Source organism: Triticum aestivum, chromosome 4A (genome assembly GCF_018294505.1).
Source record: "Triticum aestivum cultivar Chinese Spring chromosome 4A, IWGSC CS RefSeq v2.1, whole genome shotgun sequence".
NCBI classification, from domain to species: Eukaryota; Viridiplantae; Streptophyta; class Magnoliopsida; order Poales; family Poaceae; genus Triticum; species Triticum aestivum.
In genome coordinates this window covers 682,887,504-682,959,592 of record NC_057803.1, presented here as the reverse complement: position 1 = coordinate 682,959,592, position 72,089 = coordinate 682,887,504, and the positions used below count along the sequence as shown (strand labels likewise).

General features: G+C 43.4%; 1 long non-coding RNA gene across 2 annotated transcripts; it reads left to right on the top strand.

Annotated features, from left to right (window-relative positions):
* The first annotated feature begins 41,910 nt into the window (after positions 1 to 41,910).
* LOC123088116 (uncharacterized) lies at positions 41,911 to 44,969 on the top strand. 2 transcript variants are annotated; one of them, XR_006441695.1, is made up of 3 exons: positions 41,911 to 42,277; positions 42,486 to 42,566; positions 42,899 to 44,969. It is a non-coding gene; the product is annotated as an uncharacterized lncRNA (long non-coding RNA). The 2 variants fall into 2 exon arrangements; XR_006441694.1 differs by having other exon boundaries at positions 41,915 to 42,324.
* Positions 44,970 to 72,089: the final 27,120 nt, after the last annotated feature.

The window sequence follows — 72,089 nt, the reverse complement described above, 5'->3', positions numbered from 1 at the left end:
CCCAATGTCAGATCCTGGCTCATGCACTTGCCGGACAACTCCATATCCTCTTGGGCTGATCTGTGCCATCAGTTTGTCGGCGCCTTTACCGGCGGACACAAGCCTCATGGCCAGGAGAGTGATCTTCATTTGCTCGCCCAGAAGGAAGGAGAGCCCCTGCGCAAGTACATTCAGAGATTCAGTAGCGTGCAGCACAACATCCCAGACGTCCACCCTGCCGCGGTGATCAGCGCGTTCCATCAGAACGTGCGGAACCGCAGGATGCGGGAGGAAATGGCGATGTGCAAGATCAGGGACGTCAGTGAGTTATATGCACTGGCCGACAAGTGCGCGCGTGCTGAGGAAGGGAGGAGACTCCCCGGAGAAAATATAGGAGCGGGAGGATCTGACAGCGAAGATGCCGCCCCGACAAGGAAAACCGGCGGCGGAACAACAGAAGGAGGAAAGGCAAAGAAGTGCTAGTTGTTGAGCAGTCCGGCAACGGTGGCGGCGCCAAGGAAGCCAAAGCTGGTGACTCCGGCAAGGAGGTTGCCGCGGAGGTGGCGGTCGCCGACAAGCAGGACGGCACCAACAAGCAGTATTGCAAGATTCACCGCACCAAGGGCCATGATCTTCAGAACTGCAAGAGGGTCGAGCAGCTTGTTGAGCAACAGAAAGCTGAATACGAGCGGCGCGACAAGGAGAAGGCCCAGGAAGGAGCTGGTGGATCCGGCAAGAAACGTCCCGGCCGAGGAGGACGCCGCGGCAAGGCCAAGCAGCGGCAAGGAGACAGACCTCCTCGCGGCCGCGACAAGGATGAAGATGACGGCGACGATGAAGATATGGATGATGAGGAGACCGATGAGCAGGAGTTCCAGAAAGCCACAGAGGTCCTGTGCGTTGACGGTGGTGCTTCTCTGCATGCCTCGCACCGCCAGCTCAAGCAGTGGATGCGGGAGGTTAATGCAGCAGAACCACCCGTCGAGTCACGCAGGCCTCTGAAATGGTCCAGCACGCCTATCATCTTTGATATTGAGGACCACCCGGATCGCATAACTGCGGTCGGGTGCTTGCCGATGTTGGTTTCACCAACAATCCGCAACCTCAAGGTCACTAAGATGCTAGTTGACGGCGGGGCCGGCTTGAACCTGATCTCCTCCGCGGTGCTCCAGAAACTCCAGATCCCTGACAGCGAGCTCGAAGAGACCGGCACATTTCAAGGAATCAACCCGGGAAGGAGCAAGCCAAAGGGAAAGATCACGTTGCCGGTAACATTTGGCAGTGAGCTGAACTTCAGGACTGAGAGGGTCACGTTTGACGTTGCCGACTTTCCATTACCTTACAATGGAATCCTTGGCCGTCCGGCACTCGCCAAGTTTATGGGAGCCTCTCACTATGCGTACAACGTACTGAAAATGCCAGGCCCAATAAGTGTCATCTCTGTCCCTGGCGACAAGAAGGATGCTCTTATTTGTGCCGACAAGATCTACCGGGAAGCAGCAGCTGCAGCAGAACGAAGGACACTTGCCGCTGAAGCTCCCGGGGGGAAGAAGAAGACCAAGTCCGGCAAGAGCTCTGATGCCCACTCCGGCAAGCGCACCTCTTCGGAGTGCTGCGCTACCGTCGAGGACGCACCATCGAGCTCCACCGGCAAGTGAAAGAAGGCGATGGCAGCTCCACCTGAGACTAAGAAGGTGTCCGCCAAGGAGGATGGCACTGGTGGTACCTTCACCATCAGCGCCACTCTTGACCCCAAATAGGAAAGCGCGCTCGTTGCTTTCCTGCGGGCGAATGTCGACGTGTTTGCATGGCAACCGTCTGATATCCCCGGTGTTCCCAGGAAAGTGATTGAGCACCACCTTGCCGTCTGTCCTCATGCGCGGCCCGTCAAGCAGAGAGTCAGGAAGCAGGCAGTTGAGCGCCAAGAATTCATCGCAGAAGAAATCAAGAAGTTGGAAGCAGCAGGCCTTGTCAGAGGAGTACTCCATCCCACGTGGTTGGCCAATCCTGTTGTTGTGCGCAAGGCTAACGGGAAATGGAGACTTTGTATTGACTTCACTGATGTTAATAAAGCTTGTCCCAAAGACCCATTTCCCTTGCCGCGTATTGACCAGATTGTTGACTCCACAGCCGGATGTGATTTGCTTTCATTTCTTGATGCATACTCAGGATATCATCAGATCTTCATGGCCGAAGAAGATGAAGAGAAAACCGCATTTATCACCCCGTGTGGCACGTACTGCTTCGTACGGATGCCTTTCGGTTTGAAGAATGCTGGTTCAACATTCGCAAGGGTAGTTCACCATGCTTTTGAGCCACAAATACACAGAAATGTGGAAGCTTACATGGATGACATAGTGGTCAAGAGCAAGGACAAAGCGACCTTGATTCAAGATTTAGATGAGACATTTGCAAACCTGCGCAAGATCAACCTCAAGCTTAACCCCGAGAAGTGCGTGTTTGGAGTCCCTTCCGGCAAGCTTCTCGGGTTCTTCGTGTCTCAGCGGGGAATTGAAGCCAATCCCGACAAGATCAAAGCCATCGAGCAGATCGAAGCACCAAAGCGCGTCAAGGATGTACGAAGGCTTGCCGGTTGCGTGGCTGCTCTCAGCAGGTTTATCTCTAGATCTGCTGAGCGCGCCCTGCCCTTTTTCAAAATTTTGAAAAAGGCAGGTCCAATGAAATGGACTCCGGAAGCGGAGGCTGCGCTGCAGGACTTGAAGAGATACCTGTCCTCCACTCCAACGCTTGTCGCACCTAAGCCGCAAGAGAAGTTGCTGCTGTATATAGCAGCAACCAATCAAGTGGTTAGTGCTGCGTTAGTGGCGGAGAGGGAGGCAGATGATGAGCCGGCAACCACGGCAGATCCATCCAGCGACAAGCAGGGGGCTTCGCCGACAAGCTCTGGCCCCGACAAACATGAGTTTGCGCAGGAGCATGATAAGATGCCAAGGAGAATGGTGTAGCGCCCAGTTTACTTTGTCAGTTCCCTTCTGCAGGGGGCTAGATCAAGGTACTCTGGTGTGCAGAAGTTGCTTTTCGGCCTCCTCATGGCCTCGAGAAAGCTGCGCCATTACTTCCAAGCACATGAGATCACAGTCGTCACTCGCTTTCCGCTGAAGAGGATACTGCAGAATCCAGAAGCAACAGGCAAGATTGTCGAGTGGGCGCTGGAACTGTCAAGCTTTGGACTCAAGTTTGAGAGCACCACAACTATCCAAAGCAGCGCATAGGCAGAGTTCATAGCAGAGTGGACGCCAACCCCAGATGAAGAAATTCCAGAAATGAGCATCCCCGTCAAAGAGGCAAGCAAAGAGTGGCTGATGTACTTCGATGGAGCCTTCTCGCTGCAAGGCGCCGGTGCAGGTGTGCTCCTTGGCGCACCCACCGGAGAGCACCTCAAGTACGTAGTCCAGATGCACTTTCCCAAAGAACAAGCAACCAACAATACTGCAGAGTATGAAGGATTGCTTGCCGGTCTCAGAATCACAGCAGACCTTGGGATTAAGAAGCTCATTGTCAGGGGTGACTCACAGCTTGTCGTCCGACAAGTGAACAAGAACTACCAGAGTCCGTTGATGGAAGCGTATGTCGATGAAGTGAGGAAGCTAGAGGAGCACTTTGACGGCCTACAAATGGAGCATATCCCAAGAGCTCAGAATGATATTGCTGATGGCCTGTCAAAGTGCGCCGCACTAAAGTTACCTGTGGAACCAGGGATCTTTGTGCTTAAGTTGACTCAACCATCCGTAACACCATCAACTGGACAAAGCAAAAAGAGGAAGTTGGTTTCTGGTGACTACTTTCCGGCAGAGCTCCCCGAAGCCGCCGCCAAGAAAGTCCCCAAGATCAACACCAAGGATGCTGAGGGGCAGTCTGCTCCGGCAAGCCTAATGGTTTGTTCCGTTGAAGCAGACGCTCCCGACAAGTTTTGCTCCGGCAAGCTTGCCGGGGAACATCAAGCTCCGGCAGGGCCGCAAGTCCTTGCCGTAGAAGCAGATGTTCCCGCAGCAGCAGATGTGCCTTTAGTCCTTGTTGTCGAGCCACAAGCTCCAGCATGGGCACAGCAGATTGTCCATTTCCTTCAGACAGGAGAACTTCCCGAAGAGCAAGAAGAAGCGGAAAGAGTAGCCCGGCAGTCAAGTATGTACCAGTTTGTCGATAGCATACTGTACAGAAGAAGACTCAACGGTGTGAAATTGAAGTGTATTCGCCGGGAAGATGGACAAAAGCTGTTGGCAGAGATACATGGAGGCATATGTGGCCACCACATAGGCGCAAGAGCACTTGCCGGCAAAGCTTTCCGGCAAGGTTTCTTTTGGCCGACAGCCCTCCAGGATGCAACTGCACAAGTAACCAAGTGTGAAGCGTGCCAGTTCCACTCCAAACAGATACACCAGCCAGCTCAAGCTCTCCAGACAATCCCTTTATCCTGGCCATTTTCGGTCTGGGGGCTCGATATCCTCGGCCCCTTCCCCCGAGCTGTCGGGGGCTTTGAGTACTTGTACGTCGCAATCGACAAGTTCACAAAGTGGCCGGAAGTGCAGCCAGTGAGGAAGGTGACAGCACAGTCAGCAGTCAAGTTCTTCAGGTCGATTGTTTGCCGTTTCGGGATCCCTAACAGGATCATCACCGACAACGGCACGCAATTCACGAGCCGCACCTTCATGCAGTACGTCCAAGACCTTGGCGCCAAGGTCTGCTTCGCTTCTGTTGCTCATCCGAGAAGCAACGGTCAAGCAGAGAGGGCAAATGCTGAAGTGCTGCGCGGGCTCAAGACCAGAACTTTCGACAGGCTGCACAGGTGCGGAAGGAACTGGATCGAGGAGCTGCCGGTGGTTCTTTGGTCGATCAGAACGACGCCAAATCGAGCCACTGGCCAGACACCTTTCGCTCTAGTCTATGGAGCAGAGGCAGTTCTCCCCACGGAACTCGTATACGGATCACCTCGAGTGCTCGCTTATGATGAGCTTGAGCAAGAACAGCTGCGGCAAGACGACGCGCTGCTCCTTGAGGAAGATCGTCTTCAGGCTGCTGTACGAGCTGCTCGATACCAGCAAGCTTTGCGCCACTATCATAGCCGCAAAGTTAAAGCCAGAAGCTTCGAGGAAGGCGACCTTGTTCTTCGGCGCGTTCAGTCCGCCAAGAATTCCAACAAGTTGACGCCGAAGTGGGAAGGCCCTTATCGGGTGAGACGAGTCACAAGGCCTGGCGCTGTCCGCCTTGAGACCGAAGATGGCATTCCAGTGAGCAACTCCTGGAACATAGAACATCTTCGTAAGTTTTTCCCATAAGGCGCGGTTGCCGGAACCCGTTCCGGCAACCACCTTTTGTACAAGTCTTGCCGCTGTTGCATGTAATCCTTTGTACAAAGCCGGGCGCAGATCCCGTGCATAAGTAAAACCCATGTGCTCCGCACAGCTTGTCCCTTTCATGCGTTAGCTCCTTTCTTGCATGTGATTATCTGACACTTTGTGCAGCACTTACATCCGGTAAGCAGTAACGAGTCGAAGTGCTCCATATTATTATTTTCTCTTCTTTCTTTTTCTTTTAAAGGAAAAGAAGGTTCCCTTGCACACAAGTTTGCCGGGGGGAAGGAGAAGATTGTGGTATGGACCAGGCGTCGTTCAAGCAAAGACTTGCCTTACCGGGAAGCAAATGACAAAAAAGCTAATTCAAGCAAAGACTTACCTTACCGGGAAGCAAATGACAAAAAAGCTAAGTTGCCAAAGTTTGAGCAATCTCTTTTTAAATTTTTGAGTTATCTTCCTCGAACGACCCTGCTTTGTATGGAAAACCTGTGCGTGGAGGAACCAACTCGTGGCTAGTTGCGCCCTTACTTTGTTTCGAGTCCGCTCAACAACTTAAGTGTGCTGCATCTAGTCGCGACAAGGCTTCTTGTCGGAAGCGGCACCGCCAGCAGGCTGCTGAAGTTCCGCACTCAGCGCTCGCGGCTCGGGCGCCTGCGCCGACAAGTTCCCTAAAAGCGTAGGGTGAAAACATACAAAGGAAGGAATCTAGTAGAGGAAATAACATTGCAATTGATAACAGAAAGAAAGTTATATTACAAAGATAACTTGTCGCAGCTCTAATAGACTGTTTTCATGACATGACTAGCAGCGACAAGGGAAAAGAAGAAATGGGCAGCCTAATCTACGCGTCCGCCCTCGACTCGCTTGATCTCGCTCACCTTGTCCACAATGGGTGTGACAAGGGCCTTGAGTGCGTCTAGATCGGCGTCAGGCGGCAAGGATCGGAGGACATTGGTGAACCTGAGGCCTGGATTGCGGAAGGCTACCTTCATCAGCACCTTCTGAAGAACCCCAGCGCAGATTTTGCGTGACTCGTCGGCCAGCTACTTCGGGATCCTCTCCCGGAGTCGCTGGAGTGCCGTCGCCACGCCCTTGAAGAATAGGTTGAGCTTGGCGCTGGGTTGAAGGCTCTCGTCGGAAGGATACCCAAAGTCCCCCATCCCCAGCTGCGCCAGCTCCTCGTTGATGACGGTGGCAGTGTTCACCAGACCCTCGGTCCAGTGCTCCACTGTGTCTCTGAAGGAGTTCTGGGTGACTGCAATGCTCTCCAGCAGCGCCGCGTCAGCCTTGACCTTCTCCGCCAAGGTCTTCTCCCGCTCCTTGGCGGCCTCCAGCGTCTGCGTCAACGTGGCCGGCTTCAGCTCCAGATCTGCTTTGGAATCCTTGGCGGCGCTGAGCTCCTTGCCCCTCTCAGCGAGAAGGCCTTGCAGTTCACCATGGGCGGCAGCATCCTTCTCGCGCTCATGCTTGAGAGCGGCAATCTCCTCGCCGCTCTTCCCAATTTCGGCCTCCAGCCGCGCCACCTTCTCCTCTAGTTCCCTCTTAGCGGCCTCTGCAGTTGTCGCAGCATCCTTTGCCTCCTTGAGCGCCCCGCCAAGTGCTCGCTCGCGCTCGGCAAGCTCTTCCTCGTAGCTGTCGAGGTGGGCCTTCCGCTGCACTAGCTCGCCTTCCCGCGCGGACTGCTTCTCGGCAGCAAGCCTTTGTTCTTCCTCAGCCTCGGCCTTCTCAAGAAGAAAGGCCGTGCGCTCCTCGTCTACTCGCTCCCGCTCCTGCGCCAGGGATCGAAGAGCTTCTTGATTTTGTCCTCGGAGTTCCTCCGCGCGCTTCTCCATGTCAACTCCCGCCTTCGCGACAAGCGCTTCCCGGGAAGCCAGCTTGGCTTGCCGGGTGCGGTAGAGTGACAGCAGCTTCCGCAGCAGCTGCTCCTCCTCAGGCTCGCCGCTGCTGCTGCCGGGCGCGTCGACCAATGACAGCCCGGCGGAGGCGAGCACCTCCCCGTCAAAAGTCTCCCCCTCGACCGGCGCCCTGGAGCTCGACGCCCAGGGTAGCTTGATGAAGATGTTGTCACCAGCCTGCAAGTAGGCGCCGGGCTGGGGCTCCTCGGAGCCCGGCTCCGCGGAAGCGGCAGAGGGTTCGGCGGTCGGTGCAGCGCCCGACGCTCCTGCGGCCTCAGGGTCGTCAGTGCGATTGCCCGATCCCTCGCCGGCTTCCGCAGCAGCAGCCTCGGCGGCCTCCTCGTCGGCGGTCGCATCAGCACCGGCACCTTCCTCGCCGGGGCCCTCAGTCTCCATTGGCTCAGCCGAAGATGGGTCTGAAGAACGAAGAGGGGAGGAAAATCAATCAAGAATCCAAGAAAGGAAAAACGAAAGAAGCAGAACCCAAGGGAAAGTTTCTAGGCAAATGGATTACCTGCACCAAGATCTTCAGTTGCGGCCGCGGTTACCGCAGGATCAACAGTGTCATCCCTTGCCGGAGAGTCCCCCCTTGCCGGAGAGCGCTCCCTTGCCGGGGACTCCTCCCTTGGTGGAGCAGTCAAAGCAGGTGGCACTTCAGGATCGGCCTCCGGGCGCTCCTGATGAGGCTGCTCTGCTCCTGCACAAGTCAACAAGCAAGATATCAACAAAGGAAAAAGCACTCAAGCGCGCCCGACAGCAGAAGGCTAAATTATGAACTTACGCTGGGAGCTGCGCTGAGGGCTGCTCCGAGGGGTGATTGCCGGGTCCGTCAAGGTGGTCTCGGACCCACCTCCTGCCGACGCGATGGGGTCATCCTCGATGACGATCACCGCGGCCTTGGCCCTCTTCGCCGCTCTCTGGGCCAGTGTTTTGAAAAGAAAAGAGTCCAGATTGGAGCAAGTCAGATACAAAATATAAACAACAAGATTGAAGGATTATAAGGGCACCAAAGGAACTCACTCTTCTTCCTCCTCGTCGGAGCTGAGCGCGGAGAGATCGAAGTCCGGCCCTCCTCCGGTGCGGCGAGGTGGAGGAGTGGGATCCCTTGTCCGCTTGGCGGGGGCGGCGGCGGTGGCCCGGGAAGATCCCGCTCCAGTTGCCGCTATTGCGTGAGGCGCTCCCGCGGCAACATTGCTTGCCGCGGTAGAGCGCATCGTGCGGCTCGGTGGCTGTGGAGCCGGCTGCCGCCCTGCTGCGTCCCCAGCCCTGTGAAGGCGCCTCCTTGGCGGGGCCGGGGGCTCCGCCTGCGGCAAGCTCTCTGAAGGTTCAGCCTCCTCCTCGCCGGCCTCGCTCGACTCAGCTTCAGAACCGGCAGGCTCCTCCTCGCCCATGAACTTCGCGCGTTCGGCAAGGTTTGCCGCCTCTGCAGCCTCCGCCTCCTCCACAGTGAACCCAAACACACCCGCAGCAGCTGCGGCCGCAGCCTCTTCCGCCCTAGTAGCGATGAGCTGCAGCTCCTCGTCGGTGGTGTCACGGGTGAGGCTCTTCTGCTCGTCGGCGCGGACCGGCAGTTCCTCCAAGGTGTCGAAGAAGCTCGCACAACATCGTCCGCAGGCTCTTGCCAAGTTGGGACGATGCCGTGTGAATCGCACAACGGCATCATGGCGCGGATCCGGTCAAGCGAAGAGTTATTGCACAAAGGAACTACGCCCCTCGGCAGTGTGAATGGGTGCTGGGGGTCGCGTTTGAATAATTCCAAGAGCATTGCATCCAACTCCAAGACAGTGAAGTTGTAGTTGAGGCCCGGCCGCAGCCTCATGATGTCCGCCGAATTCTTAAATTCCCAGGCGGGCCTCCTCCTCTCCTGCAGGGGGGCAATGCGGCGGCGGAGGAAATCTGCCCCGACAGCACCTACGGTGAGCCCGGCAAGCCTGAGGCGAAGAATCCTAGTGATGGCGATCTTCAGCCTCTCGTCTTCCGGGGCCACGTTGCTCCAGTCATTGCCGCGCACTATTGGAGTTTGGCGCACGGCGGTGAAGGGCTGCGGATCCTCCTCGACAATCCAACACCACTCCGCTCTCCACTCCTCCCACTTGCTGCGGAGCTCACCCTCCAAGTACGCATCTTTCTTGCCGACTCTCGAGACCCAGGCAATCCCTCCGGCAAGCGGCTCTCCTCTCTCTACCCGAGGTATGAAGAAGTGGCGGAAAAGGGCTACACTAGGGTGGACTCCGACAAAGTTTTCGCACAAGTGTGCGAAAACTGCCATGGTCAAGACAGCATTGGGGGTGAAGTCAAGGAGGCGGAAGCCATACGTGTTCATAATGTCACAAAAGAACTCCGAGAAGGGCGGGCAGAGCCCGCAATAGAAGAATAGCGGGAAGAACGGGTACCCATTTGGAGCCGACTCTGAGGCAGCGGCCGGGAGTACCCTCGTGCGTGGATGCGCACGCGTCTCCGTCGCCCAAAAGAGGTAGAAGTACTCCCTCAGCTCCTGCACGCCGAGCTGGGGGGTGAAGATCGCCCGCTCCTTCCGCAGCACCGCGAGCCGCTGCGCCTCGGCCGACTTCACGCCCTTTCCCTTGTCGGCTTTCGGGCCATGGCGGAGGTGGTGGAGAAGGTCGACGGCGTGGTGATGCTGGTGGCAATGGGGGGGGCAGAGCACTGCTCTCTCGGCTTCGAGAAGAAGGGGGGAGCGGCGGAGTTTGTGAAGAAGGAGTAGCAGCAAGCAGCGAGGGGGAACAAACTGCCCCTGTTTCCTCTGCTTATAAAGAGGGACGGGGCGGACGTTTCGGCCTTCCACTTAAACAACCACCCACGATCTCTCCCACGATGCCGCAATTCAACGCGTGCCGTTATGGGAGAGTGCGGTGGATACGGAACAAGATTTGGCGTGGCCCAGCCCGCGTGTGCCCGTGCCCTGTCTTGGGCCTGGCCCAACAGCGCTCGGCACCATGTCTAGCCCAGGCCCGGGGGCTCCTGTCGGTGTACTAGATTAGGGGTACCCTAGTACCCCGAACTTGTGCACGGGCAGTTGCAGCACCCCGCGGCAAAGGCTTGCCGGGCGAACGCCAAGATCCCCCAAGGTTCCCTTGGAGCCATCCAAGAACAAAGTATTTAAGCTAAGGAGACAAGACCCCGGCAAGAGGAGCTTGCCGGGAAGGCCAACCAAGGCGCTCCAAGGAACTTGCCGCGACGCGCCACGCGCTCCGGCAAGGCAACAAGGCCCCGGCAAGAGGAGCTTGCCGGGAAGACTAAACCAAGGTACCTCGAAGCCCGGTGAGCGACAAGCTTCCGGACCCGACAAGATAACAACAGCGGCAAGGCGCTTGCCGTGGCAGGCGGCCACTCTGCGCCCACGCTCCAGCGCATCCACCAACGTGTCGCTCTGGGGGCCTCTCCGGGCGTACGTGGCGGGAGGCTGTGCAGCCAGCGGTGCGCAGTGGCATGCGAAGCTGACAAGATCGCCATCATGGCGAACGGTGGCGCCCCTAACGGTCCTTTTCTGCACTGTTCGGGCGACTCAGACGGGCATTTAATGCCCTTGTCCCCTGCCGTCAGGGTTAGGTAGGGTGCACTGTACAAGCAACTGTATCAACTACCTCGCTTTTTACGTTTTTACCCTCCTCTGCGTTGCCACCTGTCGGTGACCCCTTTAGCGTATAAAAGGAGGCCCATGCGCAACGTAGAGGGGGTTCGGCTCATAGGTTCGGAGCCTCAGACAGTTTGCTTCGATCCATCCGTAGCCTAGAGAACATCACACTCTCACTTTGGAGAGCAAGAACACCAGATAATACAACCAGACAAGCAGCAGTAGGAGTGTTATCTCTCCGGAGAGCTCCGAAGCTGGGTAAACTGCTCGTGTGCCTCGCCTCGATCTTCTCTTCGTGCGACCTCCGCCCCCCGCCGAACCGAAAGGGGCCCGGTCCGCCGGCCCCATAGGTGTTCGAGGATCAGCTTCCCCGACATACACCCACCATATACCTTCCTCAAAACAGCCACCATACCTACCTATCATGGCATTTCCATAGCCAATCCGAGAATATTGCCATGCAACTTTGCACCGTTCCGTTTATCATGGCACATTCATCATTGTCATATTGCATATCCCGGTACACCGTCGGAGGCATTCATATAGAGTCATATTTTGTTCTAAGTATCGAGTTGTAATTGTTGAGTTGTAAGAAAAATAAAAGTTTGATGATCATCATTTTTAGAGCATTGTCCCAAGTGAGGAAAGAATGATGGAGACTATGATTCCCCCATAAGTCGGGATGAGACTCCGGACGAAAAATAAATAAAAGAGGCCAAAGAAGCCCAAATAAAAAGAGGCCACAAAAAAACAGAAAAGGCCCAAATAAAAAAATGAGAGAAAAAGAGAGAAGGGACAATGTTACTATCCTTTTACCACACTTGTGCTTCAAAGTAGCACCATGATCTTCATAGTAGAGAGTCTTTCATGTTATCACTTTCATATACTAGTGGGAATCTTTCATTATAGAACTTGGCTTGTATATTCCAATGATGGGCTTCCTCAAATTGCCCTAGGTCTTCATGAGCAAGCAAGTTGGATGCACACCCACTTAGTTTCTTTTTGAGCTTTCATATACTTATAGCTCTAGTGCATTCGTTGCATGACAATCCCTACTCACTCATATTAGTATCTATTGATGGGCATCTCCATGGCCCGTTGATACGCCTAGTTGATGTGAGACTATCTTCTCCTTTTTGTCTTCTCCACAACTACCATTCTCTTCCACCTATAGTGCTATATCCATGGCTCACGCTCATGTATTGCGTGAAGATTGAAAAAGTTTGAAAACATTAAAGTATGAAACAATTGCGTGTCTTGTCATCGGGGTTGTGCATGATTAAATATTTTGTGTGATGAAGATAGAGCATAGCCAGACTATATGATTTTGTAGGGATAGCTTTCTTTAGCCATGTTATTTTGAGAAGACATAATTGCTTTGGTTAGTATGCTTGAAGTATTATTATTTTTATGTCAATATTAAACTTTTGTCTTGAATCTTTCGGATCTGAATATTCATGCCACAATAAGAAAATTTACAATGAAATTATGCCAGGAAGCATTCCACATCAAAATTCTGTTTTTATCATTTACCTACTCGAGGACGAGCAGGAATTAAGCTTGGGGATGCTTGATACGTCTCCAACGTATCTATAATTTTGATTGTTCCATGCTATTATATATCTATTTTGGACTTTAATGGGCTTTAATATGCACTTTTATATTGTTTTTGGGACTAACCTATTAACCGAATGCCCTGCCAAATTGTTGTCTTTTTGCCTATTTCAGTGTTTCGAAGAAATGGAATATCAAACGGAGTCCAAACGGAATGAACCTTCGGGAACGTGATTTTCTCACCGAACGTGATCCAGGAGACTTGGATCCTACTCCAAGGCATCAGAGAGGCGGTCACAAGGGTGGGGGCGCGCGCGCCCCTGCCTCGTGGGCCCTCGGAGCTCCACCGACGTACTCCTTCCTCCTATATATACCTACGTACCCTCAAACGATCAGAACAGGAGACAAAAACCTAATTCCACCGCCGCAACTTTCTGTATCCACGAGATCCCATCTTGGGGCCTGTTCCGGAGCTCCGCCGGAGAGGGCCATCATCACGGAGGGCTTCTACATCATCATAGCCTCTCCAATGAAGTGTTGAGTAGTTACCTCAGACCTTCGGGTCCATAGTTAGTAGCTAGATGGCTTCTCTCTCTTTTGGATATCAATACAAAGTTCTCCCCCTCTCTCGGGATCTATTTGATGTAATCTTCTTCTTTTTGCGGTGTGTTTGTTGAGATCGATGAATTGTGGGTTTATGTTAAAGTCTATCTATGAATAATATTTGAATCTTCTCTGAATTCTTTTATGTATGATTGGTTATCTTTGCAAGTCTCTTCCAATTATCCGTTTGGTTTGGCCAACTAGATTGGTAGTTCTTGCCATGGGAGAAGTGCTTAGCTTTGGGTTTGATCTTGCGGTGTCCTTTCCCAGTGACAGAAGGGGCAGCAAGGCACGTATTGTATCGTTGCCATCAAGGATAACAAGATGGGGTTTATTTCATATTGCATGAATTTATCTCTCTACATCATGTCATCTTGCTTAAAGCGTTACTCTGTTTTTAACTTAATACTCTAGATGCATGTTGGATAGCGGTCGATGGGTGGAGTAATAGTAGTAGATGCAGAATCGTTTCGGTCTACTTGTCACGGATGTGATGCCTATATACATGATCATGCCTAGATATTCTCATAACTATGCTCAATTCTGTCAATTGCTCAATAGTAATTTGTTCACCCACCGTAGAATACTTATGCTCTTGAGAGAAGCCACTAGTGAAACCTATGGCCCCCGGGTCTATTCTCATCATATCAATCTCCATCACTTTAATCTTGTTTTGCTTTTTTACTTTGCCTTTTACTTTTCACTTTGCATCTTTATACCAAAAATACCAAAAAATATTATATCTATCAGATCTCACTCTCGTAAGTGACCATGAAGGGATTGACAACCCCTAATCGCGTTGGTTGCGAGTAGCTATTGTTTTGTGCAGGTACGAGGGACTTGAGTGTGGCCTCCTACTGGATTGATACCTTGGTTCTCAAAAACTGAGGGAAATACTTACGCTACTCTGCTGCATCATCCCTTCCTCTTCGGGGAAAACCAACGCAAGCAAAAGAGGTAGCACCCCTCAATGCAACTGGATGCAATTGCGTCATAATCACATGGCAGTCATTAGACTTAAGGTTCTGGAACTTTTGCTCTGCCATATTTATTATTCCCTTTATATTCGACGAGAAGCTAGACGGTACCTTCATAATGAGCAGCCATTCAAAGAAGATTTTCTTGTCTTCTCTGGTAAGAGTGTAGCTGGCATGACCTTCATACTGCTTTGGAGGCACACCGTCTTTTTTGTGCACACATTGCTGGTCCTCCCGTGCCTCAGGTGTATCTTTTGTCTTCCCATACACACCCAAGAAGCCTAGCAGGTTCACGCAAAGATTCTTCGTCATGTGCATCACGTTGATTGCAGAGTGGACCTCTAGGTCTTTCCAATAGGGTAGGTCCCAAAATATAGATTTCTTCTTCCACATGGGTGCGCATCTCTCAGCGTCATTTGGAATAGATAGTCTGTCGGGACCCTTTCCAAAGATTACTTGCAAATCATTTACCATAGCAAGTATGTGATCACTAGTACGGACGGCGGGCTTCTTCCGGTGATCTGCCTCGCCTTTCTTTCGACATTGATGGTTGGTCGGAAGAAATCGACGATGCCCCAGGTACACATTCTTCCTACATTTGTCCAAATATATACTTTCAATGTCATTTAAACAGTGCATGCATGCATGATATGCCTTATTTGTCTATCCTGAAAGGTTACTGAGAGCGGGCCAATCATTGATCGTTACAAACAGCAACGCATTAGGTCAAATTCTTGCTCTTTGTGCTCATCCCACACACGTACACCATTTCCATTCCACAGCTGTAAAAGTTCTTCAACTAATGGCCTTAGGTACACATCAATGTCGTTGTTGGGTTGCTTAGGGCCGTGGATGAGAACTGGCATCATAATGAACTCCCGCTTCATGCACAACTAAGGAGGAAGGTTATAGATACATAGAGTCACGGGCCAGGTGCTATGGTTGCTGCTCTGCTCCCCAAAAGGATTAATGCCATCCGCGCTTACACCAAACCATACGTTCCTTGCGTCACCTGCAAAGTCCCCCCACTTTCCCTCAATTTTTCTCCACTGCGACCCGTCAGCGGGTGCTCTCAACTTCCCGTCTTTCTTACGGTTCTCTTTGTGCCATCGCATCAACTTGGCATGCTCTTTGTTTGTGAATAGACGTTTCAACCATGGTATTATAGGAGCATACCACATCACCTTGGCAGGAACCCTCTTCCTGGGGCACTCGCCGTCAACATCACCATCAGAGTCATCTTGTTTAATCTTATACCGCAATGCACCGCATACCGGGCATGCGTTCAAATCCTCGTACGCACTGCGGTATAGGATGCGGTCATTAGGGCATGCATGTATATTCCGCACCTCCAATCCTAGAGGGAATAGAACCTTCTTTGCTCCGTACGTACTGTAGGGCAATCTGTTATCCTTTGGAAGCTTCTTCCTCAATATTTTCAGTAGCTTCTCAAATCCATTGTCGAATACACCATTGTCTACCTTCCATTGCAGCAATTCCAGTGTAGTACCGAGCTTTGTGTTCTGATAACCCACAAGTATAGGGGATAAATTGTAGCCTCTTTCGATAAGTAAGAGTGTCGAACCCAACGAGGAGCTAAAGGTAGAACAAATATTCCCTCAAGTTCTATCGACCATCGATACAACTCTACGCACGCTTAACATTCGCTTTACCTAGAACAAGTATGAAACTAGTAGTAATTTGTAAGTCTTTTTGGATAGGTTTGCAAGATAATAAAGAGCACGCAAATAAAAAGTAGGGGCTGTTTTAGGTAAAGAAGCAATAAAGTTAGTATAGCGAGTGTGGAAAATTGGTGGTAGGAGTTGCGAAATTGTCCCTAAGCAATTGACTACGTTACTAGACCGATAGCAAGTTTTATGTGGGAGAGGCCACTGCTAGCATGTCATCCCTGACTTGGAATTCTATGCACTTATGATTGGAACTATTAGCAAGAATCCGCAACTACTAACGTTCATTAAGGTAAAATCCAACCATAGCATTAAGATATATTGGCCCCCCTTCAATCCCGTATGCATCAATTTCTATGCTAGGTTGAAGTTTCTGTCACTCTTGCCCTCCAATACATAGTCCTATCAACATACAACTAACCCTATGGTGTGATTCATGTGTGCGCTCATATGATGGGCACCAAAGGACATCAACATAACCACAAGCAAATTAAATCAATCATAGCAATTCATCAACCACCGATAGGACAATGAAAATCTACTCAGACATCATAGGATGGCAACACATCATTGGGTAATAATATGAAGCATAAAGCACCATGTTCAAGTAGAGGGTACAGCGGGTTGCGGGAGAGTGGACCGCTGTAGATAGATGGGGGAAGGTGATGGAGATGTTGGTGAAGATGGCGGAGGTGTTGGTGTAGATTGCGGTGACGATGATGGCCCCCGTCGGTGTTCCGGCGCCACCGGAAGCGAGGGGGAGAGAGCCCCCCTTCTTCTTCTTCCTTGACCTTCTTCCTAGATGGGAGAAGGGTTTCCCCTTTGGTCCATGGCCTCCATGGCATGGGAGGGGCGAGAGCCCCTTCGAGTTTGGATATGTCTCTCTGTCTCTCTCTGTTGCTGCATTTTCAGATTCTGCCCTTTCACCGTTTCTTAAATTCCCGGAGATCCCTAACTCCGATTGGGCTGAAATTTTAACACGATCTCTATCTGGATATTAGCTTTGTTGAGGCGAAAGAAGGGCATCAAATGCCTTACGGGGTGGCCACGAGGGACCAAGGTGCGCCTGACCCCCTGGGGCACGCCCCTGCCTAGTGGCCCCCTCGGGCATCGTCTCGAGTTGATTTTTCTTCCCAGAAATCACATATATTCCAAAAAAGTCTCCGTCACTTTTTATCCCGTTTAGAAACCTTTTGATATGGATTTACTGCAAAACAAAAAACATGCAACAAACAGGAACTGGCACTGGGCACTGGATCAATATGTTAGTCCCCAAAAATAGTATAAAAAGTTGCCAAAAGTATATGAAAGTTGTAGAATATTGGCATGGAACAATCAAAAATTATAGATACGACGGAGACGTATCAGCATCCCCAAGCTTAATTCCTGTTCGGCCTCGAGTAGGTAAATGTTAAAAAAGATAATTTTTGATGTGAATGCTACCTAGCATAATCTTGATCACATATCTAATCATGTCATGAATATTAAGACACGAGTGAATCATGGCAATAGTCTATCATTTGACATTAAGATTATAATACTTCAAGCATACTAACCAAGCAATTATGTCTTATCAAAATAACATAGCCAAAGAAGTTCATCCCTACAAAATCATATAGTCTGGCTATGCTCCATCTTCACCAGACAAAGCATTCAAATCCTGCACAACCCCGATGATAAGCCGAGCAATTGGTTCATACTTTTTAACGCGCTTCAGCCTTTTCAACCCTCACGCAATACATGAGCGCAAGCCATGGACATAACACTATGGGTGGAATAGAATATGATGATGGAAGTTTGTGTGAAGAAGGCAAAAAAGGATAAAGTTTCACATCGACACGGCTAATCAACGGGCTATGGAGATGCCCATCAATTGATGTCAATGTGAGGAGTAGGGATTGCCATGCAACAAATGCACTAAGAGATATAAGTGTATGAAAGATCAAATTGGAAACTAAGTGGGTGTGCATCCAACTTGCTTGTTCATGAAGACCTAGGGCATTTGAGGAAGCCCATCATCGGAATATACAAGCCAAGTTCTATAATGAAAATTCCCACTAGTATATGAAAGTGATAACTCAAGAGACTCTCTATATGAAGAACATGGTGCTACTCTGAAGCACAAGTGTGGTAAAAGGATAGTAACATTGCCCCTTCTCTGTTTCTCTCTCATTTTTTCTTTTTTTCCTTTTTGTTTTGTTTTGGTGGGCTTCTTTGGCCTCTCTTTCTTTATTTGGGCTTCTTTGGCCTCTTTTATTTATTTTTAAAGTCCGGAGTCTCATCCCGACTTGTGGGGGAATCATAGTCTCCATCATCCTTTCCTCACTAGGGCAATGCTCTAATAATGATGATGATCACACTTTTATTTACTTACAACTCAATATTACAACTCGGTACTAGAACAAAGGTATGACTCTATATGAATGCCTCCGGCGGTGTACCGGGATGTGCAATGATCTAGCATAGCAATGACATCAAAAAAGGGACAAGCCATGAAAACATCATGCTAGCTATCTTACGATCATGCAAATCAATATGACAATAAATGCTCAAGTCATGTATATGATGATGATGGAAGTTGCATGGCAATATATCTCGGAATGACTATGGAAATGCCATGATAGGTAGGTATGGTGGTTGTTTTGAGGAATATATAAGGAGGTTTATGTGTGATAGAGCGTATCATATCACGGGGTTTGGATGCACCGGCGAAGTTTGCAACAACTCTCGAGGCGAGAAAGGGCAATGCATGGTACGGAAGAGGCTAGCAATGATGGAAGGGTGAGAGTGCGTATAATCCATGGACTCACATTAGTCATAAAGAACTCATATACTTATTGCAAAAGTTTATTAGCCCTCGAAGAAAAGTACTACTACGCATGCCCCTAGGGGGATAGATTGGTAGGAAAAGACCATCGCTCATCCCCGACCGCCACTCATAAGGAAGACAATCAATAAATACCTCATGCTCCAACTTCGTTACATAACGGTTCACCATACGTGCATGCTACGGGACTTGCAAACCTCAACACGAGTATTTCTCAATTTCACAATTACTCAACTAGCACGACTCTAATATCACCACCTTTATATCACAAAACTATTGCAAGGAATCAAACATACCATATTCAGTGATCTACAAGTTTTATGTAGGATTTTATGACTAACCATGTGAATGACCAATTCCTGTCAACTCTGTAAATAGATATAAGTGAAGCAAGAGAGTTTAATTCTTTCTACAAAAGATATGCCCATGCTCTAACAAATATAAGTGAAGCAAAAGATCTTTCTGCAAATGGCGGTTTTCTATATGAAGAGAAACGGGCAGTCCAAACTTCAAATGATATAAGCGAAGCACATGAAGCATTCTATAAAGCCATACTCAAAAGATATAAGTGAAGTGCAATGAGCATTCTATAAATCAACCAAGGACTATCTCATACCATCATGGTGCATAAAAGAAAAGTGAAAACTAAATGCAAAAGACACTCCAAGATTACACATATCGCATGAACGAAACGAATCCGAAAACATACCGATACTTGTTGAAGAAAGAGGGGATGCCTTCCGGGGCATCCCCAAGCTTAGACGCTTGAGTCTCCTTGAATATTTACTTGGGGTGCCTTGGGCATCCCCAAGCTTGAGCTCTTGCCTCTCCTTCTTCTCCTCACATCGGGACCTCCTCGATCTTCGAACACTTCATCCACACAAAACTCAACAGAAAACTCGGTAAGATCCGTTAATATAATAAAGCAAATCACTAATCTAAGTACTGCTGCAAATGAATTCATATTTTTTCGCATTGTATCTACTGTAATATAACTTTTCCATGGCTTAATCCACTGATATAAATCGATAGTTTCATCAAAACAAGCAAACTATGCATCAAAAACATAATCTGTCTAAAACATAACAGTCTGTAATAATCTGAACATTCACCATACCTCTATTACTCCAAAAATTCTACCAAAATTAGGAAAATTTAAAATTTGTATAGAAAGACAGTGCAAAAAGTTTCAGAACCATTTGACGTTCCAATAAAAAATGTAAAATCATGCACTATAGCCAAAGTTTATGTCTTGCACCGTACAAACCAACAAGCAAAGTAAACATCCTAAAGGCAAATCTTGGCACATTATTTCTATTTTTAAACTTTATAAAAGCACACAACAGAAATAAATGACTCTCTAAAACTTCTGGGTTGTCTCCCTGGCAACGCTTTCTTTAAAGTCATTAAGCTAGGCATATAGTGCTCAAGTAAATGATCCACCCGGATCCCAAGGTATATCAAAGCCAATTTTAATTAACAATGATTTGTTATTTAGTAGTGAGTGCAAAGTAACATATATCATGTAACAATGAAGTATAACTCTCTTCCCATGCATCGGCATGTCATAAAAAGAACAGTTCATGCACACATAGTAAAGGCCAATGCATAGTATAAACAGTTTCTTGCAATTTTATCATATTGGAAAGATGGAGAGGCGGAGCTGTATTCCTCTCTCATAATAATTGCAAGTAGGAGAAGCAAGCATATGCATATTATATCTATCAAAATCATCATGTGTAACAGTAAAAGGCAACCCATCAATATAATCCTTAATAAGTGCAAACTTCTCCGATATAGTGTAGTCGGGAGAATTCAAAAAGATAATAGGACTATCATGCGTGGGTGCAATAGCAACAATTTCATGTTTAACACAAGGAACTATAGCAAGTTCATCTCCATAAGCATAATTCATATTGGCATCTTGTCCACAAGCATAGCAAGCATCATCAAAAAGGGACATTTCAAAAGAATCAACAGGACCGTAACAATAATCATAGCATTCATCCTTTGGTAAGCACGAAGGGAAATTAAACAATGTATGAGTTGAAGAGTTACTCTCATTAGAAGGTGGGCATGGGTGATCAATCTGCTCTTACTCCTTTTGTTCTTCACTCTCCTCCTCATCTTTTTCATCCAATGAGCTCACAATGTCATTAATTTCTTCTTCCATAGACTCATGCAAAATATTAGTCTCTTCTTGGACAGAGGGGACTCTCTCAATAAAATCATCAATATCAGAATTGAATTCATAATTCTCATAGCAATGTTTAAGTATAGCAAAATTTTCAGGTCTATAAATGGAATCATCAAAATCTTCAAACTCTTTAAACAAAGATTCAATTACATAAGCACCCATAAAAGCAATGAATTCTTCTATTTGTTCCACATCATAGTAATCATATATACCATTAGCATAAGAAGCCAAGGTTTTACCATCATTAAATTTGCATGAAAAGGGAAGGTGTGGAGCCTTCATCCTAGAGCAACAAGTATAATCATATCTCAAGCATAGTTGCCTAGCATACCAATACAACATATAAATTTGATCCCATAATAGTTTCCCTTTTTGAGTCAAGCGATAATCCCTAAAGTATTCACGTTGATCCAACCTGTCTCCCATTACATAATTGAATGGGCTTTTCTCAGGATTATCAAAGTACTACATAATATCTTTCACATAATAAGCATCGAGGGTTTTATGAGGTTCCCCATCTCCATGAGTAGCAAGTACCACTAATTTTTTGGGTGCTTCGTGTCCCATATCCATAACTAAAGATAGAGAACAACTTAGAACAGGAAATAAAAATTACTTGGTGATAAAGCAAACAAGCACACACAAGAATATTCACCCCACGCTATTGCTCCCCAGCAACGGCGCCAGAAAAAGGTCTTGATAACCCACAAGTATAGGGGACCAATTGTAGCCTCTTTCGATAAGTAAGAGTGTCGAACCCAACGAGGAGCTAAAGGTAGAACAAATACTCCCTCAAGTTCTATCGACCACTAATACAACTCTACGCACGCTTAATGTTTGCTTTACCTAGAACAAGTATGAAACTAGAAGTACTTTGTAGGTGTTTTTGGATAGGTTTGCAAGATAATAAAGAGCGCGTAAATAAAAACTAGGGGCTTTTTTAGGTAAATAAGCAATAAAGTTAGTATAGAAAGTGTGGAAAAGTGGTGGTAGGAGTTGCGAAATTGTCCCTAAGCAATTGACTACGTTACTAGACCGATAGCAAGTTTTATGTGGGAGAGGACACTTCTAGCGTGTCATCCCTGACTTGGAATTCTATGCACTTATGATTGCAACTATTAGCAAGCATCCGCAACTACTAACGTTCATTAAGGTAAAACCCAACCATAGCATTAATATATATTGGCCCCCCTTCAATCCCATATGCATCAATTTCTATGCTAGGTTGAAGTTTCTGTCACTCTTGCCCTCCAATACATAGTCCTATCAACATACAACTAACCCTATGGCGTGATCCACGCACGTGCTCATATGATGGGCACCAAAGGATGGCAACATAACCACAAGCAAATTAAATCAATCACATCAATTCATCAACCACCGATAGGACAATGAAAATCTACTCAGACATCATAGGATGGCAACACATCATTGGATAATAATATGAAGCATAAAGCACCATGTTCAAGTAGAGGGTACAACGGGTTGCGGGAGAGTGGACCACTGTAGATAGAGGGGGAAGGTGATGGAGATGTTGGTGAAGATGGTGGAGGTGTTGGTGTAGATTGCGGTGATGATGATGGCCCCCGGTGGCGTTCCGGCGCCACCGTAAGCGAGGGGGAGAGAGCGCCCTCCTTCTTCTTCTTCCTTGACCTTCTCCCTAGTTGGGAGAAGCGTTTCCCCCCTGGTCCATGGCCTCCATGGCATGGGAGGGGAGAGAGCCCCTCCGAGATTGGATCTGTCTCTCTGTCTCTCTATATTTCTGCGTTCTCAGATTCTGCCCTTTCACTGTTTCTTAAATTCCCGGAGATCCATAACTCCGATTGGGCTGAAATTTTAACACGATCTCTATCCGGATATTAGCTTTCTTGCGGCGAAAGAAGGGCATCAACCGACTTACGGGGTGGCCACGAGGGCCCAGGGAGCGCCTGATCCCTGGGGCGCGCCCCCTGCCTCTTGGCCCCCTCAGGCATCGTCTCGCATTGATTTTTCTTCCCAAAAATCACATATATTCCAAAAAAATCTCTTTCAGTTTTTATCTCGTTTGGACTCATTTTGATACGAATTTACTGCGAAACAAAAAACATGCAACAAACAGGAACTGGCACTGGGTACTAGATCAATATGTTAGTCCCCAAAAATAGTATAAAAAGTTACCAAAAGTATATGAAAGTTGTAGAATATTGGCATGGAACAATAAAAATTATAGATACGACGGAGACGTATCAGTTGCCATCTTTGCAATTGGGGTACAACCCTTTTTGTGATCATCTAACATGCGATCGAACTTCAGCTTCTCCTTTTCACTTTCACATTGTCTCTTTTCATCAGCAATGACCCGACGAAGATCATCATCGGGCACATCGTATGGTTCCTCTTGATCTTCAGGTTCCCCCGTTGCAGCATCACCATATTCAGGGGGCACATAGTTGTCATCATCCTCTTCTTCTTTGTTGTCTTCCATCATAACCCCTCTTTCTCCATGCTTGGTCCAAACATTATATTGTGGCATGAAACCCTTCTCAAGCAGGTGGATGTGAAGGGTTTTCTAGTCAAAGTAAGACTTTGTATTCCCACATCTAGGTCATGTACAACACATAAAACCATTCTGCTTGTTTGCCTCAGCCACTTCGAGAAAATTATGCACGCCCTTAATGTACTTGGAGGTGTGCCTGTTACCGTACATCCATTGCCGGTTCATCTGCATGCATTATATATAATTAAGTGTGTCAAAAATCATTACAGAACATCATGAATAGAGAAGACACCAAATTAATAGAAGTTCATCATCACATTAAAACCAAAGTACAGTAGTGATCAGATGTTATTACTGAAAAAATAAATAAATAAAGTTCATACATGGCTCTCTAGAGCATCTAATTAAACCATACATTGGAATTATGTAAAACATTTCAATGCAACAACAAATGCGATCATAATCGCAACTAAGGTAACAATTGATCCAATGACATAATGATACCAAGCCTCGGTATGAATGGCATATTTTCTAATCTTTCTAATCTTCAAGCGCATCGCATCCATCTTGATCTTGTGATCATTGACGACATCCGCAACATGCAACTCCAAACTCATCTCCTCCTCCTCAATTCTTTTAAAAAAATTCTTCAAGTAATTGTTTTCATTTTCAACTAAATTTAACCTCTCGACAGTAGGGTCGGTTGAAATTTTTGGTTAACATACCTCCTAGAAAAAAACATCTATGTGACGTTGGTCGGCATAATTGTCATAAACACTAAATGAACCAAATAGTTATCAAAGATAATATATACCACATCCGAATCATAGATAGGACGAGGGTCGACGGAGGCGGATACCAAAACCATTGCACTATATAATAACAAACAATAATAAAAGTAAGAAAATTATACAAGTATCTATCTAAATCATATAAGTAAGAATTTTTTTCTTTTATAAAGAAGATAGGAACAAGAGGCTCACCACGGTGGTGCCGGCTGCTACCTCTTGAGCACTGCGTTGGTTTTCCCTTGAAGAGGAAAGGGTGATGCAGCAAAGTAGCGTAAGTATTTCCCCTCAGTTTTTGAGAACCAAGGTATCAATCCAGTAGGAGGCTACGCGCGAGTCCCTCACACCTACACAAAACAAATAAATCCTCACAACCAACGCGATAAGGGGTTGTCAATCCCTACATGGTCACTTACGAGAGTGAGATCTGATACATATGATAAGATAATTTTTTTGGTATTTTTTTTATAAAGATGTAAAGTAAAATAAAGGCAATGAAAATAACTAAGTGTTGGAAGATTAATATGATGGAAGATAGACCCGGGGGCCATAGGTTTCACAAGTGGCTTCTCTCAAGAGCATAAGTATTTTACGGTGGGCGAACAAATTACTGTTGAGCAATTGACATAATTGAGCATAGTTATGAGAATATCTAGGTATGATCATGTATATAGGCATCACGTCCGAGACAAGTAGACCGACTCCTGCCTGCATCTACTACTATTACTCCACACATCGACCGCTATCCAGCATGCATCTAGAGTATTAAGTTCATAAGAACAGAGTAACGCTTTAAGCAAGATGACATGATGTAGAGGGATAAATTCATGCAATATGATAAAAACCCCATCTTGTTATCCTCGATGGAAACAATACAATATGTGCCTTGCTGCCCCTATTGTCACTGGGAAAGGACACCGCAAGATTGAACCCAAAGCTAAGAACTTCTCCCATTGCAAGAAAGATCAATCTAGTAGGCCAAACCAAACTGATAATTCGAAGAGACTTGCAAAGATAACCAATCATACATAAAAGAATTCAGAAGATTCAAATATTGTTCATAGATAAACTTGATCATAAACCCACAATTCATCGATCTCAACAAACACACCGCAAAAGAAGATTACATTGAATAGATCTCCAGGAGAGAGGGGGAGAACATTGTATTGTGATCCAAAAGGAGAGAAGAAGCCATCTAGCTAATAACTATGGACCCGAAGGTCTGAGGTAAACTACTCACACATCATCGGAGAGGCTATGGTGTTGATGTAGAAGCCCTCCGTGATCGATGCCCCCTCCGGCGGAGCTTCGGAATAGGCCCCAAGATGGGATCTCTTGGATACAGAAAGTTACGACGGTGGAATTAGGGTTTTGGCTCCGTCCTTGATCGTTTGGGGGTACATAGGTATATATAGGAGGAAGGAGTATGTCGGTGGAGCAACAGGGGCCCCACGAGGGTGGAGGGCGCACCTGGGGGGAGGGGGGTAGGCGCGCCCCCTACCTCATGGCTTCCCTGTTGGTTGCTTGACATAGGGTCCAAGTCTCCTGGATCATGTTCGTTCTGAATATCACGTCCCCGAAGGTTTCATTCTGTTTGGACTCCGTTTGATATTCTTTTTCTGCGAAACTCTGAAATAGGCAAAAAACAACAATTCTGGGATGGGCCTCTAGTTAATAGGTTAGTCCCAAAAATAATATAAAAGTGAATAATAAAGCACAATAATGTCCAAAACAAAAGATAATATAGCATGGAGCAATCAAAAAATATAGATACGTTGGAGACGTATCACCAGCGACGAGATCAGCGCGGGCAATCGACGGCAGTGAGGATGGGGACGGGACATGACCGATCGCCAAACCTAGACAAATCTGAGGAAAATGGAGCTTGGACAAGGTGCATCGAGAGGAGAAAGCTTAAGTGTGGCTCGGGCATTTCATCAAACACCTCATGTGCATAGGAGGTGAGCTAGAGCACCACCAAGCTCTCCCACGGCCGGCCAAAAAAGTAGAGCAATGGCTCTGCTCGTGGGTAGGGGCTGGGGTATATATAGGCCTCTCTTTAGTCCCGGTTCATGGGTAAAGGCGGGACTAAAGGGCAACATTTGGTCCCGGTTCCAGCCACCAACCAGGACTAAAGGTTGTGGGCCAGGAGCAAGGCCCATGCATTGGTCTCGATTTGTGTCTGGAACCGGGACCAAAGGGGTCAGACGAACCAGGACCAATGGCCCACGAGGCCCGGCCGGCGCCCTGGCCTCATGAACCGGGACTAATGCCCCCTTTGGTCCCGATTCATGAGTGAACCGGGATTGATGCCCTTGCCCAAGCCTCAACCAAAGCCTCATTTTCTACTAGTGAGGAGCGCCTGGTCGAGCACGCTAAGACTCTTACCGCCACCGTGGCTGCAACACACGCTATCGTAGAGGCACGAAATGAGGAGATCTACAAGGAGTGTTGCTGCTTCGAGAGGGGTCGTTTGGAGCGGCAGAGGGCGTTCAAGGTGAGCGTCGCTAAAGGTGCAGCAGCGGCAGGCACCGTGTTCCAGTTGTCAAACTTGTCGGTAGGCTCCTCCTCCTCTACCTCTTGTTGAGCGTGCTCGGCAGAGGAGAGGCTGCCGGAACTAGTACAAAGCCCTTCGGTAGTAGTAGTATTTACGGGCTATTTTGTTCAGTTCATCTGACTATAGATGTTGTTAATTGTATTGCGTACTTAAAATTAGCTAGTATATATAGTTGAACTAGCTATTTTAGTACGTGGTTGGCGACAATTGGGAAAACATTTGGTCGGTTAAGCTGTCAAGTTGAACTGTCTGTATAAAGAATGACTATTTAATCAATGAATGAAATCTATGTTTACTGAATTTCAATTGCAAAATTAGATAGTGCGATTGATTTTTAGCTGCAAATTTTGTCAAATGGTAGGGTTACCGATACGTCTCCAACATATATATAATTTTCTACTGTTCCATGCTATTATATTATCAGTTTTGGATGTTTAATGGGCTTTAATATGCTCTTTTATATTATTTTTGGGACTAACCTATTAACTTGAGGCCCAGTGCTAGTTTCTGTTTTTTTTGCCTATTTCAGTGTTCCGCGGAAAAGGAATATCAAACGGAACGAAACCTTCGCGAGGATCTTTCATGGAACAAACGGAAACAAGGAGATTCGGAGTGGAAGTCTGGAAGTCTGCGAGGCAGCCACGAGATAGGAGGGCGCGCCTAGGGGGGTAGGCGTGCCCCCACCCTCGTGGGCCCCACGGAGCTCCACCGACGTACTTCTTTCGCCTATATATACTCTTGTACCCTAAAAATATCAGGGGGAGCCACGAAACCACTTTTCCACCGCCGCAACCTTCTGTACCCGTGAGATCCCATCTGGGGCCTTTTCCGGCGATCTGCCGGAGGGGGATTCGATCACGGAGGGCTTCTACATCAACACCATAGCCTCTCCAATGATGTGTGAGTAGTTTACCACAGACCTTCGGGTCCATAGTTATTAGCTAGATGACTTCATCTCTCTCTTTGGTCCTCAATGCAAAGTTCTCCTCAATGTTCTTGGAGATCTATTCGATGTAATACTTTTTGCGATGTGTTTGCCAAGATCAGATGAATTGTGGATTTATGATCAAGTTTATCTATGAATAATATTTGGTTCTTCTCTGAATTCTTATATGCATGATTTGATATCTTTGCAAGTCTCTTCGAAATATCGGTTTAGTTTGGCCTACTAGATTGATCTTTCTTGCAATGGGAGAAGTGCTTAGCTTTGGGTTCAATCTTGTTGTGTCCTTTCCCAGTGACAGTAGGGGCAGCAAGGCACATATTGTATGGTTGCCATCGAGGATAAAAAGATGGGGTTTATAGCATATTGCATGAGTTTATCCCTCTACATCATGTCATCTTGCTTAAAGCGTTACTTTGTTCTTATGAACTTAATACTCTAGATGCATGCTGGATAGCGGTCGACGTGTGGAGTAATAGTAGTAGATGCAGAATCGTTTCAGTCTACTTAACACGGATGTGATGCCTATATTTCATAATCATTGCCTAGATATTCTCATAACTATGCGCTCTTCTATCAATTGATCAGCAGTAATTTGTTCACCCACCATAATACATGCTATCATGAGAGAAGCCACTAGTGAAACCTATGGCCCCCGGGTCTCTTTCTTATTATATTGCATCTCTTTTTATTTACATCGCATCTCGTTTACTATTTTGCAATATTTACTTTCCAATCTATACAACAAATATACCAAAAATATTTATCTTATTATCTTTATCAGATCTCACTTTCGCAAGTGACCGTGAAGGGATTGACAACCCCTTTTTCGCGTTGGTTGCGAGGTTCTTGATTGCTTGTGCAGGTACTAGGTGACTTGCGTGTTATCTCCTACTGGATTGATACCTTGGTTCTAAAAAACCGAGGGAAATACTTACACTACTTTGCCGCATCACCCTTTGCTCTTCAAGGGAAAACCAATGCATGCTCAAGAGGTAGGAATAAGGATTTCTGGTGCCGTTACCGGGGAGATCTACGCTCAAGTCAAGACATACCAAGTACCCATCATAAACTCTTCTCCCTCGCATTACATTATTTGCCATTCGCCTCTCGTTTTCCTCTCCCCCACTTCACCTTTGCCGTTTTATTTGCCCCTTTTTCGTTCGCCTTCTTTCACTTGCTTCTCGTGTGATTGTGTGTTGGATTGATTGTTTGTCACGATGGCTCAAGATAATACTAAATTATGTGACTTTTCCAATACCAACAACAATGATTTTATTAGCACTCCGATTGCTCCTATTACCGATGTTGAATCTTGTGAAATTAATGCTGCTTTGTTGAATCTTGTCATGAAAGATCAATTTTCCGGCCTTCCTAGTGAAGATGCCACTACCCATCTAAACAACTTTGTTGATTTGTGTGATATGCCAAAGAAGAAAGATGTGGATAATGATATTGTTAAACTGAAGCTATTTCCGTTTTCCCTTAGAGATCGTGCTAAAACTTGGTTCTCTTCTTTGCCTAAAAATAGTATTGATTCATGGAATAAGTGCAAATATGCTTTTATCTCTAAGTATTTTCCTCCCGCAAAGATCAACTCTCTTAGAAACGATATTATGAATTTTAAGCAACTTGATCATGAGCATGTTGCACAAGCTTGGGATAGGATGAAATTAATGATACGTAATTGCCATACACATGGTTTGAATTTATGGATGATTATACAAAAATTTATGTCGAATTGAATTTTGCTTCTAGAAATCTTTTAGATTCGGCCGCGGGAGGCACTTTTATGGAAATCACTTTAGGAGAAGCTACTAAACTCCTAGATAATATTATGGTTAATTATTCTCAACCGCACACCGAAAGATCCACTAGTAAAAAGTTCATGTGATTGAAGAGATTAATGTTTTGAGTGGAAAGATGGATGAACTTATGAAATTGCTTTCTAATTAGAGTGTTTCTTCTGATCCTAATGATATGCCTTTGTCCACTTTGATTGAGAACAATACTGAATCTATGGATGTGAATTTTGTTGGTAGGAACAATTTTGGTAACAACACATATAGAGGAAATTTTAATTCTTGGTCATTTCCTAATAATTCCTCTAATAATTATGGTAATTCCTACAAAAACTCTAATGGAAATTTTAATAAGATGCCCTCTGATTTTGAGACTAGTGTTAAAGAATTTATGAGTTTGCAAAAGAATTTCAATGCTTTGGTTGAAGAAAAAATGCTTAAGATTAATGAATTGGCTAGGAACGTGGATATAATTTCTCTTGATGTTGATTCTTTGAAACTTAGATCTATTCCACCTAAGCATGAGATTAATGAGTCTCTCAAAGCCAAGAGAATTTCCATTGATGAGTGCAAGGAAAGAACTGCTAGGATGTGTGCTAAAAAAGATTGCTTTGTGAAAGCGTGTTTGTCTAGTTTTCATGATAATAAAGATGAAGATCTAAAAGTGATCGATGTGTTTCCTATTAAATCTTTGTTTTCCAATATGAATCTTGATAAAGATGGGACTGGAGATGAGTCAACTTTAGTTAAAACACGTCCCAGTGATTCGGAGTTTTTAGATCTTGATGTTAAAATTATACATAGCAATGAACCCACTATTTTGGATTTCAAGGAATTTAATTATGATAATTGCTCTTTGATATTATTTCCTTGTTGCAATCCGTGTTAAATTCCCCTCATGCTTATGATCAAATAAAGCCTTTACTAAACATATCGTTTATGCTTTAATACAATCCTATGAAGAAAAAATTGAACTAGAAGTTTATATTCCTAAAAAACTTTATGATGAGTGGGAACCTACTATTAAAATTAAGATTAAAAATTATGAATGCTATGCTTTGTGTGATTTGGGTGCTAGTGTTTCTACGATTCCAAAAACTTTGTGTGATGTGTTACGTTTCCATGAATTTGATGATTGTTCTTTAAATTTTCACCTTGCGGATTCCACCATTAAGAAACCTATGGGAAGGCTTAATGATGTTCTTATTGTTGCAAATAGGAATTATGTGCCCGTAGATTTTATCGTTCTTGATATAGATTGCAATCCTACATGTCCTATTATTCTTGGTAGACCTTTCCTTAGAACGATTGGTGCAATTATTGACATGAAAGAAGGAAATATTAGATTTCAATTTCCGTTAAGGAAAGGCATGGAACACTTTCCTAGAAAGAAAATTAAATTGCCTTATGAATCAATTATGAGAGCCACTTATGGATTGCATACCGAAGATGACAATACCTAGATCTATTGTTGCTTTTATGCCTAGCTAGGGGCGTTAAACAATAGCGCTTGTTGGGAGGCAACCCAATTTTATTTTATTTTCTTTACTTTTTGTTCCTGTTTAGTAAAAAATAATTTATCTAGCTTCTTTTATGATTGTGTTTTTATGTTTTAGTTAGTGTTTGTGCCAAGTAAAGCCTTTAGGATCTTCTTGAGTGATTGATATTTGATCTTGCTGATAAAAACAGAAAGTATGCGCTCAAGAAAATAATTTTAGTTTTTTACCAGAGAGCGATAAAATACCAATTCCAACTGAGGTAGATCAATATACAAATTATTTAGGCTGTCCTAATGTTTCAGAATTTTTGGAGTTACAGAAGTATTCAAAACCTCCAGATTGCTACACACTGTTTTGTTTTGAGAGATTCTATTTTTCGTGTGTTGTTTGCTTATTTTGATGAATCTATGGCTAGTATCAGGGGGTATGAACCATAGAGAAGTTGGAATACAGTAGGTTTAGCACCAATATAAATAAATAATGAGTTAATTACAGTACATTAAAGTGGTGGTTTGTTTTCTTATACTAACGGAGCTCATGAGATTATCTGTTAAGTTTTGTGTTGTGAAGTTTTCAAGTTTTTGGGTAAAGATTTGATGGATTTTGGAACAAGGAGTGGCAAGAGCCTAAGCTTGGGGGTTCCCAAGGCACCCCAAGGTAAAATTCAAGGACAACCAAAAGCCTGAGCTTGGGGATGCCCCGGAAGGCATCCCCTCTTCCATCTTCGTCTATCGGTAACTTTACTTGAGGCTATATTTTTAATCACCATATGATATGTGTTTTGCTTGGAGCATCTTGTATGATTTGATTCTTTGCTTTTTAGTTTACCACAATCATCCTTGTTGTACACACCTTTTTGGGAGAGACACACATGAATCAGAATTTATTAGAATACTCTATGTGCTTCACTTATATCTTTTGAGCTAGATAATTTTGCTCTAGTGCTTCACTTATATCTTTTTAGAGCATGGTTGTGGTTTTATTTTTTAGAAATTATTGATCTCTCATGCTTCAGTTATATTATTTTGAGAGTCTTTTAGAACAGCATGGTAATTTGCTTTGGTTATAAAATTAGTCCTAATATGATGGGCATCCAAGATGGGTATAATAAAAACTTTCATATAGAGTGCATTAAATACTATGAGAAGTTTGATACTTGATAATTATAAGTTGGCGATATTAGAGTCGTGCTAGTTGAGTAATTGTGAAATTGGGAAATACTTGTTTTGAGGTTTGCAAGTCCCATAGCATGCATGTATGGTAACCGTTGTGTGACAAATTTGAAGCATGAGGTGTTCTTTGATTGCCTTCCTTATGAGTGGCGGTCGAGGACGAGCGATGGTATTTTCCTACCAATCTATCCCCCTAGGAGCATGCGTGTAGTGCTTGGTTTTGATGACTTGTAGATTTTTGCAATAAGCATGTGAGTTCTTTATGACTAATGTTGAGTCCATGGATTATACACACTCTCACCCTTCCACCACTGCTAGCCTCTCTTGCGCCGCGCAACTTTTGCTGGTACCATAAACCCATCATTTACCTTCCTCAAAACAGTCACCATACTACCTATTATGGCATTTCCATAGCCATTCCGAGATATATTGCCATGCAACTTTCCACTGTTCCGTTTATTACAACATTCTTCATCATAGTCATATTGCTTTGCATGATCATGTAGTTGACATCATATTTGTGGCATGGCCACCTTTCATAATTTTTATACATGTCACTCTTGATTTATTGCACATCCCGGTACACCGCCGGAGGCATTCACATAGAGTCATATTTTGGTCTAAGTATCGAGTTGTAATTCTTGAGTTGTAAGTAAATAAAAGTGTGATGATCTTCATTATTAGAGCATTGTCCCATGTGAGGAAAGGATTATGGAGACTATGATTCCCCCACAAGTTGGGATGAGACTCCGTACGAAAAAAAGAGGTCATAAAAAAGGGAAGAAGGCCCAAACAAAAAAAATGAGAGAAAAAGAGAGAAGGGGCAATGTTACTATCCTTTATCCACACTTGTGCTTCAAAGTAGCACCATGATCTTCATGATAGAGAGTCTCTTATGTTGTCACTTTCATATACTAGTGGGAATTTTTCATTATAGAACTTGGCTTGTATATTCCAATGATGGGCTTCCTCAAATTGCCCTAGGTCTTCATGAGCAAGCAAGTTGGATGCACACCCACTTAGTTACTTTTGTTGATCTTTCATACACTTATAGCTCTAGTGCATCCGTTGCATGGCAATCCCTACTCACTCACATTGATATCTATCGATGGGCATCTCCATAGCCCATTGATACGCCTAGTTGATGTGAGACTATCTTCCTCCTTTTGTCTTCTCCACAACCACCGTTCTATTCCACCTATAGTGCTATGTCCATGGCTCACGCTCATATATTGTGTGAAAGTTGAAAAAGTTTGAGAATGCTAAGTATGAAACAATTGCTTGGCTTGTCATTGGGGTTGTGCATGATGGGAGCATTTTGTGTGACGAAAATGAAGCATGGCCAAACTATATGATTTTGTAGGGATGAGCTTTCTTTGCCTATGTTATTTTGAGAAGGCATAATTGCTTGGTTAGTATGCTTGAAGTATTATTATTTTTATGTCAATATTAAACTTTTGTCTTGAATCTTTCGGATCTGAACATTCATGCCACAATAAACAAAATTACATTGATAATTATGTTAGGTAGCATTCCACATCAGAAATTCTATTACGAGGAGGAATTAAGCTTGGGGATGCTTGATACATCTCCAACATGTCTATAATTTTCGATCATTCCATGATGTTATATTATCTGTTTTGGATGTTTAATGGGCTTTAATATGCTCTTTTATATTATTTTTGGGACTAACCTATTAACCGGAGGCCCAGTGCTAGTTTCTATTTTTTTTGTGCCTATTTTAGTGTTTCACAGAAAAGGAATATCAAACGGGATCCAAACGGAACGAAACCTTCGCGAGGATCTTTCTTGCAACAAACGCAAACCAGGAGACTTAGAGTGGAAGTCTGGAAGTCCGCGAGGCGGCCACGAGATAGGAGGGCGCGCCCAGGGGGTAGGAGCGCCCCACCCTCATGGGCCCCACGGAGCTCCACCGACGTGCTTCTTTCGCCTATATATAATCTTATACCCTAAAAACATCAGGGGAGCCACGAAACCACTTTTCCACTACCGGAACCTTCTATACCCATGAGATCCCATCTGGGGCCTTTTCCGGCGATCTGCCGGAGAGGGATTCGATCACAGAGGGCTTCTACATCAACACCATAGCCTCTCCGATGATGTGTGAGTAGTTTACCATAGACCTTCGTGTCCATAGTTATTAGCTAGATGGCTTCTTCTCTCTCTTTGGTTCTCAATACAAAGTTCTCCTCGATGTTCTTGGAGATCTATTCGATGTAATACTTTTTGCGGTGTGTTTGTCGAGATCCGATGAATTGTGGATTTATGATCAAGTTTATCTGTGAATAATTTAGGTTCTTCTCTGAATTCTTATATGCATGATTTGATATCTTTGCAAGTCTCTTCGAATTATCGGTTTAGTTTGGCCTACTAGATTGATCTTTCTTGCAATGGGAGAAGTGCTTAGCTTTGGGTTCAATCTTGTGGTGTCCTTTCCAAGTGACAGTAGGGGCAACAAGGCACGTATTGTATTGTTGCCATCGAGGATAAAAAGATGGGGTTTATATCGTATTGCTTGAGTTTATCCCTCTACATCATATCATCTTGCTTAAAGCGTTACTCTGTTCTTATGAACTTAATACTCTAGATGCATGCTGGATAGCGGTCGATGTGTGGAGTAATAGTAGTAGATGCAAAATCGTTTCTGTCTACTTAACACGTACATGATGCCTATATTTCATAATCATTGCCTAGATATTCTCATAACTATGCACTCTTCTATCAATTGCTCGGCAATAATTTGTTCACCCACCGTAATACATGCTATCATGAGAGAAGCCACTAGTGAAACCAATGGCCCCTGGGTCTCTTTCTTATCATATTGCATATCTTTTTATTTACATCCCATCGCGTTTACTATTTTGCAATCTTTAATTTCCAATCTATACAACAAAAATACCAAAAATATTTATCTTATTATCTTTATCATATCTCACTTTCGCAAGTGATCGTGAAGGGATTGACAACCCCTTTATCGCGTTGGTTGCGAGGTTCTTGATTGTTTGTGCAGGTACTAGGTGACTTGCATGTTATCTCCTACTGGATTGATACCTTGGTTCACAAAAACTGAGGGAAATACTTACGCTACATTACTGCATCAACCTTTCCTCTTTAATGGAAAACCAACACAAGCTTAAGAGGTAGCAGTTAGAAGGTTGACAAATGGCAATGTTACTAGATCAACAAATGTCAATCTTTCTAGTTTGACAAATGGCAATATACCCAATATGACATATGCAAATCTGTCAAATTATTTGTACGTGGTTGCACACAGATCATCCGGAAAAATCATTTGCGTTGAAGAGATGTACAAATCATGCATGCCAGATTTTCTCTTGGCTTAGCGGCGAAGTGTCGCTTTGCATACCGTATTCAATCTGAACCATTTGTGTTGAAGAGATGCACAAATCCCGCGCGGCGAATTTTCCCTTGGCTTACTAGGGAAGACCATAGCTCTCACTTTGCATACATGTTCCTATCTAAAACATTTGCGATGAAGAGCTACACAAATCCTGCTCGACACATTTTTCCTTGGCTTACTGGGGAAGCTGTCGGTTTGCATACGCGTGTTCTATCTAAAACGTTTGCGATCAAGAGATGCACAAATCCTGCTCGTCCTATTTTCCCTTAGCTTTCTGGGGAAGCTGTCGGTTCACACACGGGTGTTCTATCTAAAATGTTTGCGATGAGTGTTTTATATTTAAAAAACATTGATGTTTTTAAAAGAAAATTGTTTGATAAGTCTGTACACTCAGAGAGAAAAACACAAGTTTGTTCAAACCATATCTTTCATTTAGTCACACTGCAAATTTATATTCATATGATCGAGATACAGTATTAAACCCAAAAAACAAATTTCGGCAGCGGAGGAGGCGGCGTGTCGCGCCGGCATTATCGTTGTCGTTCTCCGGGACGCCGTTGTTGAAGTCTTCAAGGCATCACATAATGTTCTTCACTTGGAAATCAAACATCTTGTCATCACGCGATCGACGAGCAGGGCGCGGGAGGATGGCCACTCGCGGCGTCGCGAGGTAGCAGTCGACGGTAGCGTCCCATGCCACTGAAGGGGCGCGCGCACGAGCACGGGCGCGGCCGGTGCAAGCAAACACATGGGGACCTGCGCCGCGGTGGGTGCAGGGGCGCGCACGGGCACGAGCGCTGGTGCTACTTCTTGAGCTTGCGTTGGTTTTTTCCCTTGAAGAGGAAAGGGTGATGCAGCAAAGTAGAGATAAGTATTTCCCTCAGTTAAGAACCAAGGTATCAATCCAGTGAGAGAAACACGCAAGTCCCCAATATATGAACCTACACAAACAATAAAACACTTGCACCCAACGCGATAAAGTGGTTGCCAATCCCTTCATGGTCACTTGCAAAGGTGAGATCTGATAGAGATAGATATAAAAGATTACTAAAACGTAAAACAACATATAAGTAAATAAATTGCAACAATATATTTTTGGTATTTTTGATTTATAGATCTGAAAATATATGGTGGAAAATAGACATAGGGGCCATAGGTTGCACTAGAGGCTTCTCTCTTGAAGGCAAATCATACTATGGGTGAACAAATTACTATCGAGCAATTGATAGAAATGCGCAAAGTTATGACGATATCCAAGGTAATGATTATGCATATAAGCATCATGTCCCTGTCAAGTAGACCGAAACATTTTGCATCTACTTCTATTACTCCACACATGGACCGCTATCCAGCATGCATCTAGAGTATTAAGTTCATAAGAATGGAGCAACACCTTAAGTAAGCTGACATGATGTGGAGGGATAAACTCAAGCAATATGATTTTTTACCCTTGATGGAAACAATACAAATACGTGCCTCGCTACCCCTACTTTGTCACTTGGTGAGGTCACCGCAAGATTGAACCCAAAACTAAGCACCTCTCCCATTGCAAGAAAAACCAATCTAGTTGGCCAAACCAAACCGATAATTCGAAGAGAAATACAAAGATATAAAATCATGCATATAAGAATTCAGAGAAGATTCAAATAATATTCATAGATAATCTGATCATAAATCCACAATTCATCAGATCTCGACAAACACACCGCAAAAGAAGATTACATTGGATAGATCTCCAAGAACATCAAGGAGAAGCCATCTAGCTACTTGATATGGACCCGTAGGTCTGTGGTAAACTACTCACGCTTCATCGGAAGGGCAATAGGGTTGATGTGGAAGCCCTCCGTGATCGAATCCCCTCCGGCAGGGTGCCGGAAAAGGTCCCAAGATGGGATCTCATGGGTACATAAGTTTATGGTGGCGGAAAAGTATTTTTAGTGGACGCTTCTGGTCATTTGGGAATATTTGGGAATTTATAGGCCAAGAATTAGGGTTAGAGGACCTCCGAGGGGCCCACAAGCCAAGGGGCGCGCCCCTCCCACTAGGGCGTGCCCTAGAGGCTTGTGCCCCCCTCGGGACTCCCATGACTTCATCTCCAAGTCCTACATGTGTCTTCTAGTCCAAGAAAAATCATCGCGAAAGTTTTATTCCATTTGGACTCCGTTTGATATTCCTTTTCTGTAAAACTCAAAACAAGGAAAAACAGAAACTAGCACTCGGCTCTAGGTTAATAAGTTAATCCAAAAAATAATAGAAATAACATATTAATGCATATAAAACATCCAACATAGATAATATAATAGCATGGAACAACAAAAAATTATAGAGACGTAGGAGACGTATCAAGCATCCCCAAGCTTAATTCCCGCTCGTCCTCGAGTAGGTAAATGATAAAAACTGAATTTTTAATGTGGAATGTACCTAACATATTTATCCATGTAATTTTCTTTATTGTGGCATGAATATTCAAATCCGTAAAATTCAAAACAAATGTTTAATATTGACATAAAAACAATAATACTTCAAGCATACTAATAAAATAATTGTGTCTTCTCAAAATAATATGACCAAAGAAAGTTATCCCTACAAAATCATATAGTCTAGCTATGCTCCATCTTCATCACACAAAGTATTAAATCATGCACAACCCCATTGACAAGCCAAGCAATTGTTCCATACTTTTGATGTTCTCAAACTTTTTCAACTTTCACGCACTACATGAGCGTGAGTCATGGATATATCACTATGGGTGGAATAGAATATGGTGATTGTGGAGAAGACAAAAAGAAGGAGATAGTCTCACATCAACTAGGCATATCAACTAGCTATGGAGATGACCATCAATAGATATCGATGTCAGTGAGTAGGGATTGCCATACAACTGATGCACTAGAGCTATAAGTTTATGAAAGCTCAAAAAGAAACTAAGTGGGTGTGCATCCAACTCGCTTGCTCACGAAGACCTAGAGAAATTTCAGGAAGCCCATCATTGGGATATACAAGCCAAGTTCTATAATGAAAAATTCCCACTAGTATATGAAAGTGACAACATAGGAGACTCTCTATCATGAAGATCACGGTGCTACTTTGAAGCACAGGTGTGGAAAACGGATAGTACCATTGCCCCTTCTATCTTTTCTCTCATTTTTTTGGTGGGCTTCTTTGGCCTCTTTTATTTTTTGTAAAGTCCGGATACTCATCCCAACTTGTGAGGGAATCATAGCTTCATTCATCCTTTCCTCACATGGTATAATGCTCTAATAATGATGATCATCACACTTTTATTTACTTACAACTCAAGAATTACAACTCGATACTTAGAACAAAACATGACTCTATATGAATGTCTTCGACGGTGTACAGGGATGTGCAATGATCTAGCATAGCAAATGACATCAAAAAACGGATAAGCCATGAAAACATCATGCTAGATATCTTAGAGTCATGCAAAGCAATATGACAAAGATGGTGTGTTTCATAATAAACGGAACAGTGGAAGTTGCATGGAAAAATATCTCAGAATGGCTATGGAAATGCCATAATAGGTAGGTATGGTGGCTGTTTTTAGGAAGGGTAAATGGTGGGTTCAATGCACCGGCGAAAGTTGCACGGTACTTAGAGAGGCTAGCAATGATGGAAGGGTGAGAGTGCGTATAATCCATGGACTCAACATTAGTCATAAAGAACTCACATAGAACTCACATACTTATTGCAAAAATTTATTAGTTATCAAAACAAAGTAATAGACGCATGCTCCTAGGGATATAGATTGGTAGGAAAAGACCATCGCTCGTCCCCGGCCACCACTCATAAGGAAGACAATCAATAAATAAATCATGCTTTGACTTCATCACATAACGGTTCACCATACGTGCATGCTACGGGAATCACAAACTTTTAACACAAGTATTTCTACCAATCCATAGTTAGTCACTAGCATGACTCTAATATCACCATCTTTATATCTCAAAACAATCATAAGGAATTAAATTTCTCATAGTATTCAATGCACTTTATATGGAAGTTTTTATTATATCCCTCTTGGATGCCCATCATATTAGGACAAAATTCATAACCAAAGAAAATTACCATGCTATTTAGGTAGACTCTCAAAATAATATAAGTGAAGCATGAGAGTTCAAAATTTTCTATAAAATAAAACTACTGTCATGCTCTAAAAAGATATAAGTGAAGCACTAGAGCAAAATTGCCTAGCTCAAAAGATATAAGTGAAGCACATAAAGTATTCTAATAAATCATGATTCATGTGTGTCCATCTCAAAAAGGTGTGTACAGCAAGGATGATTGTCGCAAACTAAAAAGTAAAACTCATATCGTACAAGACACTCCAAGCAAAACACATATCATGTGGTGAATAAAAATATAGCCTTAAGTAAATTTAACGATAGACGAAGACGAAAGAGGGGATGCCATCTGCGGCATCCCCAAGCTTAGATGCTTGGTTGTCCTTGAATATTACCTTGGGGTTCCTTGGGAATCCCCAAGCTTAGGCTCTTGCCACTCCTTATTCCATAGTCCTTCAAATCTTTACCCAAAACTTGAAAACTTCACAACACAAAACTCAACAGAAAATTCATGAGATCCTTTAGTATAAGAAAATAAATCACCACTTTTGGTATTGTTGTGAACTCATTATTTATTTATATTGGTTCAACTAGCAAAAATGCTTGTGCGTTACAACGGGGGAATGTAAGGTGCGAGAATCAGGCTTAGATATTGTGGTGGTGGAATACTTATCATGTAATTGTTTTACCATTAAATCACTCTTCTTTCTTAATTACAATATATCGTGAATCATATTTTTCTCCTCTGTAGCTCACGAAAAATTGGTTAAAAAACTTTATCCATTATTTAGTTCAAGAAATTAGCTAAAAACTAATAGTACCTCTGAAATTATGTATAAACAAAACTTGCTCCCTGGTTAACATGTTTTCTATCACAAATTATTTTACAATGTAAGACTATACAAACAACAATAGATGTCCCAGCCATTTCTCAACCAAAACTTTATACACACGTGAATTGTTGCCTAAAACTGCTAGAACAAACATCTTGAACTGATTTGTTTTTGGCACTGGATCAACTCATAATCTTACTTATAGACTAACATGTATGATGCTTATAAACCGAAATATGTTTTAGAGTAGATAAAAAAGTATGTACAGGGACTTCCAGTTGCATAAATATAATTACTGGTTATATATGAAACATCTAAAATTTTAAGAATCAGACATGATCTAAGGAAGTGAAACACACCTGCAACTGCAAGTATCTAATAATAAAATCCATATCAAAGATAACCTCTATTGATTCAAATATTGCAAGTTCCATCCCTTTGTTTCAATAGAACGGCCACTCAGTCCAGCAAACCCCCTTTGTCATAGATCAATAGAAAGAAAAAATGGATACATATTTATCTAGGCCTACTCCTATCATAGTTTACATAGTAAAAAACTAAGATTACCTATGTCTACATAATGAGATTCATTTGCATCATCCTGTTCTTACTTTGAAAAATGGTAGCAACATATAGAAAGAATCCAATGTGTTGGTTTGGGCACAATGGAAAATTCAGTTCATATACCTATACTCAATAGTCAACACCAGCTATCATGGCCACCCTCATCTTGATTTAGTGCCAATAAAGCAGCACCAAGTTGAGTAACCAACAAACTTCAGTCACTATCTGCTGGATTTTTTAGCCATAATAGTAAGGAAAGCATCTGAACAGATCTCAGTATTCCAAAATTAAAACTAACAGACCTACAACAAGCATGTTCATGTATAACCTATCCACAAGCAATATCTTTTTTGAGGATAACATCAAGACTTAGACCAAAATCAAAGTTGCATCGTGTTCCTTCCGGAGCAGATCTAGTTGGTCTCAACACCATCCGCAACCACAAGGTCTCCATGAGCTTTGGCAACATTGGCTAGTTCATGAGCCAGACCATTGTTTGTCCTTCTAACTGTCATGATGTGATATGCCTAAAAATTCTCAACGCAGATTTAGTATCAACTATAATTGGGTAGGACAATGGTCTGCTTATAGAATCAGCCTGTAGCTCCTTTCCCCACTGCACAGTCGATCTCCACCACCAGGGAGCCTCGGAATATGTTAAACAATTCCTTCAGTACAACCAGAATAGCACTGACTTCGGCCTTGACAGTTCTGCATGCACCCAACTACCTATCTGCAAGCAATTTTAGTGTTCTATTTGACACGACATTTTAGTCGTGTACGGTCTGGTCTATATGCCCGTGTGTTGCAACGGGAAAGAAAAAACTTGCGGTTAAGCATGCCGCAACCGCCCGCTTCGCCCGTCACTTCGGCCAGGCCACACGTTACACATGCGCCAGGTCGAGCAGAGCCATTCGCTGTAATCGCCATGCACCCCACTCCGCTAAGACCTTCGTCTCCATCGGGTGAGAGTAGAGGAAGCATATGAAGAAGGATAAACTTGTGGGGATTAGACATGATGCAGATCTGCGGTGCCCATTCGATTATCCACCCATAATACCGATGACACCAATGCATGACACAACCTTTCATAATCTTTCCCTATCTCTCCCTAATAATAAAGCACGGATTGGGTCTCCGGGTTCATCGTCGCGGCTTTTTTACAGAGAAGCCCCTGTATTTTAGACAATGAAACCCGCAGTCCTCATGAAAGTCAACCGAACCGGTACAGAGGAGATAAAAGAAAACCCAGCCACGACTCTGCCTTCCTATCCCATCTCCGCCTCAATCGCGCCACCACCTCCTGCTGCCCCACATCGCCGCGCGCCGCCGCCTGTCTAACTCCTCCCGTAAATCGGCTCGGGAGAGAGGAGGGGAGGGGAAGATCCCATGGAGGCGGAGGAACACCAAACGTCCTTGCCTGCAGCGCACCCATGAGATCCAATTGCTGACAGCGGGCTGAGTCAAGTTCAGGGGGGCGCTTCCTGGACTGGTCGGCTGACATCCCGTGTTGGGTGGCGACGGCCTGTGCGAGCCATCGGGCAAGGAAGTTGTAAGGACGACGTCCAGCCTCAGCCTTCATGTTGGTTATTGTAGCCTGTATGTATATCTCCGTCAGATCGATCTCTATTTTGATAGGAATCCGCTTCCCAGTGATAGTTTGTTTCTTCCCATACATCATTCATATGTGCCGATAAGCAAGTAATGCCACCATGGTTCACGCATCTGTTACTTATTGGAAAAAAATCGGACAACCGCAGGAGAAGAGGAGCTGCAGATTCAGAGTGTATGTGATATCCCTACTAGATGAGTCCTACCAGATTGCTACAGCATTCATGCAGGTACTTGCATAGTAGTGCATCTTCCAGATGCAGAGGCCGGAGGTCATCCTCCTTTTCTAAAAAAAAAATGTAGTTACTGAAATTTCAAATCCCTCCTTCAGTCATTCATGTCTGTTTGTATCCACAAGGGAGCATGCTCCTGCCAGATGGGCTCCATGGCATTGCATCAATATTATATTTGAATGATGTGTTGATCGATTCATAGATGGTTTGTGATATAATCATATAAAGCGTCTCGTGTTACTTTTGTAGCTCTATGTTCTCTTCTGTACATGGGTCAATGGTTTCCAGCCTAATGTTATTCTTATCATTATGTATGCTCTATGATGCAGGGAATAGGCAAAAGGAGAGGTATTGGCACTTCAGAAAAGGGTGTTGGCTGTTCTGATTGAGGCCAGGCATGAAATCTCTTATTTCATTGTTAGTTCTTTGTTGAAGCTGTACTTATTTTGCGTAGCATTTCAGGCAATGTTTAGACTTCAGATAACACATGTCCCTAGATTACATAGTATGCATGCCCTCTGTTACCTGCTGAATGTCTCTGGGGTTTCTAAAAATGTTCAGAATAATCTAAATTTCAGAAATTCTTCGTGGATTATGATTGGTAGTTATATGCCACCAGATAGCAAGACTGCTACTTGAACAATTTGTTATCCATGAAGCTTAGGTGTGCTACACGAACTAAATTTGCTATCATTTTCCACCATTTTCTAAGGCCAGCAGAGCCAGACACACTTTAGTTACCCTAAGGAAGTACTTTTACCCTTTTTTTTGTCAATGACCCACCAGTCACCACAAGTTCAAATGATTAGTTTATTGAAATTCATTAACAGTACATATTTACTGCTGTTTATTTGCATATGTGATATCTCAATTTCACTTCTCAACATGATATTTGCAGCTTATTCATTACTCAACCGACCTGCTTTTGTTGTAATTTTTTATTCGCGTTTCTCAGATTTATTTGATGTCCAATGCTATATTATGTGCATCTATGAACCATAATTTGATTGTGTTTAGTGCGTCCTGCACGATTGACTTGAAAAGTACCTCAATGCAGCCTTGTGAGTCATATGTATGGTGCATTTAGTTCCTTTTTCCATTTATTATACACTGTACTATTTTGACATACCCCTTAAGATGATTGAAACAACCCCCTTAAGATGATTGAAATAATATTGTTATGCATGATTATTGATAACTCGGCTGATTAGGTAGTAAATGGTAACTATACCATGTACGATGCATTTCCCCTTCAAAATGTAGCATATGTTTTTATTAATTTTTGGATGCAAAACCATCTGCACACTAGCATGCATCCACCCTTTCAAAGAAAATAATAAAATGATATCAGTAGTTCAGCACGATTGGAAGATATCAGTAGTTCAGCACACCATGGCAGCACGTGCGTGGCCAGCCAATGTACGCTCTACTAGCACCATAGTGAATTCCAGCGACCTACGGCTAGGAAGTGCATGAGCTGATGCTAGCATGCCCTGACAAAACATGAAAAAACTGGCTCTCTGATGTAACTACCGCCTAAGAGGTTGTTTCGATACAGTTATCGTATTTTAGAGAATAATTACCAGGTTCTCTGATGTAGTTGACATGTTCTCTGATGTATTTTAGAAAATAATTACAGCTAGCTCGGCGACAAGGGCTCTGGGTCATCAGCTTCGGCAAGTGGAGGTACAAGTTCAGGCACGACGAGCTTTTTCCCGTAAAGATGTGACATTGGTGTTTGAATCTTCCTTCTGATCCTGTTAATGATAACGAGGTTCTCTTGATAGAATGTGAAGTTGTCCCTTGTTTTGTTAGCCTTTGCGCTATATTGTGTTCTTCGTCAAACACAAATCGCTACCAACAGGGTGTGGTGTGGACCCGTGGACTTCCACGACACAGCCTTCAGCACTGTTCCAACATGCTCTGGTCCTCGGACTCTATCTGTTTGTACAACGTCAAAGACAGCGTGATGGTTGCCTCCGGACAATGGCAGGCATTCTTCCTGAAGCAGGAGGACATGCATGTCCCGATTCAATGGCGATGTGTAGAGGTGTTGCCCTGTCACATGAGCAGCCACATGGTGACTGTCTTCACGGGACTTCTTCTTTCTACCAAGAGCACCGGCTTCCTGAAGGGACAAAACTATGGAGGGGCGGTGAACAGATGATGTTGGAGTACTACATGTGGTGTGTTCCTGCAGCACAAACATGGTAGCCACGTCTAGCTCCGCCTCGGGGCTTCCTCTACTCATTAATTTTGCTTTGTGCATGATATCTCCCGTTAAGTTCACCAGGATCACGTTAAGTTTTTCTCCCGTTGCAACGCACGGGCATTTGTGCTATTAATAATAAAGCACGGATTGACTTTATCGGGTTCACCGTCACAATACGCTTCTTCCCATGAATTTACGCTTTCATTTTGAATTTAAAACATATACACGAGGTGGTACTAAATTTCTTCGGCAGCATCTCTGCCGTGCGTACAAAGTTCTCCTCAGTCATCTCGCTGGGCCTCAGTGCATGTTAACATGGGCCAACAATGTCAACTTGGGCATGATGGAAAAGAGACGGCACACATCTCTTGCTCGCTCCTTCCCTCAACTCCGCACGGACACCAGCCGCCGGGCTCGCTCAAAAGAAAAGGCTATCTTTTGCCTCTCCATCTTCTCCCCTACTTCCTCCCTATTGTCGTCCGTCAAGTACTTTGACATGAACTCTCCTCGAGCACGCGACCATGGGGCCTCTGACACAGACTCCTTTACTCGTTCTGCAAGCTGAAGCTACATACAAAATGGCATTGAGTCCCAAGTTCCGTCCGTTTAATCTCGTCCACATTGCCGCACCAAAGCGTTCAATCTCACCAACTTCGCCGGAACACCGCTACACCCAAGCAATGGTTTCTTCCTTCGTCACCTACACAAGATAGCAACAGGCCTCCTCTGTCCCGCTCGCTCAATGTCGTGGAAATTCGTGATCGGCATGAACCCATAGCCGCAGCCTTTGGAATTCCTTGAAAACGATTACTGCCAACGACTGGGACATAGCAGCCCTGGCAAGGAGCATCAGTCACTGCCGCAAACTCCTGAATCTCTAACCTATATATTGATGGGGCTGAGATAACGGAGCCTGAACTGGCGGCCATGGGTGACGAGCAGGATGGGACAGTAGTGCTTCGCGACGGGCTGTGGTGAGCTTTGCAGTCCATGAGAACTCACGGGTGCGCTCCCCACTGGCGCACTCCGAAGCATTACGCAGCTTACCACGCTCGGCTACATGATAACACCATCCGTGGCACATTCCAGGGCTTGCCGAGCTGACCGGAGCGACCCTGTGCCATCGACCCTCGAGTAACTAGGTGATTTGTGCAACCTCCGTGTGTTGGGCGGTTTGATCTCCAGGACAACCTTTGCTGGCGTTCGTGAAAGCTAGATGATTGTATTTAAATTGTCGTACAGCTTCCTCCAGGATGAGGTCCTGGATACACTCACGCTCCATCCATTCTTCGGCCACACCTCAAAGTTCCATCGATTCCAGGATGAGGTCGTGAATGCTTCGTTTCAGTTGCCCTTGCCGACCGCGACCAATGATCCTGCCCTAGCCACCGGCAGCCGCGACGATCTGATCGCCATGTCGACCTTCGACGAGATGGGCGAACAAGTTGGGCAAATGTCAAGGCACTTCCAGGATAGCGGCATGGAGCGTTGTTTCCCTCGCGTCGCCCCTCTCGGGCGGCTCGAGGGCGACAACCCTAACCCCCGGTTCCTCCCCCCCTTCCTCTCCTCCCTCCACGCTGCCGCCAGAGGCATCCGCCGGGCAAGCCCGGGGCATGGACAAGGAAGGTGGCGGCGGGGCCTCTGCTGCTTTGTATCTCCAGCGAGGGGCATCAGGATCCGGGGCGGCGGCCTCGTTCGGTAAGGCGTCACCGTCTCCTCGGCTGGTGGTGGCACGGGTGTGGTCTGCTGGGCTTGGCTGCGCAGGCAGCAAGCTTTCCGGCGGACGAGATCCACGGCGCCGGCGGTGGGGCTTCTGGCCTCTTGCGGCTCCAGATCTGGCCGCCCCTTTCCCCTTCTGCTGCCCTGCATGCTCCACCACTTCAGATCTGGACTGGGTCGACAGGGTTCTCCGGCGCCTGGAGCTGGATGCGGTGTTGGTGGTGTGGAGCCTTGACCGGGAGAAATCCATGGCGGCGACGTCCATGGACGTCGTTCCCCTTCTTGGAGGCGCCATTCAGGTCTTTTGCTTTACCCTCCCTTTTCCCTAGCCTCCCGGGTAAAAACCCGAACTTTGTTGGGCAGCGACGGTGCTGTTGGCGCCGTTTGCTTTGTGAAGTCGTCGCCTTGGATGCTTTTTGGACTGTGGGCTCTGCGACGTGGTGGTTGTCGGGCGGCGGCGACAGCGTGGCCCCAGTGGCGGTGGCAGCAGCTTCTCCTTCCGCCCTGGACTCCCCGTTGTTGTCTGACCGGCAGCTCAGCAACCCATATGTCGACGGTTCGGCGCCTTTCGAGCCAGGCGAGGAGGCAGGGGCCTGCTTCGACAGTGAGAATGGATGGAGATGTTGTTCCAGGGCCTTGATTGTTTGGTGCCGACCTATCCTATCCTCGACAGCGGGCGCTTCCCGGAGCCCCATTTCTTCTTCCCTGGCGATCCTTGTGTGGACGAGGGCCTCTGCGTGCTTCAGCTTGTGCTTTTCTTGTGCTATCTTTCTAGCTGTGGTGAGTGAGATATTGAGAGCTGCCTACCAGCATCCTTGTATCTTGCCATGTTCTTGTGTTTTGTTTGTTCGAGTTTGTATTGCTATGGTTGTAATCCTGGCAGGTTGATGGCTTTGTTAATTCAAAGTCGGGCTTCTCTGGAGCCTTCGTTCTAAAAAAATGATCACCCTTGTCAACGGGACAGCGGTTTCTTCACAATGATCCTGCATCTTGCTGCTTCATACCAAGATAACTGAGATGACTGTAAGTGTGGTTGTGCCAAGCCGACAGGAGCGTCGGGCGTCATGTATCTAATGAATATGAATATATGATAGGGCCCATCTTTTATATTGAATGTGCACATTCGGTTATATTCCTACTAAAAGTTAGTGCCTGTAATAAAGGAGCCATAGCTAGCTGCCTGGTGATTGTTTGATCCAGCCCATGCACGTATGCATGCTCATGTAGATGTATTTATAGACAAAAACTGTGATCAATACAACAGTGTGTTGAATCTCTCTCTCACACACACACGCACGTGCGCGTGCACGCACAGTTCACAGTTTACCCAAAAAAGAGAATATCGTTTGTTTTATATAGTGAACAATGCCTGCACTATTCACAGTTTCCAATTCCAGTGATTTGTTTTTTACTGTGTAGCCCGCATTTCAATGTATTTCATCATGAATATTTTCAAGCATGGTGTATACATCCGCATGATACTGTGTTTTTTCTTCAAGTTTTTTTAAGCATTCAAACATTAATTCTAAATTTATAAAATAAAAAAACCTTCGTATCCTCGAGCTCCAAGACGAATTTTTGTTAGCCTAAGATAGTGCATTAAAAACTATTCCCATAGCAACGCACGGGCCTTTTTGCTAGCCTTTCCCTAATAATAAAGCACGGATTGACTCCATAGGTTCACCGTCACAATACGCTTCTTCTCGTGAATTTATGTTTTCAATTTTTTTCAACACGTCCATATTTTTTGCAAAATCCAAGGTGGTACTAATCGTTCCCTAATGCGCTTTTCTCCTCCGCTCCTGTCCATTTAGGGCTTTAGGCTCATGTAGAGGAAAAAGACTCTACATTGAGCACGTATAGGTTTTGTATTGGGCACGTTCTGTAGCTCCCACGCCCTGATTCCCTATATAAATATAGGGTGAGATTGAGGAGAAACCTGAGATCGAGGAGAGGCGAGATCGATCACGATAAAAACGATCCGCTGGTTGCGACGCGCGCGGCCAGGCCGGCGATGAGGCAGCTAGGCCCTCAACCCTTCTGAGTTGGCCAGGCGAGGAACCACCGGGTGAAGCCCGCATAGGTAGGGCTACGTGAGCGCACAACTAGAAGCTCGGGGAGGACGCCTTTGGCAAACCAGATCAATTCCACCGTGACGTATGTTCTGGCGACGGCGAGTACTGCCAGAACCAATTTAAGCCGACGCAACTGTCTAGCTCTAATTGTGTCTTGCGGGTAATCTCAAGCAGATCGGATCGATGTGGTCTTGGTGAAACTATAGTCCATCTTTTCCTTCGTCCATCGACCTGCAACCTGGTAATTCGAGTCCGACCGGTAGTCTGGTACATGCGGGACACCCGCCGGGCCGCTCGGTCGGCATCAACAAACTGCCATGGTCTTCATGCTGATCAGCGGCGGCAAGGGAACGGTTGTCGGCAGCATGGAAACCAACAATGCCTACACAGCTCCGGCAACATCCAGCATCACTGTCATCCCGAGGGAGAGGCCGTCGTAGTAGTCCCGTCGGAGCGGATGGTGGTGGTCGGGAAAGCATGGAGACGGCACTTGCGTGATCTGATGCCCACTTGCCTGGGTCGATACAAGACGTGGTAACGAGGACTCCATGAACTCGGCAAGCCCTGGAATGTGTCCGGTCAGCGTGGTAAGCTGCGTAATGCTTCGGAGTGCGCCAGTGGGGAGCGCACCCGTGAGTTCTCATGGACTGCAAAGCTCACCACAGCCCGTCGCGAAGCACTACTGTCCCATCCTGCTCGTCACCCATGGCCGCCAGTTCAGGCTACGTTATCTCAGCCCCATCAATATATAGGTTAGAGATTCAGGAGTTTGCGGCAGTGACTGATGCTCCTTGCCAGGGCTGCTATGTCCCAGTCGTTGGCAGTAATCGTTTTCAAGGAATTCCAGAGGCTGCGGCTATGGGTTCACGCCGATCACGAATTTCCACGACATTGAGCGAGCGGGACAGAGGAGGCCTGTTGCTATCTTGTGTAGGTGACGAAGGAAGAAACCATTGCTTGGGTGTAGCGGTGTTCCGGCGAAGTCGGTGAGATTGAACGCTTTGGTGCGGCAATGTGGACGAGATTGAACGGACAGAACTTGGGACTCAATGCCTTTTTGTATGTAGCTTCAGCTTGCAGAACGAGTAAAGGAGTCTGTGTCAGAGGCCCCATGGTCGCGTGCTCGAGGAGAGTTCATGTCAAAGTACTTGACGGATGACAATAGGGAGGAAGTAGGGGAGAAGATGGAGAGGCAAGAGATAGCCTTTTCTTTTGAGCGAGCCCGGCGGCTGGTGTCCGTGCGGAGTTGAGGGAAGGAGCGAGCAAGAGATGTGTGCCGTCTCTTTTCCATCATGCCCAAGTTCACATTGTTGGCCCATGTTAACATGCACTGAGGCCCAGCGAGATGACCGAGGAGAACTTTGTACGCACGGCAGAGATGCTGCCGAAAAAATTTAGTAACACCTCGTGTATATGTTTTAAATTCAAAATGAAAGCGTAAATTAATGGGAAGAAGCGTATTGTGACGGTGAACCCAACAAAGTCAATCCGTACTTTATTATTAGGGAAAGATATCTACTGTATTCCAACTTTTTCATGGTTCATACCCCCCCCCCCCCGATACTACCCGTAGATTCATTAAAATAAGCAAACAACACATAGAAAACAGAATCTATCAAAAACACAACAATCTGTAGCAATCTAGAAACTTCGAATACTTATGTAACTCCAAAAATTATGTAAAATTTTGACAATAGAGGACATTTGTATATCAATCTTGTGAAAGAGAGTCAGTATTTTATCACACTTCTGTAAAAAAATGATAATTATTTTACAGGGCGCAAAAGTTTATGTTTTTCAGCAAGATCAAATCAACTATCACCATAAGTCATCCCAAAGGTCTTACTTGGCACAATCACTAATTAAAACACCAAAACACATCTAACGAGAGGCTATATGATTGATTTATGCAAAAACAGAAACAAAAAAGCAAGAATAAAATAAAACTGGGTTGCCTCCCAACAAGCGCTATTGTTTAACACCCGTAGCTAGGCATTGATAATTTTAATGATGCTCACATGAAATATAGCAATTGAAACACGAAGAGATCATCATGTAGCATGTAAAAAACACATCTAAGTCTAACATACTTCCTATGCATAGGCTTCTTATAAGCAAACAAATTATCAAGACATGCAAAAACTAGCATATGCAAGGAACAAGAAAGGAACAATAGAAATCTCAACATAACGAGAGGTAATTTAGTAGCATGGAAATTTCTACAACCATATTTTACTCTGTCATAATAATTACATGTAGAATCATAATCAAATTTAACAATATAACTATCACATAAAATATTCTCAACATGATCCACATGCGTGCAAAGTTGACATTCTTCCAAAATAGTGGGATTATCATCAAATAAAGTCATGACCTCTCTAAACCCACTTTTATTATTATAGCAAACATATTCATGATGAGGCTTAAAAAAAATTCTCAAGATCATAAGAAGCATTATCACCCCAATCATGATCATTGCAATAAGTATATGACATAGCAAAACTAGCATCCCCAAACTTGGGATTTTGCATATCATTAGCACAATTGACATCAATAAATTTATAATAACATCATTGCAATCATGCTTTTGATTCAAGGAACTATCAAGTATGGTGCAATAACAATAATCTCATGTTTAACATAAGGAACTACAACAAATTCATCTCCATAAATATTGGCATCATGGCCACAAGAATAGCAAGCATCACGTTCATCAAGGGATATTTCAATCAAATCAATGGAATCATAACTATCTATAGATTCATGCATATTATTATTTTCTTCCAAAGCAACAGACATTCTCTCAATAAATTCCTTAACATAGCCATTATGAGCATAGTTTTCATCGCAATATCTAAGTATGTCAAAATTTTCAGATTTGTAGAGAGTAATATCATACTTTTCAATCAAAGAAGCAACTTCATAAGCACCCTTAAAAGCAACAAATTCTTCAATTTGCTTGATATCATAGTAACTATAAACACCCTTTTCATAAGAAGATAAGATTTCATTATCATTAAACTCACCTAGGTAGGGAAGGTGTTTTTTAGGGTTCTTAGAGCAACAAGTAAAATCACAAAGTTCACAAAGATTCCAAGCATAACATAGTAAACAATTTACTTGATTCCATAAGAGTCTCCCTTTTCAGACAAAAAGTGATGCACAAAATGAGCATGCTCATCTAATGATTTCCCCTCAACCAGACTAGTTGGGGTTTCAGCACAAGCACAAATAGATCGAAGATGATCCAAGTAGAAAACTTTAAGTGGATCCATATCAATATGTTTTTAGCAAGCGAAGATGCAAGCAAAATAGAAGGCACATGGCCACACAAGAAAACAAGAGATTCGGCAAGAAAAAGGAAAACGAAAAGAAGGCAAGTATTTTTTGTTTTTCTGAAAACATTTTAGAAGTGGGGGAGAGGAAAACGAGAGGCAAGTGGCAAATAATGTAATGCAAGAGATGAGAGTTTATGACAGGTACTTGGTAGGCTTGATGTAGATCTCCCCGACAACAGTGCCAGAAATTCTTCCTGCTACTTCTTGAGCTTGCATTGGTTTTTCCCTTGAAGAGAAAAGGGTGATGCAGCAAAGTAGAGATAAATATTTCCTTCAGTTAAGAACCAAGGTTTCAATCCAGTAGGAGAAACACACAAGTTCCCAATATATGCACCTACACAAATAATCAAACACTTGCACCAATGCGATAAAGGGGTTGTCAATCCCTTCACGGTCACTTGCAAAGGTGAGATTTGATAGAGATAGATATAATAATTACTAAAACATAAAACAAAATAAAAGTAAATAAATTGCAGCAAGATATTTTTGGTATTTTTGATTTATAGATATGAAAATATATGATGGAAAATAGACCCGTAGGCCATAGGTTTCACTAGAGGCTTCTCTCTTGAAGGCAAATAATACGATGGGTGAACAAATTACTGTCGAGCAATTGATAGAAAAGTGCAAAGTTATGACGATATCCAAGGCAATGATTTTGCATATAGGCATCGCGTCCGTGTCAAGTAGAGCGAAACGATTCTGGATCTACTACTATTACTCCACACATCGACCGCTATCCAGCATGCATCTAGAGTATTAAGTTCATAAGAATGGAGTAACGCCTTAAGTCAGATGACATGATGTAGAGGTATTGATACGTCTCCAACGTATCTATAATTTTTGATTGTCCCATGCTGTTGTATTATCATTCTGGAATGTTTTACAATCATTTTATAAAAACTTAATATAATTTTTGGGGACTAACCTATTGACATAATGCCTAGTGTCAATCGCTGTTTTTTGCTTGTTTTTTTACTTCGCATAAAATCAGTACAAAACGGAGTCTAAATGCAGCGAAACTTTTTGGAGAATTTTTCTGGGCCAAAAGACACAGGATGGGCCAAAGAAGTACCGAAGGGGTGCCCCAAGGGGGGCACAACCCACCTAGACGCGCTTGGGGGCCCAGGCGCACCCTAGTGGGTTGTGTCCACCTCCGTGGCCTCCCGCACTGCCTCTTTGCTCTAAAAATACCCCAATATTCCAAAAACCCTAGGGGAGTGGACGAAACACAACTTCAGTCGCGGCAGGTTCCTGAAACCACAGATCCAATCTAGATACCATCACGGAGGGGTTAATCATCCTCATTGGTGCCTCTCCAATGATGTGTGGGTAGTTCATTGTAGACCTACGGGTCCGTAGTTAGTAGCTAGATGGCTTGCTCTGTCTCTCTTTTGATTATCAATACAATGGTCTCTTGGAGATCTATTTGATGTAACTCTTTTTTGCGGTTTGTTTGTTGGGATCCGATGAACTTTGAGTTTATGATCATATCTATTTTATCCATGAAAGTTATTTGAGTTTTGATCTCCTATATGCATGATTACTTATAGCCTCGTATTTCTTTTTTGAATCTTTGGTTTAGTTAGGCCGACTAGATCAATTTTTCTTGCCATGGGAAGAGGTGCTTTGTGATGGGTTCGATCTTACGGTGCTCAATCCCAGTGACAGAAGGGAAAATGACACGTATGTATCATTGCTATTAAGGATATAAAAGATGGGGTCTATTCCTACATGAATATATCTTGTCTACATCATGTCATCATTATTATTGCATTATCCGTTTATCCATGAACTTAATACACTAGACGCATGCTGGATAGCGGTCGATGTGTGCAGTAATAGTAGTAGATGCAGGCAGGAGTCGGTCTACTAATCTTGGACGTGATGCTTATATAATGATCATTGCCTGGATATCATCATACTTATTTGAAGTTCTATCAGTTTCCCAACATTAATTTGTTTACCCACTGTATGCTATTTTTCTCGATAGAAGCCACTAGTAAAATCTACGTCCCCGGGTCTATTTTCTCATCATATATTTTTAGATCTGCATTCCTATTTGCCTTTTCTTTTATTTTCATCTTTTAATTTCAGATCTATTAATCCAAAACCCCAAAAATACTTTGCTGCAATTTTTTATTATTTATTTTATCTAGCGTTCCCGCGAGATATATTTATCTAATCTACTACAAATTTATCTATCTTCTTACCCGGGAGGGATTGACAACCCCTCTTACACATCGGGTTGCAAGTATTTGTTCTTTGTGTGCAGGTACCGTTTTCATAGTGTTGTGTGGTTCTCCTACTGGTTCGATAACCTTGGTCTCATCACTGAGGGAAATACCTACCGTAGATATGTTGCATCATCCCTTCCTCTTTGGGGAAATACCGACGTAGTTCTAGCAGCATCAAAAGGAGTTTCTGGCACCATTGCCGGGGAGACATCATCAACATCTATTAGGTTCCTAATCAAAAATCTCATCTCCTTGTAATTTACATTATTTGCAATTTGCCTCTCGTTTTCATCTCCCCCACTTCACAAAAAAATACCGTTTCATTCACCCTCTTTTTGTTTCGCGGTTTTTTCGTCAGATCTGTTTTTGTGCAATCTTGTTTGCGTAGTTGTGATGTCTCAAGAAAATACCAAGTTCTGTGATTTCTCCAACACTAATAATAATGATTTTATTAGCACCCTGATTGCTCCCCCCGCCACTAGTGCGGAATCTTGTGATATTAATGCCTCTTTGTTGAATCTTTTTATGAAAGATCAATTTTCCAGTACTCCTAATGAGGATGACGTGTCCCATCTTAACACATTCATGGAATTATGCGATATGCAAAAGAAAAAAGATGTGGACAATGATATTGTGAAGTTGAAATTATTCTCATTTCCTTTGCGAGATCGTGCAAAATTTTGGTTTCTTCTTTGCCTCACAATAGTATCGATTCTTGGGTTAAGTGCAAAGATGCTTTTATTACTAAGTATTTTCCGCCCATGAAAATTATTTCCCTTAGGACACAAATCATGAATTTTAAGCAACTTGAGCATGAACACGTTGCACAATCTTGGGAAAGAATGAAATTGATGTTAAGAAATTTCCCTACTCATGGTTTATATCTTTGGATGATCATACAATTTTTTTACACGGGATTGAATTTTGTTTCTAGAAATATTTTAGATTCCCCGGCGGGTGGTACTTTTATGGATATTACTTTGGGTGAAGCTACTAAATTTCTTGACAATATTATGGCAAATTATTCACAATGGCATTCCAAAAGAGCACCTACTAGTAAAAAGGTTAACTCGGTTGAGGAAATAAATTCTTTGAGTGAAAAAGTTGATGCTCTAATGAAGTTGGTTTCTAATAAAAGTGCTCCTATTGATCTTAATGATGTGCCTTTGTCTACTTTCATTGATCAAAATAGTGATGTCGTAGATGTGAATTTTGTGTCCCAAAATAATTGTAATAACAATGCTTATAGAGGTAATTTTAATCCTAGGACTTTTCCTAGTAATTCCTCTAATAATTATGGTAATCCTTCTTATAATAATAATAGGGACACCTCTGATCTTGAGAATAATATTAAAGAATTTATCAATGCTCAAAAGGTTTTCAATAATATGATGAAGAAAAGTTGAGTAAGATTGATGATATGTCTAGAAGCATTGATAGAATTTCTCATGATGTAGAAAATCTCAAGACGAATTTTTTGTGCCTAAGGTTCAAGAATCAATTAAAGCTTTATATATTTCTGTGGATGAAAGTAAGAAAAGAACCACTATGCTTATAGCTAAAAGAGATTTTTTAGAAAAAGCGTTTTCTAGTGATTGCTTTCATAAGAATGATGAAGATCTTAAAGTAATCGGTGTTTCTTCTATTGATTATTTGTTTAGTAAAATTAAAATTGATGATAAAGGGACTGAAGAAGAGTCAACTTTAGTTAGAAGGCATCTAGATAATTTGGAGGGTGGAAATCTGATACGTCTCTGACGTATCTACTTTTCCTAACGGTTTTCCTCTTGTTTTGGACTCTAACTTGCATGATTTGAATGAAACTAACGCCGGACTGATGCTGTTTTTAGCATAACTACCATGGTGTTGTTTGTGTGCAGAAATAAAAGTTCTCGAAATGGAATGAAACTTTGTGAGGAATTTTTATGCAATAAATAAGAATTTTTGGAGCCAAGATCCACCGAAGAGGGACACTGGGTGGGCACAACCCACTAGGGCACACCCCCCTCTCCTGGCGCGCCCAGGTGGGTTGTCCCCACCTGGTGGCCCCACAGACCCTGATTCCGACGCTATAAAATCCTATTTTTCCAGAAAAAATCAGGGAGAAAGAATTATCGCGATCCACGAGACGGAGCCGCCGTCACCTCCTGTTCTTCAACGGGAGGCCAGATCTGGAGTCCGTTTGGTGCTCCGGAGAGGGGGGTCTTCGTTCTTCGTCATCACCAACCCTTCTCCATCGCTAATTCCATGATGCTCCCCACCGGAGTGAGTAATTCCTTCATAGGCTCGTTGGTCGGTGAGGAGTTGGATGAGATTCATCATGTAATCGAGTTAGTTTTGTTAGGGCTTGATCCCTAGTATCCACTATGTTCTAAGATTGATGTTGCTACAACTTTGACATGCTTAATGCTTGTCACTTTGGGTCCAGGTGCCATGATTTCAGATCTGAACCGTTTATGTTATCACCATTATATCCATGTTCTAGATCCGATCTTGCAAGTTATAGTCACCTACTACGTGTTATGATGCGGCAACCCCGGAGTGACAATAGTCGGGATCACTCCCGGTGATGACCGTAGTTTGAGGAGTCCATGTATTCACCGTGTGTTAATGCTTTGTTTCGGTTCTCTATTAAAAGGAGGCCTTAATATCCCTTACTTTCCAATAGGACCCCGCTGCCACCGGAGGGTAGGACAAAAGATGTCATGCAAGTTCTTTCCATAAGCACGTATGTCTATTTGCGAAATACATGCCTACATTATATTGATGAACTGGAGCTAGTGCCGTATCGCCCTAGGCTATAACTGCCTCATGATGAATATCATCCAACAAGTCACTGATCCAATGCCTACGAATTTATCTTATATTGTTCATGCTAAGTTACTACTGCTATCATCACTGTTACACTTGTTACAAAACTACTGCTATCACTGTTACCGTTACAATTGATACTGTTACTACTATCAAAACTATCATACTACTTTGCTAGTGATCACTTTGCTGCAGATAATTAATCTCCATGTGTGGTTGAATTGACAACTTAGCTGCTAATACCTTCAAATATTCTTTGGCTCCCCTTGTGTCGAATCTATAAATTTGGGTTGAATACTCTACCCTCGAAAACTGTTGCGATCCCCTATACTTGTGGGTTATCAAGACCTTTTTCTGGCGCCTTTGCCAGGGAGTATAGCTATATTTGTTGAGTCACTTGGGATTATTATCATATTATCACTATGAAGAATCTGAAGGATGCTAAGACTAAGATATTTCCCTCAAAGACGAGGGGAGGTAAGGAACTGCCATCCAGTTCTGCTTTAGATTCACCTTATGTTATAAGTAAACTTGCAACACCACCACATGCTATTAATTCTGATATGTCACAAGTTATTGATGATGATGCTACTGCTATGGATAAAGCCTATGATGATTATAGTACCTTGCTTGATAATGATGATGTGCCACCTGGTGAATTTCCTGATAAACAAATTGCTAGAGTAATACAGCATGATGTTGTTGAATCTGATGATGAGCTTGAAACTGAAACTCCTGAAACACCTGCTAGAACTAACCTTCCTAGATATGAATTTCCTAAGGTACCGGAAGGTTATGTTATGAATGAGGAGACAACTAGAGATATTCTTGCTTGCAGAGATAGAGATGATCTAGATAAATTATTATGCAAGTATAAAGAAAAATCTCTAAAAGCTAGAATGAAATCTGATCCTAAGTTTGCTACCTCACCTATCTTTATTGATGATAAGGATTATGAATTCTCTGTTGACCCAGAGTTAATTACTTTGGTTGAATTTGATCCTTTCCATGGTTATGAAACTGAAACTGTTGTGGCACATCTTACTAAGTTGAATGACATAGCCACCCTTTTTACTCACGATGAGAAAACTTGCTATTACTTTATTCTCTAATTATTTCCGTTCTCATTAAAGGGTGATGCTAAAGCTTGATACAATACTCTTGCTCCTGGTTGTGTGCGTAGTCCCCATGATATGATTTATTACTTCTCTGAAAAATATTTCCCTGCTCATAAGAAACAAGCTGCCTTGTAGGAAATATTTAACTTTGTGAAAATTAAAGAAGAGAGCCTCCCACAAGCTTGAGGGAGGCTTTGCCAATTACTTAATGCTTTGCCTGGTCATCCTCTTAAGACAAATGAAATACTTGATATCTTCTATAATGGACTAACCGATGCTTCTAGGGATTTCCTAGATAGTTGTGTTGGTTGTGTTTTCAGGGAACGAACTCTTGGACAAGCTGAAGAATTATTGAATAACATATTGAAAAATTATGATGATTGGAGTATTCCTGAACCACTACCTAAACCCACTCCAAAGAAGAGGGGTATATTATATCTTAGTCCCGAAGATATGCAAGAGGCAAAGAAATCCATGAAGGAAAAAGGTGTTAAAGCTGAGGATGTTAAAGATTTACCTCCTATTAAAGAAATACATGGGCTTAATACACCACCACTGCCTAAGGTGGTAGAGGTAAATTCTCTTATGAAGTTCAATGATAATGACAATCCTCACAATATGCATCCTAGCCAATGCCTTTATGAGTTTGAAAACTATATTAGAAAACAAGATCACTTCAATGCAAATGTTATGAAACAATTGAAATACAATTCTTATATGATTGCTCGCTTGAGTGACTTGTTATTTAGAATCTAAAATGATGTTAGAGGTGTTGGAAAACATGCTTCTATGGTTCAAACTCAGTTAGAACAAGTTGCTAAATCACAAAGAGAGTTGCTAGATGAAATCAATAATAATATACATGACTTTGTTATTAGAGTTGCAACTAGAGGAGGTAAAATGACTCAGGAACCACTTTATCCCGAGGGACACCCTAAAAGAATAGAACAAGATTCACAAAGGAACAACACCACTGCACCTAGTCCATCTAAAAAGAAAAAGAAAATGATAGGACTTTGCATACTTCTAGTGAACCTGAAATAGAAATACCTCTTGATAATGATAATGAAACTTCTATCTCTGATGCTGAAACTGAACCTGGTAGTGAACACTCACCTACTGATAATGAAAAAGATAATGATGAGGTTTATGAAGATGCTCAACCTAATAATAAAGAACCAGACAATGATGTTGAGATAGAACCACTTGTTGATCTTGATAACCCACAACCTAAGAATAAAAGGTATGATAAAAGTGACTTTGTGGCTAGAAAACACGGTAAAGAAAGAGAACCATGGGTTCAAAAACCTATGCCCTTTCCACCTAAGTCAACTAAAAAGAAAGATGGTGAAGAATTTGAACGCTTTGCTGAAATGCTGAGGCCAGTATTTTTGCGTACTCGCTTGACTGACATCTTGAAAATGCCTCCTTATGCAAAGTATATGAAAGACATCATCACCAATAAAAGAAAAATACCGAAAGCTGAAATCTCCACTATGCTTGCTAATTATACTTTTAAATATGGAGTACCTAAAAACTTGGAGATCCGGGGATACCAACTATACCTTTCTATATCAAACAAAATTATGTGAAAACTGCATTGTGCGATTTAGGAGCTCGTGTTAGTGTTATGCCTTTCTCTTTATATAAAATACTTGATTTGAATAAGCTCACACCTACTGAAATATCTTTGCAAATGGCTGACAAATCAATTGCCATACCTATCGGTATTTGTGAGGATGTGCCCGTTGTTGTTGCTAATGTTACACTAGCTTTGTTATACTTGAGATGCGTGAGGATGACAACATGTCGATTATCCTTGGTAGACCCTTCTTGAATACTGAAGCAGCTCCAATTGATTGCAATAAAAGCAAGGTCACTTTTCATATCAATGGTAATGAGCATACGGTGCACTTTCCAAAGAAACAATTCCAAGTGAATGGTATTAATGTTATTGAAAATCTCCGACAATCGCCATTGGAAGTTTTCAAATACCTCTTCCTACTGTCAAAAAGAAATATGAAATGCTTATTGTTGGGGACATTCATATCCCCATTGAGGTAACTTAGTGATTTATGAAAGTTCTTCCGTTTCATGCTAATCGAAAGTGCTTGTTAATAAGACTTGATCAACCTTATTAATGGATCATTTTTAGTGGTATGAAGTTGATGAACTTAGTACGCACTACCTTCTGTCCCTGCCTTTTGTTTTATGTTTTTATTAGTTAAATAAAATAAAATGCCATGTTTTGTCTGTTTTCTGAATTTCCTGTGCAATAAAAAATGACCCAAAAATAAAAGTTCTCAGAATGCTGTGAAAATTTAATATGATTTTTTTCGAACATTTATGAATTTCTAGTGCAAATAATATCAAAGGGAGGTGCACCAGGTGGGCACAACCCACATGGGCGCGCCAGGACCCCCAGGCGTGCCCTGGTGGGTTGTGGTCCCCACATGGGCCCTCTCACTTATCTCTTTACACCACATCGTCAGCTACCTCCAGAAAAAAAATTCTCTGTTGCTCTCTCTCTCTCTCTCTCTCGCGTTCTTGCTCTCAAACCCGCGGATTTTGATCTCTTTGCCCAAAGCTCCATTTCCAAAACTGTTTCGGGGGATTGTTGCTTGGTATGTGACTCTGCCGTTTGTCTAATCAGTTTTTTTTTTGTTTATATTTTCAATAATTAGCTACTCTTGGTGCTGCTGTAGATGAGCTTGCATGCTGAATTCTTAGAGTTCTAAGTAGTTTGAATGCTTGCTATGGCCTCTATGTATCTCTATAAGTAGTTGCTATCAATTTTGTGAAGTTTTGTTGAGAAAAATTTGTGGACTAAAAATTTCAGATTTTTTGTTCATAGGAAAAAGATGAATATCTTTAGGAAGTTTGCCACTAAGAAGAACTCCAAGGGTGTTATTGGGGAGTCTTCTGACAGTGATCTCCATCCTCGGAGGTTGGCGGAGGTACAGCCGTGCGAATGGCCGCACACCCTGTTCCTGGAAGAGGTCAGAATCCTTCAGGAGTTCACACAATATGCTGCTAATGCCGGCCTCACTGACTTCATCGTAGCTGAATGCGAACAGTATCATCTCCTCACAAACATCTTTGTTCAACGTTTTACTTTCCTTCCTAGGAATAATCCTCCTGAAGTGAGTTTTGGTTTATATGCTGAAAACCATCAGATACCAATTACTGAGTTTTGCAACATATGCATGATCCCTTCTGATGGGAGCTCGGCCGGAGGAGTTTGAGACCTTTTATCGTACCTTGACAGTGGGAGATGAGAGACGGGTGTCAGACGTCACGACCACTAGCATACACTTTCCTGCCGTGCACTATTTTACTTTATTTATCGCTAAGTGTTTGCTTGCTAGGGAAAAAGTGGGTGCGCTCAGTGCACTAGACTTTGATGTTTTATGTCGTGCACTAGAGGGCGACAACACTTATAGCTTGGGAGCTATTGTGGCACGTCGCCTCCACGTTAATAAGTCCAAGGGTAAGATACATGGTGGGATTTTCGCTACTCGTTTGGCGGCTCACTTCGAGGTTGAGATACGCCCTCATGATCACCCTGTGACCAAGGTTTACCTAGACCGTGCAGCCATGGATCACCATCACTTTACTGATATCGAATCTCCCGACATCCTTGTTCCATATAACCTGGTTTTTAGTGTGAAGACTCGTGATGTTATTCCATTGCCTGCTCCTGCTTTGTTTGATTTTGTTGCCAGGGGCAGATATAGGATTATGCCTGCGGGCATCATCGTTTATCGGAATGCTCAGGCTGCAGAGGCAGAGAAGGAGACTCAGCAGTGGGATGAGTGGATGCCCGCTCCTCAGTACCCCTACTACCATCCAGGCTACTGATCGACTAGCATGTTAGGACAAAAGCCTAAAGCTTTGGGGAGTGCGTGTTTCTCACCGATATTACATTCATGTTCACTTATTTCATCTGTCGGTGTTCACACTTTTTCATCGTATCATCCATGCTAGATTTATTTTATTGTTTTCTTCTTGTGTGTTTGAAAAACTTAGAAAAAACAAAAAAATAGGTGTAGCTAATTTACTTTCTATGCATGCTTAGTAGTATTATTGAAAAGAAAACCCAAAAAGATTTCCTTGTTCTTCTTTTTCTTGTTGGGAGCTTTCCCGTGTAAATAGTTTTTCTCGTTTTTGCTTTTCCCTTTTATTTGCTTGTTCAAGAAAACCAAAAACTCCAAAAATATTTTAGTGTGTTTTTCTGAATTTCTTTACCTTTTATTCAAGTTGTACCAAGGAGAAGACCGCGATGAAAATGTTGAGTGGCTCTCATGTGAATAACTGTTGATCTAATAAAGAGCCCATTTGCCTTGTCTTCTCCTGTTGAATAAAATGTTTGCAGATTCCAGCTTAGTCCATGGCACTCTTGCAAAATTATTATTATTTTCATATCGTTCGGTCGTGCAAGTGAAAGGGAATAATGACGACATTCGATGAACTGGCCATGGCAGAGAGAAACGGGTATGAACTCGACTTGTTCTGTTTCTGTAAATATGTTTAACCTAGTATCCATGCTTCAGCCCATTATGATTAAACATGTTTGCAGTGACAATTAGACATTATAGTTTCTCATGCCATGCATAAGTACCTAGGAGTGGATAATGATTTATATTGGATATCAACATTGCGTTAAAATGATTGTAATGTAGTAAATTTTATTCATTGGATTGTCTCCCAACAAGAGCTATAGTTTTACGCCCTTAGCTAGGCATAAAGCAAGGATCTAAGTTTTGTCATCCTTGTTCCTCAATTTCTTAGAGGTGTTTTCATCATGGGGTTTTGTAAACAGAACATAAAACATATTATCCATAGAAACCTTAGCATTCGTAAGTTGGTTTTCATCATACGCCCTTTGATTTCCTGCAACAATCCACGAGTAATGTTGATTAACATTATTGAAAACTTGTTGAATTATATCTAAAATGGGGACTTCCTTTTTAAGATTCTCATCAAAGATTTTATTATCCCCAAGAAAATATCTTAATGCATAATCACTATTATAAACAATTCTATCTATCACAGGTTTTTCACAATTCATACCATAAAAATCAAAGATTTCCCTAGCTTCCTGTATTATGTAGTCAAACTCATTCATAAGAACAAGAGTGGCCAACATTTTAGCCTTAGGGTTCTTTATAACGGGGAGCTCAAAAAATAATCTTTGCAAAGTAGGATGAGTATGGATAAATTTGCTTTCAAGTTTTAGAACTAGTGCTGAAATAGCATCCGCATAAGATCTAGTAGTCTTAAGTATAGGAGCATCATCAAGACTTAAATTTCCAACACAACTGAAAAAATTCTTGGATATGTTCTTTTCCCATAACGTTCCCTTACCCCAAGATAATAGTTTTAGCATCCAGATTGCCCGTACGTCCAATTTTAGGAGTAAGTCCATCATCTGCTGGTGCCATACCGAAATCACTCATGATTGCAAGCAAAGGATAGATCTGACGAGAAAACGGCGAACAAAGAAGAGGGGTGAATAAAACGACAAATTTTTGTGAAGAGGAGGAGAGGAAAATGAGAAGAACATAATGTAAATTGCAAGGAGATGATATTTGTGATTAGGAACTTGGTATATGTTGAAGATCTTCGCCGACAACGACGCTAGAAATTCCTTTTGATGTCTCTTGAAGATACGTCGGTATTTCCCCAAAGAGGAAGTGATGATGCAGCCCAGTGGCGGTAGGTATTTCCTTCATATGTGAAACCAAGGTTAGTGAACCAGTAGGAGAACCAAGCAACCCAATGTAAACAGCACCTGCACACAAATAACAACTACTCACAACCCGACGTGTAAAAGGGATTGTCAATCCCTTTCGGGTAGCGACGCCCCAAGATGGGCAAACAGACGTGAGATAAACATTTAGTAGATCGATAGATCGAACGCCAAATAAAATAAATTGCAGCAAGGTATTTTTGTATTTTTGGATTAATAGATCTGAAAATAAAAGCAAAGGCAAATAGATCGCAAAGGCAAATAATCTGAGAAAGAGACCCGGGGGCCGTAGGTTTCACTAGTGGCTTCTCTCAAGAAAAATAGCAAATGGTGGGTGAACAAATTACTATTGAGCAATTGATAGAACTTCAAATACTCATGACAATATCCAGGCAATGATCATTACATAGGCATCACGTCCAAGATTAGTAGACCGACTCCTGCCTGCATCTACTACTATTACTCCACACATCGACCGCTATCCAGCATGCGTCTAGTGTATTAAGTTAATGGAGAAACGGAGTAATGAAATAAGAACGATGACATGATGTAGACAAGAGCTATCTATGTAGAGATAGACCACATCATTTTATCCTTAGTAGCAATGATACATACATGTCGGTTCCCCTTTTGTCACTAGGATCAAGTACCGTAAGATCGAACCCACTACAAAGCACCTCTTCCTATTGCAAGATAAATAGATCAAGTTGGCCAAACAAAACCCAAATATCAGAGAAGAAATACGAGGCTATAATCAATCATGCATAAAAGAGATCAAAGAAACTCAAATATTTTCATGGATAAAAAAAGAGATAGATCTGATCATAAACTCAAAGTTCATCGGATCCCAACAAAAACACCGCAAAAGAGTTACATCATATGGATCTCCAAGAGACCATTGTATTGAGAATCAAACGAGAGAGAGAGAGAGGAAGCCATCTAGCTACTAACTACGGGCCCGAAGGTCTACAACGAACTACTCACGCATCATCGAAGAGGCACCAATGGAGGTGGTGAACTCCATCCGAGATGGTGTCTAGATTGGATCTGGTGGTTCTGGACTCTGTGGCGGCTGGAATTGATTTTCGTCGATGCCTTCAGGGTTTCTGGAATATTGGGCTATTTATAGAGCAAAGAGGCGGTCCGAGGGGCACCCGAGGTGGGCACAACCCACCAGGGCGCGCCTGGGCCTCCTGGCGCGCCCTGGTGGGTTGTGCTCTCCTCAAAGCACCCCCAGGCGCAGCCAGGGCCCATTATGTGTCTTCTGCTCCAAAAAAATCTCCGTAAAGTTTCACTGCATTTGGACTCCGTTTGGTATTGATTTTCTGCGATGTAAAAAACATGCAAAAAACAGCAATTGGCACTTGGCACTATGTCAATAGGTTAGTACCAAAAAATGATATAAAATGATTATAAAACATCCAAGATTGATAATATAACAGCATGGAACAATCAAAAATTATAGATACGTTGGAGACGTATCAGAGCACCATCGGAGTATAGTACGCATATGGCTTACGCGAGAAGGTGTGTCACCTATAGTCCACAGCCGGCGTGTCAAGCAAACTAGCTCGCTCCCAAATATCATTTTACTATTCAATCATCGTCGGTGAAATATGGGGACGTGGACCCACGTCGTGATGGCAACTTCGGCGGCTCACTTCAGCGGGAGCGCGGCCACAATCTGCGACCGGGCAGCCAAGGCAGCCCAAACATCCGTTGTTGCTTCTCAGTTGGCGGCAACAACATCTGCCTCAAGGATAGAAACTGGCGAGAGCGGCACAACAATCCGTTCCGCAGCGGTGGCCTTAGCCCCTATGGAGGTCGCCCACGACCATGTCGAGGCCACCCACGCCCAGCTCGCGGTGGTCACCACACAAATTGAGCAAAGCTTCTCTGACAACGGTCAGCAACCCACGACTGAAGAGTTGGCAATCGCCGAGAGTGCTCGAGCAGCCGTATGTTCCTTCGCGGCATACCTTGCCACGATGGAGCCCGCCCAAGCCAAGATCGCGGCCGCCCACGCCAATCTCATGGCGGCCTATTCCAAAGAGATGGCGGACGCGGATGGAGAGATGCTTGCCGAGTATGGTGTGATTGATGCCATGGAGCCCCTTCCCAGGAGATCGTAGGGCACGAGCTAGACATGGAGGAGGCAGCGGAGATCGGCGAGCGCCAGTCGGAGTAGTACTCTTTGTTTAATTTAGAGCGCCGGTCTTAATTTGTTAGGTTAATGTTTAGGTCAACTAACTCTATTTAATTGCTGAACTTGCTCGATTAAGAAGTGTGGGTGTGTTGTAGGCTCCTTTGTGTACCCAAATTATGCAATGACATGGATGACCACTATAACCAGGGATATTTGGACCAAAATTTCCACGTTCAAACTCATCACACACGGGTAAGCTATATCAATCGTTTGTGATGTTCACATATCGTACACAACATTGAATAAGGGACCATGTCTGATGACACTTTGTGCGCCACTTTTTTCGCTGCACCGATCCAAATTTTCGGCTTCCGCGGAAATATCTACCTCCCCGCCCCCCTTACCAAAAGCCACATTTCCCCTATTTACGCCTTCCTTTCCAAGTTGAAACCTTCACTCCTTGCTTGCAGCGCCGCCTCCTTACCGGTGACCCTCCTTCACGCTGCTCAGCCTCGTCGATCCAGGCAGGTAATCCACACCCGACCCCCATCCTCCTCCTCCTTCCACATCCCACATGCCCCGACCATCGGTGCGACACCTTCCACCCAAATCACTAATCCCTCCCCCAAATAAGCGCCACCCTAAGCCATGGTGCACGCAGTATAGCCAGGAGCTCAAGGAGCATTTTGCATCAGAGAAGCAAATCATGGCCGCATGCGCGGATGAGCTCGCGATGGCTGCCATTCGTGCCGACCCTCAGATCTTGGAGGACCACCTTGCCGTCAAGGCCACCGTCGACGCCTCCCGCACCGACGCGGTTGGCTGCTTTAAACGACAGTTCATGGCATTTTCTCGAGGCCACCATCGGTGCCATCGACGAAGACTACGAGGTGTTTTCTCAACGTGTTTGTGCTTACCTCAACTCGAGAGCCAGCAGGTTGGTGCCCGGAGTGGCTCAGGAAACTCACCACTACAAGGAGGGCACCCACGATGTGGAGGCCTCGCCCTCTTCCATGTCCAAGGAGCCAATCACCATCGATATCTCCGACGATGAGGAGTAGCTTGTCTTATTAGCTCACTATAAGGACCTATGTTTAGTTTGCTAGCTACGCCGGTTAAGCATTCTTAGTTTACCCGTTGCATGTGCTGCTCCTGCCTTTCCTTAACAACTTCTAGTGAATTGTCCTATCTACTTTTACCATGCAATATGTTACTCTAGTGTATATGTTCTATATGTCATGCAATGTGGTGCTCACCTATTAACTGTTTGGTTAATTAGTTGTCGTGTTCAGTTAACTATTTGGTTCAATTCTGCAATGTGATATTCAATTCTTGAGGATGCAATTTTGTATTGTCTTCCATGAGATAATAAATTGAATTTATCTATACAGAGTACATGAGAAACAAATACAATTGCTATATTTTAAAGTTGTCAAGCATGCTTGGATTGGTTAACTGTTTTATCTTCTAGTATGTTATATATTGTGCAATGTGGTGCTCAGTTAACGTTTGGTTCATTTGTTGTGGTGTTTAGTTAACTGTTTAGTTCAATTCTGCAATGCGATGTTAAATTGTTGTGGGTGCATTTTGTTATTGTATACCATGTGAAAAATAAATTGAATTTGGCTGTACTAAAATACATGAGAAACAAATACAATTGCTATATTTCCAAGTTGTTAAGTATGCTTGGTTTGGTTAACTGTATGATCTTCTATTAGAAGTATGTTCTATTGTGCAATGTGGTTCTCAGTTAAAGTTTGGTTCATTTGTTGTGGTGTTTAGTTAACTGCTTGGTTTAATTTTACAATGCGATATCCAGTTGTCATGGGTAGAATTTTGTATTGTTGTGCATATGAGGAATAAATCAAATTTGGCTGCACTTAATACATGAGAAACATATACAATTGCTATATTTCCTAGTTTTTAATCATGCTTGGTTTGGATAAATGGGTTTTCCATGTGGCTCGAAATAATCTGATGAATCTGCAATGTGCTTATTTTTCATCAACATATTTTACTGATAGCATGCCAACCCTCACTTAATCTGATCACTAACTACCTTATATGTGTTGTAGGGAAACAATGGGAAGCACCAAGGTTTACAATCGAGGTTTGCACATGCATGGTCCTTTGTTTAATAGCATATTATTGTGCAATTGCAGGAACCATTCTAATATTTAGGTTTTTAACAATTTGGTCTTGCACATTTAGGTCCTACTGTCAGAGGTTTTGACTCACTGTTCGACCCTTTTTGCATATGGGAAAATGAATTGTCCATGAATATCAGTCAAGTCAAGAAACTCAAAAAGATTGTTAGGATAAAGCAATTAGTGACAAAAAACAACAAGATCTTTGTCTGCACAATGAAGAAGACATCAGCTCACTACAGGATGGTACTAACTATTATACCTTGTCTTTTTATTCGTTTGCCCCATTTCCAATCTAGAGAAGATATTTATGCACATCCTTATTTTCAGGCCTTTCCAAAGCAGTTCAATGATGATTACCTTTCAAACCACCTATATGGTCAGGAGGCGAGGAAGGTATTCGTACAACACCCACGGTTCATTATGGAAGTCTTCCTGAAGAGGACGAAGGATGGACGGTCAATCATCCACATGCACTGGCCTAAAGTTGCAAAGACCTTCAACATCAATGAAGGTTCAATATCCGCCTTCCGCTTCAACAGTTCTCCATATGAGATTCATCTGTCTATGTACCGTCTATGATGCTAATTTCAAAATGTTATAGATGCTGCATGTAGAACTTGGTGCTGGTGCAGTTGTGTAATGGGGTAGCTAAGTGCTGAAGCTATATGATGTTGTACTCTGATGTATATCAGTTATGAAATCCTACTTCCTTAATACGAAAATGAAATATATCGTATGCTTCATATGAAAGGTCAATTATATTAATAAATGTATTATTAATAATACGCCAATTAGCTTGCTAATTAGGTTTTTCTATTGCAAACGGTTATTGAGAAAACACTATGGGCGATGACCTCAGACAACTCACACAGTTTTTAAGAATAAAACGTGTTGGATCAATGAACAATCACACACGACTTTGCTATTTCTTGAGCTTGCGTTGGTTTTTTTCCCTTGAAGAGGAAAGGGTGGTGCAGCAAAGTAGAGATAAGTATTTCCCTCAGTTAGAGAACCAAGGTATCAATCCAGTATGAGGTACAAGCAAGTATCAATCTATGCACCTGCACAAACAATCAAACACTTGCACCCAACACCATAAAGGGGTTGTCAATCCCTTCACCGTCAATTGCAAAGGTGAGATCTGACAGAGATAGGTATAAAAGACTACTAAAACGTAAAACTAAATAAAAGTAAATAAATTGCAGCAAGGTATTTTTAGGTTTTTTGGTTTATAGATCTAAAAATATATGATGGAAAATAGACCCGGGGGCCATAGGTTTCATTAGAGGCTTCTCTCTTGAAGGAAAATAATACAGTGGGTGAACAAATTACTGTCGAGCAATTGATAGAAAAGCGCAAAGTTATGACGAGATCCAAGGCAATGATTATGCATATAGGCATCACGCCCGTGTCAAGTAGACCGACTCCTGCCTGCATCTCCTACTATTACTCCACACATCGATCGCTATCCAGCATGCATCTAGAGTATTAAGTTCATAAAGAACGGAGTAACGCCTTAAGTAAGATGGCATGATGTAGAGGGATAAACTCAAACAATATGATGAAAACCCATATTTTTATCCTTGATGGCAACAATACAATACGTGTCTCGCTACCCCTACTTTGCCACTGGGTGAAATCACGCAAGATTGAACCCAAAACTAAGCACCTCTCCCATTGTAAGAAATACCAATCTAGTTGGCCAAACCAAATTGATAATTCAAAAAGAAATACAAAGATATCAAATCATGCATATAAGAATTCAGAGGAGATTCAAATAATATTCATAGATAATCTGGTCATAAATCCACAATTCATCCGATCTCGACAAACACACCGCAAAAGAAGATTACATCGGATAGAACTCCAAGAACATCGACGAGAACATGGTATTGAAGAACATAAAGAAAGAAGAAGTCATCTAGCTACTAGCTATGGACTCGTAGGTCTGAGGTAAACTACTCACGCTTCATCAAAAGGGCAATAGGGTTGATGTAGATGCCCTCCGTGATCGAATCGCCCTCCGGCAGATCACTGGAAAAGGCCCCAAGATGGGATCTCACGGGAACAGAAGGTTACGGTGGCAGAAAAATATTTTCGTGGATGCTTTTGAGGGTTCGGGAATATTTGGGAATTTATAGGCCGAAGAATTACGGTTAGAGGAGCTCTGAGGGGCCCACAAGGCAGCCCCCCCCCCTCGGGGCGCGCCCTGCACCCTTGTCACCGCCTCGGGAGTCGGGACTCTTCTGACTTGGTTCTCAAGTCCTACGTGTGTTTTTTGGTCCAAGAAAAATCATCATAAAGTTTTATTCTGTTTGATATTCCTTTTCTGTGAAACTCAAAAACAAGAAAAAAACAGAAACTGGCACTGTGCTCTGGGTTAATAAGTTAGTCCCAAAAATAATATAAAATAGCATATTAATGCATACAATACATCCAAAACAGATAATATAATAGCATGGAACAATAAAAGATTATAGATACGTTGAAGATGTATCAGACTTCCTCTTTAAAACTGTTTGTGTTAGGCCACCTTGCACAAACGTTTATCACATAAAAAGTGTGTGTGATGGACAGCCTACGCCACACGGTTTCTTCTATGCACCGTGTGTGATGCATTGAATAACACAAATGATAAAATTATTAATATCGTCTGAAGTGGCAATGCTATCACAAACGATTTAATGGGGAAAATTGTGTATCATGTACGTGTGAACGAAAACATTTTCCTTGAAGTGACTGTGTGGGATGTATATATGAATAGAAACTTACTTCTTGGATTGACTGTGTGGGATGTACATACTAACAGAAACGTATTCCTTGGATTGACTGTGTGGAATGTACATACGAACGGGAATGTTTAGCCCGGACTGACTGTGTGGGATGAACTTACGACTGGAAATAATTTGGCCTGTATAATTTTATTATTTTAATAGAACAATACGTATAATCATATTTGATCGCTCGCCCGTAGTACACGACCTCATTTTGCCGAGCATGTGTGATCGGAGAGCCTATCCCCGGCGGTTTCTGGGTCGTGTAGGAACGACTGCCCATCGCGCACACTCACTTGGCGACGGTTCCAAATACCGTCGCAGAAAGGGGTTAAAATGTTTGTATAGCACCTCGTTGTATCAGTGTGTGTTTGATATTTTGATGATATGTATGTTGTGATTCCCTTAGTGGTGTCATGTGAATGTCGACTACATGACACTTCACCATCTTTGGCCTAAGGGAATGCATTGTAGAGTAGTTATTAGATGATGAGTTGCTAGAGTGACAGAAGCTTAAACCCTAATTTATGCGTTACTTCGTAAGAGACTGATTTGGATCCATATGTTTAATGTTATGGTTAGATTTTATCTTAATATTTTTCTCATAGTTGCGGGTGCTTGCAAGGGGGTTAATCATAAGTAGAAGGTTTGTTCAAGTAAGAACGAAACTCAAGCACCGGTCCATCCACATACCAAATTATCAAAGTAGCGAACGTGAGTCAAACCAATATGATGAAAGTGACCAGATGAAATTCTCGTGTGCCCCCAAGAATGCTTTGTTTATTATAAGAGATAGTTTTGACCTGTCCTTTGTTAAAAAGGATTGGGCTACCTTGCTGCACTTTATTTACTGTTATGATTACTTGCTCGTTACAAATTATCTTGCTATCAAACTACCTTTTACCGATAATTTCAGTGCTTGCAGAAATTACCTTGCTGAAAACCACTTGTCATTTCCTTCTGCTCTTCATTGGGTTCGACACTCTTACTTTTCGAAAGGACTACTATTGATCCATATACTTGTGGGTCATCACTTACCCATCCGTTTGTATTGCCTCATGGAACCGTTCTACGACATTTCATTTTGTAACATTGAGATTGAGCTTGTGCATTGCTACGGGCTATAGTATATGTAAATGAATCAACACACGATTAAGATTGGCTCCAAGGTTAAAATTCATTTCT